Source organism: Juglans microcarpa x Juglans regia, chromosome 4D, assembly GCF_004785595.1.
Source record: "Juglans microcarpa x Juglans regia isolate MS1-56 chromosome 4D, Jm3101_v1.0, whole genome shotgun sequence".
Lineage (NCBI taxonomy): Eukaryota > Viridiplantae > Streptophyta > Magnoliopsida > Fagales > Juglandaceae > Juglans > Juglans microcarpa x Juglans regia.
The window spans coordinates 5,783,745-5,844,860 of NC_054600.1; the positions used below are offsets into that span (position 1 = coordinate 5,783,745).

Here is a 61,116-nt window from a genome sequence, read left to right on the forward strand (position 1 = left end):
AACGGTTTTTTGGAAAGTTGAAACGCACAGTGGGTAATAAGGCCCGTCCAGAAGGATCAATTACAGAAATATATATTGATGATGAGTGGCATACATTCTGTTCCAAATATTTTCATGACGTTGACACAAGGTTTGATCGGCCGGAAAGAAACTTTGATGTTGACCAAGCAAGACGACGAAACGGATTTTCTGTATTTTCCCAACAAGTACGTCCACGTAGTGCTCAGCGTGGTTATGATTTGTGTGAAAGGGAGTTCAAGAAAGCTCAGTGGTACGTGCTAAATAATTGCCCAGAGATAGAGAGCCACTTGAAATAAGTTCAAATTAATTGTTATTTAATCATTGAATTTACTTATTAAACAAACATACCGAATATGCTTATTGTTGATAATTTTTAATTTCAGTGATCATATTAACGTGCTAAAAGAACTGGGAGTAAATAATATAGACCAGAGATATGAACAGGAGTTCCTGAAATGGTTCGAACAATGGGTAATGAATATAATACAGATGGAATTTTGCACTAACATATTTTAAATACAGAGGATTGTTAACGGTTGAATGTTTATACTTTATTTAATATGTAGGTTGTACAAATGCTGCACTGGCGCGTGGCCCTTCGAGGCGCGCTGCTCGATATTCTGCATGTATTTCTCGATGAAATAGATATCACACAATTGATTGAGAACTTTATAGGAAAATACAAAATAGTGGTGTCCTTGTCGAAGGGAGTCATGATGGAGAGAATGTTGATTTCTACGGAGTTATCATACATATAATTGGAATGAGATATGTGAGGGAGCTTGTGGTTTATATATTTAAGTGTGATTAGTGGGATTTAAGCAATCCACGAACGGGAAAATGCCAGGATGAATATTTTCTGAGTATTAATACATCAAAAAATAGTATGAAGATGATTCTTTTATTTTGGCTTCCCAAACATCTTAAGTATTCTATTTAGACGATCTTCAGTTAGGAAATTAATGGCAAGTAGTACAAAAGTTTTCTCCTAAAAATATTTTTGATGTTATCCCTGAGGCGGAGGGATAAGATGAAGAAGAAGATGATCCCTCTACTCAAGAAGCATACCAAGAGAGTCAACCTGTCATTAACTTATTTGTGGATTTGAGCCAATATGAGATGATCCCATTACACAGGGAAGATATTGAGGCTGAAACTGTTGAAGTGACAGTTGATCAAAGTGTTGACTCATCTGAAGTATCTACAGATGATAAGAGTGAATTTATAGATGAAACTGATACAGATGATTGATCGGTTTTGTATTCACATGATACAATATCTCGCAATTATGCCACCAAAGAGGAAAGAAGTTCGCATCTCATCTCCACCTGTTCCTATCTCTCCGTCTGACTCACTATTAGAGACTGACTCTACAGAACAAGGTAAATAGCTCATACTCATTTTTTTAATTAAGATATATGATAATTGATACAAGGTAAATAACTAATATTATTTTATAGAGATAACAGTACAATCTCGTCACAGACGAGGCACTACTAGAGGCGTGACGTTAGAGAAATATCGTAAAGTAGGTAAGATTAAGGTTAACATTCCTGACGAACATACCGGAAGGGATAGACAACAAGCAGCTTGGCTTGCTTCACATGTGGGTGCTCTTACACGGACTTATGCACCTTTGGCTACAAGTTCATGGCATAAAGTCCCGCAAGATGTGAAAGAACTTATAAAGAAATGTTGTTTGGTAAGTAATATTTAAATAAAAATATTTTTTTTTTCATATTATTTAATATTCTAAATGATCTTTGTGTATATACTTTTTCAAGGATGACTTCAAACTAAATTTTGGTTGGAGAGAGGAGTGTAGGACTATCGAAGAGCTTATGTCTAATGTATTCCGCAAGTATAAGGCAAGATGTCACGAGCATTACAAGAAGTACGAGAACAAGGAAGATGCACGCCAGTATCCTTTTCAGGATGTTCGAGCTGAAGAATGGGAAAAATTTTGCAACATGTTTGAGGATCCATCATATAAGGTAAATTAAATGAATTCTTTATGTGTCATATTTATAATTTTTCACTTACTAACTTTTACAACTTTTATGCATGAGCGAAATTTTATAAACAAAACGAATAGATCAAAGTTAAAGATTCATCATCATGCAGACTCAAATCTTTCTATCGACTATCTCAGAAATTGGTAATGTATTTTTTTTATTATTCTATGTAGTTTGTTTTTAATATAGACTTTATATCTTAACAATGTCTCTTGTAGCAAGAGTCAGACACCAATTATGATTTAACAAAATTATATGCTGCATCACATACTAATAGTAATGGAGAGTGGACTCATCCCGATGCTCATGAGAATTATGTAAGTATTATAATTTTTTTAATTAATCATATTTAAATTATTGTGTCAATATTAATTTTATATGTTGTGTGTAGGATAAAATGGTTGCCATTCATGCTGAAACTGCATCTGATCATAATCAACAAGTGATGTTAAAATTTTTACACAAGTTCTGGTTTAACGTTCTGGTTACTTGAGGGGTTTGGGTCGCTGTGTAAAGCATTCAGGCTCTTCATCAACATCAAGCACTACTGCTATTGCGTTAGAGAATGCAAGTTCTAGGATCGAAGAATTGATGGCAAAACAGCAGGAGTTAGAGAGTCAATTGACGAAACAAGCAGACATGAAGATGCGCATAAAACAACAAGAAGATCAACAAAGAGAGATGCAACTCCAAATGCAAGAACAACAAAGACAGATGTAGCTTCAAATGCAGATGCTTATGCAACAATTCAGGCTTCTAAACAATTGAATTTCATTATAAGTATTTTTGCATATTGAACAATTATGTATAATGTACTGATAATTTTATTAGCATTATTAGTATTTTATTTATTTAGTTCTAAATTATTAGATTAGTTTTATTTATATTAAACAATTTGTAATGTATTTTTGAAATATAAATATTTATTTGGTTTTAAATTCGTATTATTGTCCAAGAAAATAATAACCGTTCGAACTCTCATCAAACGTTCGAACATATAAAAATGGACACAACCGTTCGAACATTGAAATTTAGAGTTCGAACGGTAAAAAATTCTGAGTCGTTCGAACAAGAAATTCACTATTTGCGTTCGATTGATAATTTTTTTGTTCGAATGTTTTTTTATGTGTATTTGGTTGAACGAATTTGTATTGATCGACCGGCCATGAAATATCCGTTCGAACAATTACTCATAGTTTGAACGTTATTTAAGGCATTCGAACAAATTTCTGAGACGAATTTAAATCGTCTCAAAAAAAAAATTTCGTTTGAACGCGATCGAACGGTCCAGCTTAATTTCATCCTAAAAGATATTTTTTAGGATGAATTTTTCATTTTTGTCTCAAAATATCTTTTGAGATAGTTTTATAGAGACAAATTTGGGACTATTTGTTTTTTGTCTCAAAAAATATTTTGAGATAAAATATCAATTTTTTGAGATAAAAATTTTCGTTTTAAAAGACCTAATTTATTGTAATGCAGCTAGGTTGATGGCTGATGGCCCGGATGGATACGTGTTGTGCTCGTCCTATGTACTTTGTGGGCTAACGTTATGTTGGAAGCCGGAAGAAAAGTCATGGTCTGTGCAATGATGGCCCCCATCATTTCCCATTTTGCAGTGATGTACTAAACATTACTGGCTCACATAGCTATCAAGAAGTACGTTTCAAAGATAATATATATATATATATATATATATATATATATAATTGACAAGGCCTATCGAATTTTTCCCGATTTGAGATGCCTATTATTAATGGCTGTTTTTGTCTCATCCACTACGGACGAAACAACTGGTACTAAAACATTGATCAGTTAGGGTAACAATATCGAAGTTCCAACTTCAACTTCCACAAGGCAAAGTTCATTTGGTTATAAGCATTAATAGTCCAGACAGAACATTATTGAGACGATTCTTATTTAGGTTGAATTTAACTATAAAAAGTAGAATTATCATTTCTTTTAAGAAGAAAATATATCAATTTTAATAATGAATAGTTACTTAATTTTAACAAATCTCAAAACTAAAATAAAACTATACTAATTTCAAGATAATATCAGGTGATCACTACATGTTGAAAATTAGATAACCACTCTTTCTATTACAAACTAATTACATCCTATTAATTATTGGGGTTGGGTCTAGACTACTATATATATATGACTCAAATACGATTTGAGAAAGCGTTTGCGTCTTCTTCCCTTGGAACATTCACATCTCATTTCCTATAAAATTTCTAAAATTTTAACTTAAATATATCATTCCATAAATTTTATTCTAAATTTTACTAATCTTTCAAAAATCTCATATATCTCATTCCCTATAAATTTTCTATTCTATTAAAATACTATTTCTCTATTCTTTCTTTATTATTTTTTTCTCTTACTTCCATTTACAATCTTAACTACTATTTCTTTTATCTTTTTCCAAGTTTAAGAAATATTAGTTTCTACATAAATTTAATTATTGAACATGAATCAGCTAATTTTTTATCCCAGTACGAGAATAGTGACAAAATTATTATGATTTTAAAACTAATTAATATTCACCTTTTCAAAGGGTATTTTATTTGTAATCGATAAATAAATGATAAGAATTGTAATGGTATAAATAATAATAACGGTATTGTATTTGCAACAAATAAATATCAACATACAAATACTACTATTGCCCATTCACACTTGCTCCAAAACACAAATTGCATGTGCTATGAATGAAACAATGTTATAATTACATACACATTGCTTAGAATTTTCTAAAATAAATTGCCAAAACAAATAATCACGACAACGAAATCACAATAATCAAACTCGTTTTCTCTTAGGCCTCTCTAAATCAATTTCTACTTGATGTCTAACGGTATGGATGTCCATTGAGGCTTGTATCTTATGAAGTTCAATTTTTAATCAATGAATTGTCTTTTGGCCATATGCTGGTATTTCAAGATCATACCAACAGAAAACCCGCAAGCCTGCCCAGCCTGCACGGTTGACAAGTATTGAAATTTATTAATGAGATGGTACCACAATAAATCATAAAAACCAGACCATCAATAATTTGTAAAATTATCTCATAGTTTACACAACCGAAAAATCGGCGCCCCTCATTATCCTCAATATGAGTGGTTCGTCGAGATGTTTTAATACCACAATAATATATTGAGTATTCATATTGACGATAGTTTGCTGAGGGTGAGATATTGCTAGTGCTACTACTTGACCCAGGCATTGAATAGTGTTATCTTTTATTTTGCTTCAAGTTTGTAAACAAACAATGAGCATTTCCATTTTCGAAACTCAACTTTCTCTTGTGAAGCCCCCAAACATACCCAAACCATTCACTCAACTATGTGATGATCACAGCCGAGAGATACACAACCAAAATCATACCAAACAAGAAAAGTAGAGAACGTGATTTTGCTAGCCGACTCAGGAATCGAATAGTAACATATAGGAAATTTGGCACCCTTGAATGACTGCAACAACCGGTTGCCACTACTTGTTGGTCATCCAGGTTACCATGCCATGGAGGTATGTACTAAATTTCTTGTGTCCCCACGCGGCTTTGTCATCATAACAATCGAGGGGGTTAATCCAATAAAGAAAACTGAGCCACATTACTTCTCTATCACAACATAACACCAATAAATTTAATTTGCAAAATTAGACAAAGAACCAAAGCAAATCCAAACAGTATGCAAAATCAACAAAAATCATCGTACTAAATAAGAGCATTCGCATCCAGTGCCGCATATCGAATGTGTGTTCCATGGGGTTCAGAATGGTTTTTTCTATTTACAGCATGAGTAAGCCAGGAGGCCAACCTCGAATGGCAGCAAAAGTACCTTAACCCTAGTTGCCTTTTGTGAAAACTATCACAAAATGCAAGATGGTCATACAGGTTAGGATTATCCTGCCATATCGATCGGGCCCCATTAACACTTGTAACACCCAATATTTTAGTGTATTTTTACTGAAGGATTATTTTTTATTGTTCAAAAATTTATCCTCTTATTTTAAAATTGGTTGGATTTTTTTTAGTGAGTTTATTTCTATGATTTTAATTTGGTGAATATTATTTTTATGTGCTTTCCTAATATTTATTTATTGTTATGCATTTAAATTGCTTTTAATATTTAAATTAATTACTGTGTGATTTAATTATTTCAATATGACTTTACCATTGCGTTTGAATTATTTTATTGAACTTATGGTTTCAAAATCGTCTCCGTTGGATCATTTTTGTGACCCAAATTATGAGGATTGGACCTCATTTCTTTTCCTTCTATTTTTCTTTCCTCATTTTCTTTTCCCTTTCTTTTCTTTTCCCCCTTATTTCTCCTTCGGCCATCTCCCGCGCGCGACATCTCTCTCTCTCTCTCTCTCTCTCTCTCTCCTGCAATCGTTCCTCACCTAGTCCGCCGCCGTCGCGCCGCCGTCGCGCCACCGTGAGCGACACCGCCCACCCCATTGTGCTCCCCACCGGCCGGCGACCTCACCCCACCAACCTCACATCCATCCGCGCCGCCGTTAACCACCACCAGCTCTTCAAGCCGCGGCGCCACTTTCGCTCCAGCGCCGTCGTCGCGCCACCTCCGGCCACCATCTTCACACCACTTCATCCTCGACCTCTTGGCAACCTATTGGACCCAACCCCACCTCCGATCCGTCACCGGTGAAGCACAACCAAGCCCATCTCCGATTTCGGCATTTTCGGCCTAAAACCACCATTTGCGCCGTCACTCACGGCAAACCACCACCACCACTAGCTTCACCGATCTCCCTAGGCACTACCCTATCAATCTTGGGTCTTCGTTTGCCTCCGTTTGAAAGTGGGTATCTGTGACCCACGGCCACAGTGTATTTTGCACTGCTCTGTAGCTGTTTTTCCACTTCTTGCAGCTTCGTGATCCTTCAAAAATTGCTTTATAGCGCTGTAAGTATTTTCTCAAAGAACTTTCGTGATTTAAATGTATTTTTGCACTAACTCATTTTAACTGTGAACTGGTTGGTTATGCCGGACTGAGTTCAAGGAGTTCGGGGGTCGGATGGATTGCGGACGGAGTTGATTGTATGTTTGGTTTGTGATTGGATTGTGTTGACATTTGTTGGATATTGGTGTCGTGTCTTGTTCACTGCATTTGCACGCATGTTTATGTTTGTAACTGAAAACTGGGTTTTCGCATGATTGCATACATGTTCATGTGTTTATTTGAAAACTGGATTTTCATGTGAGAAATGATTTTTGGGTGTGTTTGAAACGACTGGATTGACTGGTTTGAGAAAAAGGAAAAGAGACTGTAGGGATGGTGGTAAGCAGGGACGGTGGTAGAGTCCCGCCTGTGATTCCCACCTACGGTGCACTCGATAGGGATGGTAGTAAGCAGGGATGGTGGTTGTGTCCCGCCTGTGATTCTCGCCTACGGTGCACGCGGTAGGGATGGTGGTAAGCAGGGATGGTGGTATAGTCCCGCCTGTGATTCCCGCCTACAGTGTCCAATAAATTGTTGGGTTTTGTGTAAATCATTTTTTGGAAAAATGTTGGATTATATGTTTTGGCTAAAAATGGGATTTTTAGCGTGTGTTGGAAAAGTACTTGTTTTCAGGGAAAAAATGAGGTTTTGGGATTTGTTAGTTGGTTGCTTTAATGCGTTTTTATCTCGAGGGTTGTTTGGATTATTACTTACCTGCGGTACCGTTTTATGGTATCGCAGATTTTGATGCAGATGAGGATGATGAGTCTTAAGCTTTGGCTCCATTTGGAGAGCGATCTGGGACTGCTCTCGTGCATCGATATTTATTATCCTAGTCTTTTATGTATTTACCTTTTGTAATATATTTGGGATGACTGTATAATTTTTTTTAAAGATAAATTATTTTGGATACCTGTATTTAAATTTCTGGTACTTAGTTGACTTATTATATTATCCGCTGCGATTTTTGTTATGCACTTTTGCATGTTGCACACACTTGGGTACATTTCGTTGGGATGCGTGACCCATGTTGTCATCATCCCGATGTCACGATTCTCGCGTCTCTATACGTGGGAGTCGGGGCGTCACAACACTTCACTACAAGAAATGTTGTTTTTTGCAGCCATTGTTATTTCCAGCGGCTGTATTTTGGACGCAAATTGTAGTGTTTTCCTGTTCCTTTTTATTGTCTCTGGCGATGTGGCAAACGGTGGCAAAAACTACCTTATTGCGACTACAATTCATAGTCGCAAACAAATATGCCACAATTGCCATTTCTTTATTGCTGGAGCTTTTGTGGCGATCAAAAGTTGCGGCTAAAGAATTTTGGAAACCCAAATCGATGGAAGAAACCCCAACCACATTACATTCCTTTTTATCCGCAATTTACCCCAACCCCAATAGTACTCTCTCTCTCTCTCTCACGTCTATGAAATTTTCCTCTCGCCCTGAAAAACACGATCAGCCTACTGCGACGTCGTTGCCTCCTCGCAGGTTAAAGTAAGTGTCTCTCTCTTTTTATTTATCAATCTGTCCGAGTCTCTCTCTCCCTCTCACGCTCACTCTTTGATCGCTGTAACTCTGCTCTAGAAAACTCTCTCTCTCTCCTCGGTCATTAGGCGGCGCCACCTTGTCCTTGCAACTGCTCCTGCCAATTAGTGCGCGACACCTCCTTAATTTACTCGATCTCTATTTCAGTAAGAAGATCTCTACTTCAATCTTTTTTCTTTGTTTCTTATCAATAAATTGCATCTTGATTTAGTTTAGTATAATCAACAAGGCAAATTCCATCTTATCAATAAATTCCATATAGATATAGTTTGATATATTGTTATCATGCCAGGCAAATTCTAGTGGCTGAATTGGCTAAAAAGCTAATAAATTCCATATAGTCATCCTTTTGCAAAATTTATGGGATAGCAATTTGAGTCTCCTAATCCCTACAGAGATATTATTGGGGTCTTTTAATAAGTTTCTCCTTCAATCCAGCAGCTACTTCCTGTGTTGTTTTTAACTTTCCCCTCTTTCTGCATTCAAAATTAGAATGGTTAATATATAGGTAGATATAATTAATTGTGGACATTGATAAGTCTTATAAACCCAAAGCTGATTCTATTATTGTGTACTTTGTTGTGTTATTGTCCACACGGTAATTGATAAGTTATTCTCCACATGGAGAAGTCTTATAGATGTTGCATGTCCTGTCCACACACAATAAAGAGATATTGTCTCTCTTTTTTTGCGATTGCACATGAAAGTGCAAAATAATTAGCACTTGTTCACACACTAGTTTTGATCTCAAGTATAGCTTAGACGAGAAATTTATTCATATGTATTGTAGTTCATATGAATGAATCATTTGTTGAAAATAAATAAATAGTCATATATGTTGTGATATGCCAATGCAGGAATACATATTGGCAACACTAGCTAGTAAAACTGTGATTTTTGTACCCCATCAAATTAAATTACTCCTTACTACGGATCTAATTTCTTTTTTGAGATTTGTCTTCCCATTCCATTTAAATATTTTACTTATGTAGTAAGAGTTCTATACTGCCATGATAACCTATTTGGGGGGGTTTTGAACTCTGAGTACAAAGTATTCATTATTTTGTCAAGCCACACCAATATTGATTAATTCATTTAAATGAATTAGTGTTTAAGTTTTTTATGCTGCAATTGCTATCCAGGTTTGGTTATCTTCTTTCTTTGGCTATGCTCCTTTGGTCGTGATGAGTAGCACTCCTTACAATCATGGTTTATATGATTGTAAAGAGTTTTGAAATCCTGGATATTTATCTTAGAAAGAAATCTAAGTAATTCATTACCTTAATAAGTGAATTTTTCTTCAACTAATGGTTGTTTTGTATGTTTTAAAACTTCATTATTCCAATGAATGGTGAGGTGAATAGAGTTTATTACAAATCTTGGTAGATAATTTCTGGTAGAGTTTGACCTATATCATAAACCTCCGTGCATGATTAAGCTGAGTGGATGTTGTTATAAACTAGTGTATCATGGTTTATGCACTTGCAAAAATATAAATCACTGCTAATGACATCTAATGGTGTCCTTTAATGCATAGATTCATGTCTTTGAAGTTGGTGTGGAAGAATTGCCCTTAATACGGATGCAATTCTATTAGTAATTCTTGTTGCAATATAAGCTAGTAAAGCATGTATACAATTTGTATTTTGGTTTGGTGGATTAATAGAAATTCCAATTGTTCTCTGCTTATTCAATTCTTTGAGTGCAAATCCATTATTCAGGTTAGAGTTGAGCATTTTAGTATTTTCAGCAGAATATCATGCTATGCTTTAGCTAGAACACTTAGATTATTCTTGCCAACTACGTACTCAACCTAAGCAACTAACTTGGTTCCTCGGGTTTATTATTGGAAGTCCTAAATTGTGGTCGTGGATAAGTCTTATATGTGGTGTTTCAAATGACGTCTAAACATTATCTTTTCTATTTTATTGTCCACATCTTAATGTGACTATGGGCCCCACTAAACTTTTCTTTATTGGGTCTTGAAGCTGATATACTGGTAATTAACCCTGATTTCACCACCTTTTACATCCATACACTTTTAGGTACACAAAATTATAAAAAACTTGTGGTTTTCAATTATTACTTATAATGAAGGTCTAATATGTAGAATGGTTGATGATATGTTTTTAAGACAATTGAATGGTCTTAAAAATGTCCATTTCTTTCGTAGATGGACAAAAGTTGGATGCATATCACCGATAGATTTAGATCAAGCGAATATGCGAAAGGAGTTTCAGAATTTATCTCTTTGGCGCAAGCCCATGTAGTCAGCCATGACCAAGTACGTTGTCCATGTAAAGGCTGCTCAAATAATTTCTTCCTACCCATAACCGAGGTAGAAAGATATTTGTTCATTACAGGCATTGATCCAAACTACACAACATGGATATTTCATGGCGAAGAGGAAGCTTTATTATCTAGTGATGATGACGATAGGCACGATGCCGAACATGGTGATGAATTCATTGATGATATTGATGTCATGTTAGATGACATCCGGGCTGGTTCACATTTTGATCTTCATTCAACCGACTCATTCAACGTTAACTCCTCTACATCGGTCGACACTCAGTCAACCTTGTCATTTGAGCAACTTTTGGAGGATGCTCGTCGTCCTCTTTATGAAAGTTGTAAGAAGTATTCAAAGCTTTCTTTTACTGTCAAGTTGTTGCACATAAAAACAATAGGGGGTTGGAGTGTGAAGTCCTTCGATATGCTTCTTCAACTGCTAAAGTCAGGTTTTCCCAATGCTCTCTTACCCAACTCATATCAGGAGTCGCGAAACTTGGAGCGGGGCCTAGGCTTTAATTACACCAAAATACATGCTTGTCAGAATGACTGCATAATATTTTGGAAGGAAAATGAAGATAAAGATGAGTGCCCCAAATGTAAGGTCTCACGTTGGATAGACGACCGAAGTAAGAAAAACGAATTCCTCAAAAGGTTCTACGATATTTCCCATTGAAGCCAAGGTTACAACGATTGTTTATATCACAAAAAAACAGCAGTAGATATGAGATGGCATAGAGAAAAGCGCGTCAATGAAGACGGTATTCTAAGACATCCTGCCGACTCTGAGGAGTGGAAGACATTTGATAAAGAGCATGATTGGTTTGCCGAAGATGCTTGAAATGTCAGGCTTGGGTTAGCTAGCGATTGTTTCAACCCTTTTAACAATTTGAGTAAACCTTATAGCATCTGGCCAATGATACTTGTCCCTTACAACTTGCCCTCGTGGTGTTGTATGAAAGATCCATTCTTCATCACTTCACTTCTTATTCCTGGACCAAGATCACCTGGAAATGAAATCGATGTGTATCTACAACCGCTAATTGATGATCTCGTGGATCTATGGGAAAATGGTGTATATACATATGATGTAGTGGTAGGCCTTACATTCCGATTGCATGTAGCTTTATTATGGACAATCAACGATTTTTCCGCATATGGAAACCTCTCCGGATGGAGCACTAAAGGAAAAATGGCATGTCCATCATGCAATCAACAAACTGATTTTATGTGGTTGACATATAGTCAAAAGCATTGTTATATGGGTCATCGTCGATTCTTGCCACTAGCCCATATTTGGAGAAAGAAAAAAAGTCTTTTTAATGGGAATGAAGACCATCGGTTCGGACCTACACCATTGTCGAGAAAAGAGATACTCAATCAACTACAGAATATTCCAAATGAAACGTTTGGTAAAGCTACCAAGAAAAGAAAGCGTACCACTGAGGAGCTAAATTGGACAAAAAGAAGTATCTTCTTTCAATTGCCGTATTGGTCCACTCTAAAGATTAGACATAATCTTGATGTGATGCACATTGAGAAGAACATATGTGATAATATCTTAGGAACTTTGATGACCATTCAAGGAAAAACCAAAGATCATCCTAATACAAGTCGTGACCTTTCCAACCTAAAGATATGGAAGGAGTTACAACTTAGACATGATGGAGATAAGCTTACCATGCCACCTGCTTGTTTTACTTTGCATGGAACTGAGAGGTTAAGCTTCTGCAAGTGGTTGAATGATGTGAAATTTCTCGATGGCTTTGCTTTTAATATATCTAGATGTGTTAGCCTTCCTGATTGCAAGATTTCGGGAATGAAATCTCAAGATTGTCATATATTCATGCAAAGACTACTTCCTGTAGCTATTACAAAATACTTACGACACGATGTTAGATTGGCACTTACTGAGCTCAGCACATTTTTTAATAAATTGTGCACTAGAACATGTAAGCTTGATGTCTTGGAGCGACTTCAAGCTGATATCACCCTAATTCTGTGCAAACTTGAGATGGTATTCCCGCCCAGGTTTTTCTATGTAATGGTCTACTTAGCCTACCATTTGCCACTTGAGGCCATGCTTGCTGGCTGGTACAATATAGGTGGATGTATCCTTTTGAGATGTACCTTGGTAAATTCAAGAGGTATGTTAAGAATAAGGCGCACCCAGAAGGTTCAATGGCAGAAGCCTATATCCATGTTGAATGCTTGAATTTTTGCTCCATATACCTCCATGAAGTTGAGACCAGATTCAATCCACAAGAAAGAAATGTTGATGGTGGAGGGACTAATGTACAAGATGGACTATATGTGTTCCAACAAAAGGTGCGACCCATGGGTATGGCAACACGTCATCAACTAGAAGATAACCTTTTCAAGACAGCTAAGTGGTATGTGTTTAATAACAGCCCATAAATTAAAGAATACCTCAAGTAAATATATATGATAATGCTGCTGTGTAGGTGTTTAAATTATGATTCTTCTAACATTTTACGATTTTTTTTTACTGTTTTGCTATATTCTCACACATTCTAAGTACTTTATAGTGAGCACTACAACAAAGTGAGGGAAGTCCACACAAATAACGTCGATCGTTGCCATGTAGCTGAATCCCAACTTGGTTCAAGTCCAAAGTATGTACATACAACAATACACTTGTTCCCATCAGAGTTTTACACTTATTGGTTTTTTGCAAACCTTAATGCTTCTCCCTCTTTCCACTTGCGTAGATCCAAGATCTGCGTAAGAATAATCCCAGTGAAGTGTCTGAAGATTTATATGCACTAGCGTGTGGTCCTGAACCTTGGGTTGTGTCATACTCTGCTTGCATCATGAATGGCATAAGATTTCATACGAGAAACCGTGAAGAACTCCATCGCACTCAAAATTCTGGTGTTTTGGTTAGTGGTGAACACCAATCAGAAAGTGTCGAGTTTTATGGTATTATAAAAGACATTTTGGCATTACAGTATATGGGATGGCGTCATGTCTACTTATTTGAGTGCCAATGGTTTGACATTGCTAATCCCATACGAGGGATACGTGTGGGTGAGCATCTTATGAGTGTTAATATGTCGAGATCATGGTACAAGGACGAGCCTTTTGTTTTGGCATGCCAAGCTTCACATGTGTTTTACCTACAAAATATAGGCTTGGGTAGTAGTTGGTATGCGGTGCAGAAGGTGACAAACAGAAATGTTTATGACGTTTCATCGAACCCATTAATAAAAGACGATGAATCTGATTCCAGCGATGTTGATGTTTACCAAGAGGACAATGACGGAGATGCTTATATACCGGTCCAAGTCGATGATGATGGACTAGTGAGTCCATTGCACATGATTGATGTAGACCCCACACATTTGGATGCGTCCTCACTAATTGCCCACGCGCATCGTAGCAGCCAAGAAATACCTTTTATCAATGATGATGAAGAGGAGATATGTTCAGATGATAGTTCCAACTCTCTTGGCAGCACAGGTGAAGATCTCTTCACTGATGATGAAACAAACTCGAATGAGGTAATAACTGAAATATTCTGAGTTATATACACTTGCTACATGTGCATATTGTGTTAATTATTATATTGAAATTCTGGTTGCAGGATTAGCAGCATATCAGAGAGTCCCTTTAGTTTGCACTTATTAAATATATTGGTAAGTATGATCTTCAAAAGGTGTTGGAATTTGCAATAATTTTTTTTATGGGTTGTCATATATGTACTAGTATGGTTTAAATATTTTGTACAGAGGGCAACATGCACAAAAAATGCATGATCTTCCAGGGGAAAATATTGCCCTCACTCGCTACTTCATCTAGTATAGATTTTCAATACCAACATTATTTCAATTTCTATTTTTCTGTATGGGTTTTCTAATAACCATTTGAATTTTGTTGTCCTCGAAACACTACAAATTTTTAAATAGGTGTGGGGAAGAAACTTGGATGAGCTGGATGAACACTATATATGTTTGTTGTCCTCTGTTATTGCGTCTGACCTGGATGAGCTGAAAGGCATGAAGAAGTTTGAAGTAGCTAATGTTGAAGGAGATGAAGTAGCTAATGTCTGAAGTAGTTAGCTACTGGAGGAGATGATTGAAGAGGTCTGAAGTAGCTAATGTAGTCAAAGTCCAGTACTACATGCAGTGATCCTGCTGAACGTTTTTTTGTATTGTAAAATTAATGATGATGGATGACTTGTGACTGTAATATTTTTTGAAATGATTAAATGACTGTAATGAAGAAGTTTGTACTACGTGAAGTGATCCTGGTTTAATGATTGTAATATTTTCTGAAATGATTAAATTTTATGAAGATTGATGACATTTGGTCTAATAAGGTCAAATATTGAATTGCTTGCCCCGTTATCCACAAAATTCTGTACAAATCTTGGGGATGATAATCACAGGTGTTAGTGTTGACTCTCTTGTCACCAAAAAATCTATGTTGAATGATGGAGGTGTTGTTAATATAAATGGTGAAACAGTCTATTGGTGTTTTGTAGTTTTATCATATTCCTTGGTTATGATTGTAGGAACCAACATTCTATAAACAACATCCAACAAATCTTCATCTAGAGATTGAATTGAAGAATCAAACCAAGGAATACTTCAACTAATAATTAATAGATGCTATTAAGAACTTCTCTCTATTAGAGAATTATAATTTGGTAATATAATCATTCCCAAGAAATGTATTTTACTTCATATGTTGTTGATTGTACAATAACTAGAGAAGACGATGCTATAGCTCGCTTGATTTGTGTTATAAGTAGACCATTTGCAAGAACACGATATTCAATTTTTTTTTTTGTTTTGTTTTGTTTTATTACATTTGAATGATTCTATTTCCTCAACCAAACATCCAAACATGAATTTTAATTATTGCCATCATCGACTTATGCAAACAATTCAATCACAAAGATAATGGTGATTGAAGTTGGTATTATATAGACCTTGATGTATAAATGAAATTCAATTACTTAACGTATTAAATATATTGACTTCATCTAGTATGGTTTCAGAGCAATCTATGGTTCACTAATAATTAATAGATGCTATTAAGAACTTTTTTTTATTAGAGGATTATAAATTGGTAATATAATCATCTCCAAGAAATGTATTTTACCTCATATGTTGTTGAGTGTATAATAACTAGAGAAGACGATGCTATAGCTCTCTTGATTTGTGTTATAAGTAGACCATTTGCATGAACACGATATTCAATTTTTTTTTTTTAATTTTTTTTTACGATTCTATTTCCTCAACCAAACATCCAAACATCAATTTTAATTATTGCCGTCATCAACTTATGCAAACAGTTCAATCACAAACATAATGGTGATTGAAGTTGGTATAGACCTTGATGTGTAAATGAAATTCAATAACTTAACATATTAAATATATTGACTTCATCTAGTATGGTTTCAGAGCACTCTATGGTTCATTAATAAATATATACGCTAGGTATGAAAATAATAAACCCGTCCAATGACGGAGTATTCAATATTCTAATATATGAGTGGTGCTACTCCAACAGAAGAAATTTATAGAAAAATCTACCGATAGTGTAATTTTCTTTTTGTTTAATCTAATTTTTCCCTTTTTATTCAAACATTTTTTAAAAACTTTGTAAACATTTTTAAAAAATGAAAATAAATCACAAACTCAGTGAGCTACACTGTTTCATTTATCCTATAATATATATTGAAAAAGTCTATGAGTGACAAGTGTAAATTTAACTTCTTATTAATTTCAGGAAGCTACACTTAGAAAGGAAATAAAAGAGTGACTTCTCATTGGCAGGAGCTGAAATGTAGTGCGCGCGATGATGAAATCTAGTACGCGCCAAGTTGAGGAAATTGAAGGGCAAAGGAGTCACTTCCCTATCTGCATACATCATGCATCAGCATGAATCATGTACCTCTAATCTCGTCACTTCTATACGAACAGGGCAAGGTAGGGTCCCCTTCTTCCAATCTTCCAATCTCTTCACTTCCAACCCCATGGTGACAAAACGTCACTAGCTCGTCCCCTTCTGTTTTCCTCCCATTTTGCCAAAATCTAAGTCTGAAACTCCATTCTTCATGAGGGGTTTACAATGCTTAGAAGTTGCCCCGTGTTCCCGCATCAGGTGCTTGTTTTATTTTGGTTTCTTGCCATGCATTTTCGGTCCTATATAGGTGCTCGACTTGGTTGTAATATGATTTGTGTTTGGTTGCTTGTTTGGTTAAGTATTTACTCTAAAAGTATAAACCTTCATGAAAATAACTGTTTTCTGGGTTGAAGCAGCAAGGCATGACTATAAAAGTATAAACCTTAAACTTGTAATCAGAGCCATGCAAACCCACATTGGGTTTCCCTTGAAGCAATCTTAAAGTACACTTCCCTCTTCTCTCTCAGTCCTGTATAAAGAAGTTATTTAATATTCATGGATAACCTTAGCCTTTATTCATTTTGCTTTCGGGTAAATTGCTAAAATGGTCACGTGCTCTTGCATGTTAGTCACTAGATGGTTTTCCTACATATAGCCCAGTGATGAAGTACAAGGGATAGTAGAGGATTATAAGCATTGAGGTAGACAAATTTTGGGTACGTTTTAGAGCCCAAACAGAGGGCTGCTGGGTATGCTTCAACATCCACGACACATTGCAAAACAATGCAATGAAGTAGAATAGGACTGAGAAGTGAATTGTTTGCCTTTGATACTCCAAAGCTGCATAATCTTGTTTTCTTATGTGCTGTAAAAAACCTTTGTCATTTTAGAAATGTCACAAGTGTAAATTTTGTCCTCATACCTAACATCAATTCAAGTATGCAGGATATGAATTTAACTAAAAGAGGCAGAGGTAGACCCCGAGGTGGAAGATCATGTGGTCAAGATAGATCGTCATGCAGAACAGAACCTAGAAACACAATGCCAATTTCTACATTCAACCTTAGAGACGATATGTTAGGTGGCTCGGATGACTCAACCAAGCAACCAGATGTTGTGCCAATGACAGAATTTCCTGATGTCGGGCTCCATTCTCCAATTAGCAGAAATGATATTGGTAAAATACGTAGGCCATGTCATGTTTAATTAATATAGATAGTAGGGTGTTTTAAATTATATGTATTGTGAACTTAATAGATGTTATTGTTAATGATAAAGTGATATTTGTTATTCCTATGTGTTCAGAAGTGCCTATGCGGAAACGTGTGCGCAGACCATCAAAGTGCACAGAATTTGATAAAATCCGAAAATATGGAAAAATATCTTTGAAAATAAAGGATGGGGAGACAGCCCCTTGTTGTGAGAACACTATGTTGTATACAACAAGGGTTGTTTGGATACTAAAGCACCATAGCGACCTTAGTCACGCTACTTGGCACGACGTACCAACCAATGAGAAGGATGAACTGGTAGCTTGTGTTCAGGTATCATCTGAAATTTTACACAATTGAACTCTAGAGATTGGGTTTCCAATAATCTCCCACCATGATAAAATGTTAAGTTAGTGTGTCTACTTTATTGAATATAATGGTTTCTTGGACATGTTTAGGCTGATTTCATCCTAGATTGGACAAAGAAAAATCATCGACTAACGGTAATGAAGACATTTCCGAAGAGATTAAATGCAATACGGTATGAGCTGCATAAAATTTACAAGACATTCGCGAATGCCGAAGAAGCACTAGCGAATAGGCCATCGTGGGTGAACGCGGATGTTTGGGTGAAGTTATGTGGGAGATGGTCAAGTGAGGAGTTTAAGGTAAGGAGAGTGTTACATTGTTTGGCATGCTTCTTCAATTGATGTTATTTCACGTGCTGGTCACAATGGTTTTATTGTCATGATTGCCTCTAATTCCTACACATGATGGAAAATCTAGTTATGGGTTCTTCTAATATGAGTTTCAGAGGCTATCAGAGCGGAATAAATGTAATAGGGAGAAGCAAAAATTGAATCATACTGCTGGAAGAACCTCATTTGTGCGCCTAATGGAACTAAGGGTAAATCTAAATTCCCTTTGGTTGGTAGATACTTATTACATACATAAATGTTTAATTTTTTTTTGGTGTAATTTCTGGTTTGCTTACTCAGAAGTTTTTCCAATTTATTTGCAGTCTGATACTGATAGTCATTTAGTTGATTTCTTTAAAGACGTGCGGTGGTCAAAGAAAAATGGAAAATTTGTTACCCCTTGACAGAAGAGAATTACGTGAGTGGCATTTTTATAACATTGAAATGTATTGAAGAGATTCTCAATACCACTTCATCTAGTATTGAAATGTATCTTCATCTAGGATGGATTCATTTAGCTCTTTACTGATGTCAATAATCTCTCGCTGCCTTTCTTTCTATCTAGAATGAGATGGCCAGAAAATTGGCTAAGCTAGAGCTTGAGAAGCGCACTAAAGAGGCTGCAGCAACAATTTTCAAAGAGGTTCTGGGCCACAAGTCAGGGTATGCGAGGGGGTTAGGAGAGATGGTTATTCTCGACTCATCTAGAGACTGTAATGATGAAGTTATTAGAGAACTCACAGCAGCTGCAGCAAGACATCAGGAAATGCAGCAAGGCATGAGAAAGATGCTCAATATTACAAGAGTCAATTAGATGAACTAAGGGGGGACGTAAGGGTACTCTTGGAGTGGCAACACGAATATGATAAGTTGATGACTACATTAATGTCTGAAAGGCAGTCTCAAGGAGAGTCTCATAGAGAGACGCAAGGAGCTGCACAACCTCTTGTCAAGAACCACAAGATCCCATTTTTTGAATATTTTGGCATCAAAAAGTGATCAGGGCGATGACAAACCTTCCACAATTGTCTAACCTTTTGTTGATATGTGATTTTTGTGGGGCTAGGTGCAACTTTTGGGAAAACTGTCAAGTTGAAGCTATATAACTTCAAAGATAGTTGATGTGCAATGGCAATGTTATAAGTCAAAGATGGTATGCTCTATATAGGTAACTTTTCTTTCAACTGGGCATGTTTTTTACAATATTTAGGCCAAGTTTAATTAATGTAGATATCACACCTGTGATATGGTGGTTCAATATTGGGGGAATGTTCTGGAAATACAATATTGGGTAGAGCATCTAACTGATTGGGTTGCGAATTACTTGCAGGTATCATATCCCTTTTTCTCATGGTGGCATAACTTCTTAATCCAGATATTGTAGCGAGTAAGTGGTGGGGAACCTGCAAACGTTAGGCCTTATAGCATCTAGAATGTTTATTGGTGGCCACTGTGGGAAGTATTTCTCATCCCTTTTTAGAAAGAATATAGGAAATCCCTTTAGTTGATCCTGTTACTTCAATCATCCTGAAAATGGATAAAGAAAGCACCCATTGTTAACTATCAAGGTGAGTCTTAATGTGTTTAGGCATGAGTGTAATTGATGTAATTAGTAGTTGGGTGTCAGTACTTCCTAGTTTTCAATCGAATATATATATATATATATATATATATATATATATATATATATATATTAGATGAGTGTTGGAACTTATTGAACCAACTCAATACCAAAAACAAATTGCTGTGATTTTTAGGTTAAATCTTGGCTGCTAGTTTTCATGCATATGATAACCTTCTATATGATATAGAGATTAAAGTCTCTACACTGGCTGGTTTGGGAATGTTGATATATATCCATGAGTGTTTGTAGTAGATCATGTCAAAGCTAGTAAATTATTTATTTAATTCTGTAGTTTGGCCTGGAATTCTGATTTGTGTATTTTAGAATATGGTTTTACATTGATGGCATATGGAATTCCTTAAAACATGAATGTGTTTGGTGGAGTGCTGTAAAAACGTAGTTTGATGTTGATTTTGAACTAATAGTTTTGGATATTTTATTTTATTTCTTATTGTGCTTGCTGGTTTACTTTGGTCACTTCCATGGATCATGTTCAGCATCAATGTATGTCATGGCTACGGATGGTTGAGCATGTATGGCCATGTTGGTGTAAATGTATTTTTACTAATGTGGTAGTGAAGACATTATTGAAAGAGGTTGTACGTCTGATGTACTTTAAATATTCTTTGTTTGTATTTTGTAGATGCAGGGATATTTTACACGTTTGGTAGAAATTAAAAGACATGCAAGACTGTAAAAGGACGGGAAAAGGAGTGCTCCTCGAGAAAAAGTGGGTGATTTTGGAAGTTGAGATAAGCTTTTGAGGTTCATATATATTTGTTCCACTAGTTCCTAGGTAATTGATCAAGATAGATGGATGAGCATTACTAATTAAGTACTGGACAGATTGTTGCATCTTTAGTTATGTATAAACAATGACATTGTGGCTACTGTGATCATTGGGTTTGTCATGAACGGCTGTGAAATTAGGTTGTATGATTAACCAAACATGCGCTTGTACTCCCTGTATGTTCTTCATGAATGGATGAAGTTAGCCACTTCTTTCTTTTGTTCTATGCACTAACTAGATTTTGATATCCCAATTATATTGCTTTTGTGTTTTTCAACTAAGTGATTTTTTTAAGTAGCAAATATGATGGATGAATTAGTATTTAAACCATCTTAGCATAATTGGGTTACAATAAATTGACAGATAATGCTAAGCACTAGTGCAGGTAGAAAATACATTTTCACTACTACAAATTGCCAATATTGGCTACACTCTGTGCGGTAAATTTAAAAAATAAAAATAAAAGAACAAAAAAAAATAGTAAAAAAAAAAACAACACATTTCTCGGATATATACGTCGCCAGAAAAGACCTTTTTCTGGCATTAAAACTGTCGGAACAAAGTATTTCTGGCGATTATAACGATCGTCGGAATAAGATTTTCGAAATTATTTTTCTTAATTGTGGCGACATTATGTCGTGCCAAATAACTATTTGCGTCTAACTTGCATGTTTTTCCCTTCAGAAATTTGTCGCGGCTAAAAAGTATCACCGGCGATCTATAGCGTGGCAAAAGAATATTTGCGACCAAGACAAATATGCCGGGAATTGCTTATGCAAATCTTAATAGCATTTGTGGCAAGACTAAACCGCTGCAAAATTATGACAATTTGCAGCGGGGACTTGAACGGGATACAAACTTCTTGCGGTTGGTAATTATGATAATTGCAGCGAGAAAAGTTGACGCAAAGTATGTGGTTGTTGCGGCTTGTTTTGGTTTCTCGCTGCAACTTCTCAATTAAGACAGGGAAATTGCGGCGACCTGGGGGCAGGCTAAAGTAGACGCAAATTAGCAATTGCGTCTGAAATTGCACCTTTTTTAGGCGATTGGTCTTGCCGGAATTGGACACATTTCTTGTAGTGTTATAAATTAACCCCCTCCCAAATAAAAATTACAACCATCATTACAGCCTTACAATTCCCTCAAGAAATAATTATTGATCAGTACCAAACGCTGCAAAGAACCCAACAGAGGTGGAATTCAGAATGAAAGAAGATAAAGCTGAAAATGAACATTAAAATCAGCATAAAACATGCTTTTTGGGGAATTAAATTATAAAACATGCTCACTAGACTGGCTGCCAACTTTCTTATTAGTGAAATAGCAAATTCAGTGCAAAAATAGTTTTGAAAATAGCACTACACATGTAAAAATAACACAACAATAGCACAAATAGTACAAAAATAGCACCTTCAGTTGCAATTTCAGTGCAAAAACAGCAAACCAATACTAATTTATATGCAAAAACAGCACCCTTGAATACTAGTTTTAGTGCAAAAACAACACACCAGCAATGCAAAAACAGCACCGTGGAATAGCACTAACATACAAAAACAATTTTAGCAATAACACTACAAATGCAAAAAAAAAAAAAAAAAAAAAAAAAAAAAAAAAAAGCGATAGCACAAACAGTACAAAAACAGCACCCTCAAAACCAATTTTAGTGAAACAGAGCACTGAAAACCCAACTAGATTAGTGCACAAAAACTCCATTCTTGAAAAAAGCTAGGGTTTTGACTTAGTACTAACAAATAAGAAAGAACAAAGAAAGCTACGAACTGATTTTTTATCAGTTTTATTTAAAAATCAAACTCACATATTAATTCATTGATAGATTAATTCACTGATGGGAGTATTTGTAAAAAGCTAGGTTTTTTTTTTTTGAGAAAGCAAGAACAGATCAATCCACCAAAAAGACATTATCACAGGAAAAGCAAATCCCAATCTCTGAGCACAAGCTTGTAAATTGCAAGAAAAATCCAAAAACAACACAAGCAAGAACAGATCAGTGCACCAAATAGACAAAATCATAGAATAGCAAATCCCAAACCAACAGCACAGGTTTGTAAATTCCTCAAAAAATTTGAAAACAACACAAGCAAGAACAAATCAGTGCACCAAATAGACAAAATCACAGCAATAGCAAATTTCAATCCAACAGCACAGGCTTGTAAAAAGCTAGGGTTTTTTTTCGAGTAAGCAATTCACAGATTAGTGCACCAAATAGCCCCAAATCAATGCATAGCAAATCCTAATCTCTGAGCACATGTATGAAAATTGCAAGAAAAATTTGAAAGCAGCACAAGCAAGAATAAAACAGTGCACCAAATCACCAAAATCACAACAATAGCAAATCTCAATCCAACAGCATAGAGACTTGTAAAGAGTTAGAGTTTTTTTCGAACAAGCAATTCAATGCACCAAATAGCTCCAAATCAGTGCATAACAAATCCCAATCTCTGAGTACGTGTATGTAAATTGCAAGAAAATCTGAAAACAACACAAACAAGAACAAATCAGTGCACCAAATCACCAAAATCACAGCAATAGCATATCCCAATTGAATAGTAGAGGCTTTTTTTTTTTTTAAGCAAGCAATTTAGTGCACCAAATAGCCCCAAATCAGTGCATAGTAAATCCCAATCTCTGAGCACATGTATGTAAATTACAAGAAAAATCCAAAAACAATACAAGCAAGAACAAATTAGTGCACCAAGTCACCAAAATTACAACAATAGCAAGTCCCAATCCAACAACAGAGGCTTGTTAAAAGCTAGGATTTTTTTTTCTTTTTTGAGCAAGCAATTCAGTGCACCAAATAGCCCCAAATCATTGCATAGCGAATTCCAATCTTTGAGTACATGTATGTAAATTTCAAGAAAAATTCAAAAAAAGCACAAGCAAGAACAAATTCACTGCAAAGCATACGGATGGGTAAGCAATTTCAGTGTTGGATTTGTGCGAGAGAGAAGGACGGAGTCCAACCATGAAGGAGCTCAAAAATGAATGTGATAGAGAAGCTCGGTGGCCCGCCATGGAGGATCCTCATTCTCACTTAGTTCATCCATAGAGGAAGTCGAACAGATCAGTATGTGCGAGGGAGAAAGGAAGAATCCAGCCACGGAGGAAACTGAGAGGGGATGAGGACTTACATTGATTTTCGATGGAAAGGCTACTGTCGATAGTGTTTGCGATGCGAGGGAGGGGCAAAAACGATGAGGGCAGCTAACGGTCGAAGAAAAGGAGACGCGGGACTAACAACAGGGAAAGTACGAAATCATAATTGGGATGTACAGTGAATTCCCAAATATAGGAAACCGTTGTAGCATCTGAATAATTCATCCTCATTTTAAAAATTCAGCTGGAGGAGAGTTTGGGGTGAAAACCCTAAACTTTCCCGCAAAATATAGAAAAAAACATGCTTTGCAGCACTAAATGCAAATGCTTTTATAGGCTTCTTTTGTCTGGTTTACAATAAGTATGATGCTACTATGGTTACATTCACGTAGAGAAACTACCTTCGATTACCCCCATTCTATGTTTTTCTTAAATAAAAAAAATATGTCATTTACAAAATTGGTGTGTAACACTATATTTATCATAAAATCTATAAATTATATTTTGAAAAAATAAATAAATAAATAATAGTTTTTCTTGTTACCATTGACAATGTAACTATAAAATAATGTATAAAGATATTTATTTTAAAATAATTATATTTTTGTTGAATGTCTTTAGTATATTTAATTAGGTTAGTTTGGCCCGATTATTATTTATTATTTTTTATATATTTTTTATTATTATTTAATATTTTATTATTATTTTTTATATTTTTTTTACTACTGCTGATAAAATATCAGCCAAATTCGTTAGAATCATGACAATGACTGTTACGGATGGCAATGTATAGATTAATCAGAAATCAATCAAAAAAAAAAAGAAAAAAAAAAAAAAAAAAACGAAAAAAAAAAAAAAAAAAAGGCTTGAAAATGAGGTAGCTAGAGAGGCTTGGTGGGAGCAAATGTTCCAAACAAACCTGCATTACCCTCATCTACCCATTGTACTGTTACTGCACGGGGATCGTACGTACTGCCTCTGCACTGCAGAATAGCTATATATATATATATATATATATATCAACTTCTCTTCTCCAATATCAAACTTTGGCATTCGTGTTTAAAAAAAAAGTAAAAAAACTAACAATGAAAGTGACGTGAGAACAAGCCCTCAGAGATATTTGCAGGGGGAAATGAAGGAGAGGATGCAGTACCCTCGGGGGAAGCTCCGGAGGACCGGTACAAAAAAGAAGCAGCAGCAGGAGAGTGGTGGTTTTATCGAGACCGAAGAGCTATGGCAGCCGTACAGACAGTAGCAGAGAGGGCTAGCTGCTTCTTCAGACAGAGAGAAGGACAGTGAGTGAGAGAGAACAATAAATCATCTTCCATCTGTTTTTTTGTGATTGCAGTAATTATTTTCGCAATCACTCTTTTGATATTTTGAGTAAGAAATATCGGACGCAATTTTCTGATAGTGATGTTTCATTTGACGAATGGGGAGCATCGTAAATGACAAAGCATATAAAGACATATAAGTAAATTTAATACTTTTTTATATATATATATAGATTTGATGAGTAAAAATTGATTCAATCTTTCCATCCTTTATATAGTCTAAATTCTCGTTTTTGACTCGTTAAAACTATATTTAAATAGTAAAATGAGATGAGATAATTTTAAATAAAAATTAAAAATTAAAAATTAAATAAAATATTATTAAAATATTATTTTTTTAATATTCTTATTGTTTTGATATTTGAATATATTTAATTGTTTATTATATTTTATGTAAAAATTTAAAAACTCATAATAATGAGATTAAATGAAACCATTTTTGTATCTAAACGGAACCTTAAACTTTTGTAACATAATTCTTATTAATGAGTAAATATTTCATTAATAAAAAAGATATAAAAAGAGGAAGTGTTAAGTCCAGACAAACATCTCTTTTCAACAAATTACATAGTGCATGAATACAAATGATAAAGAACAATGATACTAGTAATATGATTTGAGCTCGAATTACTCAAGGAAGCTAGAAAATGATTGTTATAAGAGAAATGATATTTACAATTTTAGAGTGTATAAGTCTTGTACACTCATTTAAAAAAGAAAAAGTGAATAAATCTATGATTCACATAAAAAATTATTTTTTTAATAATGAACCTTATTTTTTTTAAAAGGGAATATGCGAGACTTAAACATCTTAAGACTTTATACATTATTATTGTTATACAAGTGAGTTTTTTTTTTTTTTTTTTTTTTTTTTTTTTGCAATCTCACTATTGTATTGCAAAATCATTAAAAGACAATTTTAATTAATGATTAGATTTTTTCATGTGCACATTTTAATTTCTTAAACCGAGTTGGTGGAATTTTCCTTTCAACCTTTTAAACTTTCATATATAAATTTCTTTTAATCATGTGAGAGACACATTTGGACATTTTTTTAATAAGATTAGTTCACTTGTAATTGGTAGTTTAGGATACGAAATTGTTAGTTTTGGACCTTTAGTTTAGTTTTTGTAGTAAGTATTTCTTGAGATTTTACGCTATAAGAATCCCCAGCAAGAAAATTTCTAAGTCAATTGACTCAATTTAAAGTGTTAAAACATGATCAAAGAGACATTCGTGCTAAATAGGTTTGTCAGAGAGATTGAAAGTCTTTAATTACGTGGTATTTTAAACAAAACGTACATGCTACAAAAAAAATAGATATTTGTGACATTTTTTTGCGATAAAAATATACTTATTTTAACTAAAAATAATTATTTCATTGAAAATAACTGATGGCAAATAAGTAGTTTTCTTATAATAAAATATGGTGACGAGACCATATATAGGTTTCGCGAACACTGTTGCGTAGATGTTAGATAAATTATTTTGCGTTGGTAGCAAATTATAAGTGAATATATAGTTATTAATCGTTTAATTAATTTAAAATGATTTTTTTTTTTAAATGCTCATAGCAATATGCAGATTTCACGTGAGATTTAATACACTGATTTTCTAAACAATACTACGAACACTGCCCAATTTAAGGACAAGGTCGAATCTGGTTATTTACGTACTGTAGTGTAAATTGAAGTAAAAGCTAACAAAAGTCTAATCCAGTTTTCTGCTTTCAGTACAGTAAATGAAATTTCATAATGATTATTCATTAACGACCAGCATCGATGTCTCGTCATTACCATGATGATCAGCTAGCAATTGTTTCTATCCAATCGTTTTCAGCTTGTAGTTGTGGATCTCTCATTCTGCCAGTTCAGTTTCAGATCTCTCTCTCTCTCTATCTATTATTCCACCAGATAGCCTCTAACCTTCCTGATATATAATATATATATATATATATATATATATATATTTATATGTATGTCTATATGTGTGTTTGTTTTATTTTTTTTTTAAATCCCAATCCACTCTCTTTGATGAAGATCACAAGCTCCCATCCATCAACATCTCCCCCTCCATTTCTCACCCCACTGCATGAAACCATTGAATAGTATCTTTGCCTCTGTGAAAGGAAACTGAACAACCCCCAAAACACCCATATCTAATTTGCTCCCCACATCTCGCTCTAGCAATGATGTCGCCGGATAATATTCCAGCAAAGCAGGTCACGAAAGATGACGGCCAAGGCTCAGGCAACCGCAAAACTGCGTCCTCAAAAACAGAAGAGCAGAGCCTAAACTGCCCACGATGCGACTCGCCTAACACCAAATTCTGCTACTACAATAACTACAGCCTCACGCAGCCAAGGCATTTCTGCAAGAATTGTAGACGGTACTGGACAAAAGGTGGGGCTTTGCGCAACGTTCCCATCGGTGGGGGTTGCCGGAAAAACAAGAAGGTGCAGTCATCTTTGAGGTTCTCCGGGGACTCCAAAGACTCACTGTCATCTTCAGAGATCAGTGGGACGTTGAATTTTCTCCGTGGTCTATCCCCGGCTATGGATTTCCAACTTGGTGGCTTCTCATTCCCCAGGCTTCACCCTCCAACAACAGGTATCTACAACCAGTTTTCTTCGTTTGGAGACGTTTTGGGTACTTATGTTGCGGCTTCTGGAAGTGTGACTAGTCCTTACTTTACCCTTGATCCCTCTGGAAGCTACAATTCTCTAATGAGATTTAATTATCCGCTTTCTTCGACAAGTGGTGGGGGTCCTTTTAGTGCTGCAGTTCAGAACTTAAGCTCCATGAACATCCACAGCGGTCTTGCATCTTCTATCGAATCTCAGAGTACCATCAACCAGGACTTGCACTGGAAGCTTCAGCAGCGGAGGCTGGCCACGCTATTTGGTGGAGAAATTCAAAAAGACAACAGCGTTTCTTCGGTTCCTCTTGAAAGCCATACGCAGAAACCGCAACCCATTGTATTTCAGAATCTGGAGATTTCCAAATCAGAGGATTGCAGCGTTGGTAATTCAATAAAAGAATGTACAAGTACGGGCCATCAGATAGCGACCGAGCGGTATTTTGGGAACTCTTGTTGCCCAGTGACCGCTACTCCGACCAACAGTGCAGGCAACGCCGGCCAAGGTAACGCGAATAGCTGGAATGGGGCTCAAGCGTGGGGTGACTTGCAACAATATAGTGCTTTGCCCTAGCTAGCTAGCTAGCTCTAGATGAACAGCACAAAGAGATAGACCTCAATGCTTTCTGAAAGTAGCTAGGGAAAACGTCACAGATGATGTAAAACTCATTAGGTATATCTTTGTTTATTGTTCTTTTGTGATTGCGAATCAACGTTGTAAACTTTGTCAAAAAGAGAGGGTGTTTGGTTCTGAAATTCAAGTTTATATTTCATTTTTATATGTTAGGATATTGATCAGTAGTCTCATGAGTTCATTGTTTGCTAATGTCGATGCTGTCAATCGTCGTGCTGTCCATTTCTTTTGCATGAAGTGCAAGACCATGGTGTTTATAGTACTACACAATATATACTAGTATTAGATTTAGCGAAAAGATCAATGGGTGTTGGAGAATCTCTAAGTATATATACAAACACGTCTGTAGCTGAATTTGCTTTTTGGGTAAAGAAAAAAGACTACAATCGTAGGATGACACTCAATACTTTTAAAGGGATTAATAAAAGTAAACTAAACTGGATGTGATATTCTAAATAGTGAAATTATATTATTATAAATTAAATTTAACGAATTTCACCAAACTAATTCAATTTCAAGATTTAATTTTATAGTTCTTTCGTGTTTGTAGTAGGTCGCCTTAATTTACTACTTGCTTACAAATATTCCTACTCAAGGCAGAAAGAGATCAACACAAGCCAACTACAAAACAGAAGAAAGTGCGCAGCACCCACAACACAAAACAAAACCTTGACCAATAGTGGCAAAACAAGGTAAGCCAACAAATAGAAACAGCAATAAGCAAAGTCAGATCAGTAGGTTGGAAAACCAGCAAACAACTTAAGCAGCCGTAACCCATCAGCAGCTTTGTTTACCATGATTGATTTGAAAAATAGTTACTGTTATTTAACCAAGTCTTTCAGTGGTTTTGATGGATTTATCTCTAGCCTCGCTACATTCTTGAAGAATTGATTATGCGCTTCCCTCCTGTATGAAAACCAGTTTGGGATCTGTGCTTGATTTTGGACTGTTATTATATAGGGCATAATAGCATATCGTTGATCTGTTTTATGTTCAGTCTGTATCCAGAACTCTCAGTACTGTCTCTGCGTGTCTCCCTCTCTCTATCAAGGAACTGAGTCTCTGGCTGCTAAACTGCAGAACAATATTGTCAATATATGAAGCAAAACAGAAGCTAGCAGTGGCTGGGTAAGGCCTTCGCTGCTCAGCCCTCTTCCTAGGCCTGCAGTGTTTAGCAAGTATCTCACCCTTTTCTGTACGTATGGCTCTCCGTAATTATTAGGGGCGTTGTGATGTGCTCTTGTTGTGTCTGAAAAAGTGGTGATTTGAAACTGTATTGAATGAAAGACGGTCAACATTTGAGTGAATGAGAAAGAGGTGAGAGAAATGTGGTATCTCAGGGTTTGTTTCAAGCATCTTATCTTTTTTTTTTTTTTGTATGGATATCTTTAACCATAAAAAAATTATATAAAATTAAACTTATAAATTAATATAATTTAATACGATACGTCATATTGTAAAATTATTTTTATTATAAAATATATTTAACGAATTTCATAGTTTGATATGATATGTCAGATTATAAAATTATTTTTATTATAAAGTATATCTAACGAATTTCATGAAACCACATCAGTTTTTAGGTTTGTTTTGTGTAATATTTTTATATATGTAGCAGTTCTATTTTTTATTATAAATTTATCAAATATTATCACATAAAATATAACAAATAATATAATTTTTAAAATTTTAAAATAATAATAATATTAAAAATTAATATTCTATCAATATTTTATTCAATTCATCTAAAATTATCTTATCTCTCTATCCTAACCCAATTTATTATTATTATTATTATTTTAATAACAAAAAATATGGTTTATGCCTAACTTTTCAGTGTCTTGGAGAGTGAACCCTCCTCCGTGCTAATTGGTACTGAGCATCAGCTGATCTCAGTGTGATTCTGTTCTATGACCAGTGAGGGAGAGAGGTTTGCTTTTCCCTAGATGCCTCTGTCATCTTTATTCTCTACTTTAACCATTTCCGTGAAAAAAACAGCCACATTCATGAAAAAAGAGTAGCATTAAGATCCTTCTGTGTCTATCGCTAAACTAGGATGCTCAAGCATTATTAATTCCTTCGTAATTTATATGTACAGAACGAGGCAATTAAAGCTTTCGGGTCCTCCACTAGTAAGAAAGATCAATACTTCTTCAACTTCTAATTGCAATGCTCAAGATAATTGTCACATATTCGATAGATGGCTTTGATCTGCTTCCTCTCCTAACTTTACCATATTTCTTCTTGTCCAGTGGTGGAATCAGAGATTTTTCTGTGGGCGTCAATTTTCTAAATACGTGTAAGTAATGTTTATGTAAAATAAAAAGAATTAAATCTGAAGTTTAATTCCTTAGTAAGTTGTTATAACTATATATAAAAGCTTTATCTCGGTAAGGTTATCTTTAAAGAGACTTTTCATTTTAAAGACAAGAATTTTTGTAAAGATATTTTTAAAAACTTTGTTCTCAGTAAATTAAACTAACAAGTGATTTTTTTTTAAACTCATCTTTCATTCTAGAATGTAAGATTAATGTTTAGACAAGTTTCATGTATCATTTGGATATTTTAGCGCCACTTCCATTGCCACAAATAAATTTTTTCTTACTTTAATGAAATCTAAAGCTCAACTATTTTTTCATACAAAATATCAATCTTAAATAATTCTTCTAGTGTTTATTTCACTTTAGATTCTATATTAAAAAACTTTAGTATCTTATAATCAAGAAGTTTTGGATCTATATTAATATTTTTTTTTATTATCATACATTTAATTTTAGTATTAAGCTTTTTTAGAATATACCCATCAAACTGAAAGAATTGAAGTTAACATTCTATACAGTGTGTGCTATGCATAATATGATGCTCTGTTAATGGAACTCCAAAAGGACGCAATTAAAGTCATGTTAGAATATTATGAAGAATAAGAACTTTCTCATTCTTAAACAATCATGTGGAATCTCAAACACAATCTGTCTTTATCACTTTATCAGTATTTCTTATATTCCCGACATCCTCGGCCAATTCATTGTAAGTGGCATGACTGAAGTCCCACATTTTTTTATTGGGATAGGCTCTGATGCTATTTATAAAACTCCAATGAAATGCCCAAGTCACATGACCTATATTCTAAAAGGATTAGTTAATTATATAATTGAAATCATATTAGAACATTATAAATAGTAAAAATTTCTCATCACGGCTGGCTCAATGGTAAGACCCCCACCCTATGTAAGGCCCTCAAAAATAAAAATGAGGTATTTTTTTTAAATTTTTTTAAAAATTAAAAAATAAAAACCATTTCATTAAATAAAATTTTAAATAATTTTTATAGTTTTCAATGTGTGCAAGGCCCCATAATACTAAATATAATATTTAATACAATGGATTTTTTTGTAAGTAATACAATGAATTATTTATATTTTAAATAATTTTTTTAATATCTTACTAAAATGAAGCAAAAAATCTGCATTGAGACATCATTTTTTAAGTTATTGTTATAAATATAAATTCATAAAAATTGTATTTAAAGATTTTAAATAAAATCTCATTTTATTGAAAATCTTGAAAATATTCCATATAATAATTTATATTTTATTGTATTATAATTACAATGACTCGCTTGAATTTCGCCTTAGGTCTCAATTTGTATTGAGCCAACTTTACTTCTCATTTTCAAGCAATGTGGGATCCCGTATACCGGTACCTATCCTTATCACTTATCAGAATAAAGTATCACACATAACAACTATATGCTTCACCTTATGTTATGAATAACAAATGGCCATTTTCATACCCATAACTCTCTCGCTCTCTCTCTCCAATGTAGACATCCAGAACCTCGTCAAAAGCTTGGGAATCCATTCTATTTTTGTTTTATCCTTGCAACTTGTATATATATTACTTGTTTTTAGAGCCTCTCTAGCTTTTGCTTAGGTATACCGGAATATATTAGGCTGATCTTTCCAAATTGAATGAATTAGTACTTTGTCAAATATAATTATTTGAAGTCAAAGTTTTCCTTCTGATATTATATATAATTAACCTTTTGTTGGAGAGAGAGAGAGAGAGAGAGAGATGTCCAAGAAGTAGCGTGATTAACGTGATAGACTTGGTGGGAGTTTTAACTTTTTGGTCATGACAGCTTGTGTATCATGTGTTTGGTGTCTACTGTGATTTACAACTTAAACCCCGCATGCAAGAAGCTCATGACCCTAGCTATTGGGAAACTCTATGGTACGGTGCTCCTCATCTGCCATCCAAGCTACCAGCTGCTACCTCATATATATCTCGGCCCCTACTCCCCATGCCAACCTTCATATCTGCAGAGGCCACACCAGCCTGGATTCCAACTGGCGGCCGTACGTACGTACACATGTCAAAATGGCCACAAAAACCATGCAGGCAATACTAATGTTATTGATTTTCTGATCAAAGAGTGTGTGTGATAGATTAGCAGTGGAATGATTTCTTTATCAAGACAAGAAAATAACAAAAAGGGAATGGTAATCGCAAGGAGGTGTAGTTTCTGTTTAAGTAATCTCATAATTAAGCAGTCTTGTTTAATTATTTACTTGTAACCGTCGATTGACGTTATAGATTGATTGATCATCTAGTAGCGCCAGCGCCCAAACCGATCAATATCCGATCATAAGAAACACATGCATGCTTAAAATATATAGCCAATATTGTGCAATTAAATATGGCTCTCTTTTTTGATTTAAACAAAGTAGGTTTGGGTGCAGTTTTGTTTTGAGAAACCATATGGGTGAAGTTCTTATGGCATCTAGTAGAGTGGAATCTGTTTTTTTGGAACCAGAACAAGTTGAAGCTGTGGCATTATTGAGAGATCTTCAATTGTGCATGAGTTTGGGAATCCCTAAACTGATTATTGAAAGTGATTGTTTGTTCCTAGTAAAAGAGGTTAATAGATTATCTAAGTCTAATGCAGCTATATGATCTGTGGTAGCAGAGGTAAAAGGTTTTATGCAAGATTTTCCTCAGTGCAGTATTCAGCATTGTATCAGATTCACAAAAGAAGCTACCTATTGTCTTGCAAGACATGCCTGGTTCATTGAAGATATGTTTATTTGGTAGAATAGTATACCTCTTATTATTGAGAATGTAATTTTCATTAATCAATACTATTGTAACATATCTCAAGGTGTTATGCCTCTATGAAATGAAGTTCTTTTCTAAAAGAAAAAAAAAAAGTAGCCAAACATCTGCATGATGTCATCATCACCGCATAATATCATCATCGCATAATAACTTCATGAAATAGATTTTGTCTGGTTGTGATCAGAGTGTGATGACGTACGTGCTTAAACGGTGGGAGGGCCTCCCACATCGACAAAACGAGAAAAATGCATTCATGCATGCCCATCCTCTTTTCGGCTTCTTCTGGTCTTGACCTTTCACCAGCCCACTCTAATCATTTCAATTTTAGCCTTTAGTGCGTTCAGTTTTTTTTTTTTTTTTTGTCCTTCCTTCCTTATCTTTACATATGATTTTATATTAATGTACATTTCAATCTTACATCAAATAGTAAGGTTTTAAATCTTACTAGTAATTGGCCAATTTTGGGTAAGGACATACCCAAATTCATATTCGACCTGTGAGGAGAATAATCTCCAGGGCTGGGCCCGGGTCCAAGGATAAGGCTTGGGCTGGGTTGAGTCGGCCCAGGAGGCCCAAGAAGAGAAGCAATCGAGTAGAGCACGCTAACAAAAGGATGGGAGGTAGGGCATGACAGTTTGACACCACAATTGGCATGCTACGGTGGGACAGTCAAGGACATCCTTTGTCCCTAAACCCTAGCATCTAGACGGTGCAGAAGGATGGACGTGCTTGACCAGAACCATGCCGCATTAAATGGAACGGGGACGAGCACGCCACGATAAGAGCCATGCCGTATTTAATGCATTTCAGGGGTTGGCACGCCACGACATGCTTCCTGACCGAGATTAGGCCTGACAAATCTGTAGTACAACAGGGAGTTGGCAGGACACCCGATCCTGGTATGAAGTGTAACGCCCCGTCCCCGAGGGTCCGGAGAGTTAACTCATATTACCTGATAATCAATTCCAACATTGCTAATACACTTCCAAAAGCTCCAAATCAAACGTAAACACTTCAAATTTAATTAATCACACATACTCATATATCAAATCCTCAATATAGTAACTCCAAAAATATCAACTTTTCTACATGTCACTTAAATTCACATTTCAACAATATAATTAACAAAAATACTAATACTCATCGAAAACTTTCTATTCTTACTCCACTATTCTTAAGTTATCTCACCCAATGCTTCATAGTCTTGATCCTCAGTTGAAAAATCCAAAATCATCTGAAAATATTGTGAAGATAAAGGGGTGAGTTATCAACAACTCAGTAAGCAGAGAACATATACTAGTATGCAAACATGAGTATTTAAAGATTTCATAATGCAAAACAAAACACTTTTTATTTTCAGAATGCAGAGTCAGAACATGTTATCAAAAATATCAAAGCGAAAGTTCAAACATAATCTTATTCAAACTTTCCTTGGCACAACATAACTGAAACATCATATTAGAACAGAATTTTATGTTTAACCCTCATGGTAGGGTTGTGAAAACCCCGGCGGCCAACCGAGCAGAAACATAATGTAAATCTTCCCATTATCATTCTCGGAGCCCCGAGTGTGCATATAGGAAAGACCACGCAGAAAACCACTTTGTTTCCAAAGTGGATGCACCAGAAACAGAATAGTTAGTACCAACCCAAATAGAGGCTACAGTTTTACACTCGTGGTAAGGTCAGAACAGAATAGAAACAGAATGTCATGCCAGAGGTTTCATAAATCACATCATATCACATCAGAGTACAAAACATTTTCAGAACAGAATGCCAAAACTTTACTCATGTCTACACCAGTTATGACAGAAAGTACTTTTTTCTTAAACAGAATTTCATGAGTCATGCAGAATAAATAATTGAGGTTATTTCAAATTTCTTTTCATAACAAAACATGCATATTTTTTCAAAAATTAACCTCAGCTCATTTTATTTATTTTTATGCAAAGCCTAGCATAGGAACCATGCTTACCTAGACGACTTAGCTTTCTAGAATTTTCCTCAAAAAATTTCAAGTCGACTATAAGTCGTCACCTATAAAAATAATCACATAATTTTCGTAAGTTTCCAATCAATCACGTATTTCGATATTTAAGCATATGCTTATAAAATAGCCTATTTTAATTCCTCTAAACTTAAAACCCTCATAATCCCAAAATATATCATCGCTTTCTAAAATCATCAATATCCACCATAACTAATGTCAAACTCAAAACACCCATATTTAAACCCCAAACAGCTAACAAATCTCACAGCATAAACCAATCACACAAACAACTCTATCATCCAATCCAACCAACCCCCTTACTCCTCGGACTCAGTCCGGCACAACCAGCTAGTTCTCAATAAATATGAGTTAGTGCAAAAATATATTTAAATCTCAAAATTTATTTGAAAAAATACTTGCAACGCCATAGTATAATTTTCGAAGGATCACGGAGGTGCTAGAAGTGGCGACACAGCAATGTAACAGTGGAAAAATGGACAAAGGTCATGAGTCTCAAAAACCTAACTTTTGAACGGGGAAAAATGAAGACTTAAGATTACTAGGGAAGGGCTTAGGGATGTTGGTGAAGCTAATGGTGGCGGTGGTTGGCCGTGGGTGTCGGCGTGGGAGGTGTTTGGAGGTCAAAATACTCAAATCGAAAAAGTAGATGGTGGAGCTTCACCGGTAATGGATCGGAGCTAAGGATGGGTGGTTTAGGTTGCTGGGAGGTCAAGGATGATGTGGTGAAGAGATGGTGGCCGGAGGTGGCGCGACGGCAGCGCAAGGAAGCAAGAAATGCCGTGGCTTGAGGCCACGCGTGGGGGTTAACGGTGGCGTGGGAGGAGCTAAAAACACAGGGGGGTGGTTGTCGGCCAGTGAGGAAGAGGTTCGGAGGGGCGGTGGTGGACACGGACGACGAACGGCGGCACTTGGGGCTGACGAAAGCGAACGAACGGGGGAGAGGGGAGGAACTTGTGCGGGCTGGGAGAAACATAGGAGAAATAAGGAAAAAAAAAAAGAAAGAGAAGGAAAAGAAAAAGTGGAGGAAAAGAAAAAGGGAAAAAGAAAAAGTGAGGGAAAGAAATGAAGTTCAGTCCTCACAACTTGGGTCACAAAATTGATCTAACGAAAATGATTTCAAAACAGTAAATTTAAATAAAATAACTTAAACGCAGTGACTAGTTAAAATAAAATAATAATAAAAAATCCAACAATACAAAAATTTTAAAGTCCAATATTAAACTGATTTAAAGTAAAGAGCAATTTAAATGCAAAACGATAATTAATACCAAGAAAGTACATCAAAGTAAATTTCACAACTTAAAAATTATAAAATAAATCCAACGAGAAATCCGATAAATTTAAAACAAGAGAACCAATATTTAAATTAATTAGAAAAAATCCTTCAATTAAAAAAAATACACTACAATATGGGGTATCACATCCTCCCCCTTTAAAAAAATTTCGTCCTCGAAATTTGTAAGGTCAAACATTAACGCCAAGGCAAGATACAACTCAGAACATGCTTGAGAAAAACATGCCATCAATAACTTCCAAACAAGCATGAGTAATGCTCTCCCAAGTCTACTCCTATAGGCGATTCCATCATACTCATATTAGTCCTCCAGTGGCACATCACGTCTAGTATTCCTAGGGTAGCTATGATATCCAAAATCTCATTTTCCACAAGAGCCTTAATACAACACCCAAGGAATCCCAGTGATTAATAGCTATATTCGATAATCTATACTAACCTGAATTGACTCCTAAGGTATAACTTCCAAACCTTCATTGTATTCTACCTTTGGTAACGTAATGGTCACTTCCAAAGTTAACCATCAATAACATAATTGGTACAACTGAGTGATTAATCTCTAACTACAAGTATCGTCTCAAAAATTCAAGTCATCACTAATTCCTCAAAATCAGCACAAAATTTGAACTCCTAATTACAACCAAAATATCATGCTCCTGCTGCGCACTCTGATTATTAGCCACATGCATAAAATTTATGTTCTCATAAAAAACATCACCATCGAGTACAAGGTGGCTCCATACCTACTAACCAGAAAACTCTTATCACATTTTGGTAGGAAAATACTTGATCTCCCAAAACCATGAATTATTACACTTTTTCCTCAAAATCACCAAGAATGCCTTTCTAAATTTACACCAACTATTATCCTTAAATTTGATATGGATAAAATCCCAAAACTTGCCACTATAATCCCGAACTAATAACAATCATTATCCAAACTAGATCAATACCTTCAATCCTCGAAAAAATAATCTCCTTGAAAATCCCTATATCAATAATTCAACTCTGATCAACCCCATTTTAATGGTCACAGACTAATCAGTCTCCAAAATAAATCAAGCTAGCACACCAAGCCTGCGGAATTAAAAACTTAAATTTTATTACAAATCAGTCCTTCAAATTTGTAATTCTAAAACCTTAAGTTATATAAGAATCATTTTCCGAAATCTGTAAGATCAATGAACTCATATCCAATAATAAAACAATCGACTCCCGAAACTTTCAAAATCTAAAATATTAAATGATAACAAATCATTTCCTAAAGTCTGCAAAACCTTAAACCTTTGGTGAAATTCCCGTAAATCTATCCTTAAAGTTTGTTGAACTTACAACCTCCTATTCTAAAGCCTCGTGTCATACCTCCACGAAATCGAAAACCTCAAATATCCTACTCCCCAAATAGATCACCCAGACCATGCCGTTCCTTTCAAACCTCTATATTATAAAAGTAAACCAAGTTGATAAAAGTTCAAGCCTACTATACTAAATATTTATACCTAACAATGGCATTCTCAGTCATACCATCTTCCTGCCATAACTTAATCCTTATCCCACTTTTCAACTTCGAGCTAAACGAACAAAATAAAATAAAACAAAATAAAACAAAATAAAATAAATTTAATAAATAAAATAACATAATTTCAATTCAAATAAAATAAAATGAAATAAAATGAAATAAATTCAATTTAAATAAAAATAATAATTTCAAATTAAACCTTTAAACTTTTCTAGTACTGCACCTACTGGACATATGGTTTTTCCCATTCTTAGCCATATCTTTAACCAACTAATATAGTCCTTCCTACCATCTATAATTGTAAACCTGACATCGCTCTAAACTCCTGTACATCTTTAGAATCTAAACCACAAAAATCTAAACCCTAAAGCTTATAAAGATTATCTCTTATAGTCCATAAAGTAAGCTTGTCAGATCTAAAATTCCTAAATCTCAAAATCTCAAAACTCAATCATAAAGTCTGCAAAATTTAAAACCTTAAATATCCACAAAATCAACTATTATTCTTTACAAATCAACACCTCAAATTTGAAGTTTCTCTCTAAACCCATGGATATCCAAAACTCAAATGTTTATAGTCTACATAAAGTACTTTATTCTTAAATAGAATTTCATGAGTCGTGCAAAACAAATAACTGAGGTAATTTCAAATTTCTTTTCATAACAAAACATGCATATTTTTTCAAAAATTAACCTCAGCTCATTTTATTTATTTTTATGCAAAGTCTAGCATAGGAACCATGCTTACCTGGATGACTTAAATTTTCAGAATTTTTCTGAAAAAATTTCGAGTCGACTATAAGTCATCACCTATAAAAATAATCATGTAATTTCTGTAAGTTTCCAATCAATCACGTATTTCGATATTTAAGCCTATGCTTCTAAAATAACCTATTTTAATTCCTCTAAACTTAAAACCCTCATAATCCCAAAATATATCATCGCTTTCTAAAATCATCAATATCCATCATAACCAACGTCAAACTCAAAACACCCATATTTAAACCCCAAACAGCCAACAAATCTCACAGTATAAACCAATCACACAAACAACTCCATCATCCAATCCAACCGACCCCCTTACTCCTCGGACTCAGTCCGGCACAACCAACCAGTTCTCAATAAATATGAGTTAGTGCAAAAATATATTTAAATCTCAAAAGTTCTTTGGAAAAATACTTACAATGCCATAGTAAAATTTTTGAATGATCACGGAGGTGCTAGAAGTGGCGACACAACAATGTAACAGTGGAAAAATGGACAAAGGCCGTGGGTCTCAAAAACTCAACTTTTGAAGGGGAGCAAATGAGGACTTAAGATTACTAGGAAAAGGCTTAGGGATGTTGGTGAAGCTAATGGGGGTGGTGGTTGGCCGTGGGTGGCGGTGTGGGAGGTGTTTGGAGGTCAAAATGCTCAAATCGAAAAAGTAGATGATGGAGCTTCACCGGTAACGGATCGGAGCTAAGGATGAATGGTTTAGGTTACTAGGAGGTCAAGAATGATGTGGTGAAGAGATGGTGGCCGGAGGTGGCGCGACGGCGACGCAAGGACACAAAGAATGCCGCGGCTTGAGGCCACGCCTGGGGGTTAACGGTGGTGCAGAAGGAGCTAAAAACACAGGGGGTGGTCGCCGGCCAGTGAGGAAGAGGTTGGGAGGGGCGGTGGTGGACACGGACGGCGCACAGCGATGCTTGGGGCTGACGAAGCAAACAAAAGGGGGAGAGGGGAGGGACTCGTGTTGGCTGGGAGAAACAGAGGAGAAATAAGGAAACAAACAAAGAAAGAGAAGGAAAAGAAAAAAGAAAAAGTGAGGGAAAGAAATGAATTCGAGTCCTCACAACTTGGGTCACAAAATTGATCCAACGAAAATGATTTCAAAACAATAAATTTAAATAAAATAACTTAAATGTAGAGACTAGTTAAAATAAAATAAAAATAAAAAATCCAACAATACAAAAAGTTTAAAGTCCAATATTAAACTGATTTAAAGTAAAGAGCAATTTAAATGCAAAACGATAATTAATACCAAGAAAGTACATCAAAGTAAATTTCACAACTTAAAAATTATAAAATAAATCCAACAAGAAATCTGATAAATTTAAAACAAGAGAATCAATATTTAAATTAATTAAAAAAATCCTTCAATTAAAAAAAATACACTACAATACGGGGTATCACATGGAGCCTCACACCCATTACATCCACCTTGGGCATCACCCCAGCCAGGTATAAATACCCCTTACCTCAGCCAAGGGAGGGACTCACACTTTTGAATACTTCAGCTTTCATTCTTTTTTACAGAATATTTCTCTCTTTCTCTCCTTCCCAATTGTTAATTTAAGCATCGGAGGTACATCGGCCCTCGAGTCCCTAATTCTCTATCTCAACAAGAACCAAGTCTCGAGCTCAACAATGTGGAGTTGCCCAGGCCGTGAAACACGACATCAAAAATGGCCCCATCTGTGGGATTTCTTTATTTCCTATAGTAGTGTGTCCTTTGCACGATGGCAACAACGCTCTCCCAAGCCTCACGTCATGAAGAAGATCAATCCAAAACGATGGAAGCAAGAACTAATGACCAAGCTGAGATGATACGAAAGCTTATGGAGGAAGTTCTAGTGGGGAACTGGAAGGAGGCAAGCAGAACCACCACTCTAAGTCTCATCGAGCCCCTGAGGCAGCGGCAGTTGAAGAAGAACGACGCAGGATGTGCCCCAAGCTTTAGGAACTCAGGGAAAAATATGCTGAGATGGTCAAAGGGGTAAGCACAACGTCCACGGTGGACCAGTTGCTCACTAGTGCGGAGCTACCAAATTGAAGTTATGGCAACCCCTTTTCACCCAAGATTCAAAGTCCTACAGATAGATGTGTACAACAGGTCTAGGGATCCCCTAGAACATCTGGAAATGTTCAAGGCCCATACGACCCTGCACGGGTTCCCGGGAGAGTCGCATGTAGGGCATTCCCCCTCACTCTGAAGGGGACGGCGAGAGCATGGTTCGTATTCCTACCACCCGGGACCATCAACAGCTTCACCGAGCTAGCTAGACGCTTCCTGACGCAGTTCATGGCGAGCCGAAAAAGGAGGCGACCTGCTACCTACCTCTTTATAGTGAAGCAACGAGACAACGAAAGTCTGAAATCATACCTCTCTCAGTTCAATAGGGAACGCATGATAACAAATGACCAAGATGAAAAGATTACCCTGGCAGCTCTGCTAGGGGGGTTTGGCCCTATAACCCCTTCATGACCGAGATCACGCAGAAGACCCCAACTTCATTGAGGGAGTTCATGCATCGAGCTGACAGTTTCATCAATGTCGAAAATACACTTCGGGCGCTGACGACCCCCTGAAAGACTAGGAAAGGGCAAACAAGAAAGCTGCCGGCCAGAGCGACAAAGTGAGCCAGAAAGGTAATAAGAAGAAGGCACAGAGACAAAACGCACGGAGGAGTAGCCCACTCGTGGGCAGGTTAGACCGCACACCCACTCTAGCATGGCCGTGGAGGCCGAAAGAAACTCGAGCCCGTGTGACTGCGCACCTACCACTGAATCGATAGCCATTGAATGGAAGATTGCTTCACCAGAAAATGGAAGATGGATGAGTTAGAAGCTCTACTAGACCAGCGTGGTAACGAGCGGCGCGGCCAACGACCCAATGGTTGTGCGTGGCCATGGAGAAGTGAAAGTCCAACAAGGTGAAGGGCTAAAGGGTGGCCCAAAGCGAGCCCGCGCTGAAGGAGTGCGAGAGGATGCAGGCCCACCTCCACTTCTGACCCCGACGGAGCTGGAAGAGGAAGTAAGAGACGAGCAGGCCCTACGGTAGGCAGAACCCAAGGAACCTTAGGAATTGGTGTCGGTGGATTCACAAAGACCCGAACGGATTGTTCGGGTGGGAACCAAGATGGCCCCCGAGCTAAGAAAATTCATAAATTTGGTCATTGCCCAGCACCAAGACGTGTTCACCTGGAGTCAAGAAGAAATGCCCAGAATTAACACAACCGTCATCGAACATCGTCTCAGTGTCAATCCCAAGGCAAATAAGATCAAGCAAAAGCATTGTAACTTTAGTGTAGAGATGTACACAACCATCGTCGAGGAGGTAGACCGGCTCCTGGTTGCAGGATTTATCAGGGAAGTCCACTATCACGAGTGGCTTTCCAATGTGGTCCTGGTAAAGAAGGCGAGCGGGAAATGGAGGATGTGTGTTAACTTCACCGACCTGAGTAAGGCCTGCCCAAAGGATGGCTTTCCTCTACCATGAATAGATCTAATAATGGATTTGACTATCGAGCTCCCGCTGCTCAATTTCATGGATGCATATATTGGGTAAAATCAGATCAGAATGAACGCGGATGATGAGGAGAAGAAGACCTTCATCACTGATTATGGACTCTACTACTACAAATCCATGTCATTCGGTCTTAAGAATGCCGGTGCAACTTATCAACGGCTGGTTAACCGAATGTCCAAGGAGCAGATAAGACGGAACATGGAGGTCGATGTGGATGACCTCCTGGTCAAACAACATCTCGCCAACCTCCGGGAAGCTTTCGTAATGTTGAGGAAGTATCAGATGAAGCTCAACCCACTGAAGTGTGCCTTTGATGTCGAGTCGGGGAAGTTCTTAGGCTTCATGGTCTCGAAACGTGGAATTGAGGCCAATCCCGAAAAGGTCAGGGCAATAGTGGACATGTCGCCACCACAAATGATCAACGAGATCCAGAGGTTGGCATGGAGAGTTGTGGCCCTGAACCGCTTCATTGCAAGGTCAACTGAATGGCGTGTTTCACATTGGTGGAAGGAGTCCTGTATAGGAGAAGTTTTTCCGAGCCACTCTTAAGGTGTGTCTCGCTTAAGGAAGCCCAGTATATTTGAGCCGAGATACATGAATGAGTTTGTGGAAATCACTCTGGTGGAAGGGCGTTAGCTACCCGGGTCAAGTGTGCAGGGTATTATTGGCCCCATCCCCTCTGGGATGCAGAGGACTTCGTGAAGAAATGCCCCAAGTGCCAAGAACATGTGCCCATCCCCCACTGTCTATCAAAAGAACTAACCTCCATCGTGTCTCCCTGGCCCTTCGCACAATGGGGGCTCGACCTTATCGGACCGTTTCCCGGATGCAAGGGAGGAGTGAAGTTTGTAATGATGATGGTCAACTACTTCACAAAATGGGTGGAAGCAAAGGCACTGGTGACGATCACGGCTTAGGCCATCACGGGATTCCTCTAGAAGTCCATAGTTTGTTGTTTTGGCATCCCTTAAAGCTTCATATCGGACAATGGCAGACAGTTCGACTGTGCGCATTACCGAGAGTGGTGTGTAGAGCTCAAGATGAAAGCCAAGTACTCATCTTCGGGGCACCCACAAGCCAATAGACAAGCAAAGGCCACCAACAAGACATTATTGAACTTCCTGAAGAAGAAGCTGAGAGATCAGAAGGGAAGATGACAGGCAGTTCAACTAGGCACATTACCGAGATTGGTGTGCGGAGCTCAAGATGAAAGCCAAGTACTCATCTCTAGGGCACCTGTAAGCCAATGGACATGCCGAGGCCACCAACAAGACATTATTGAACTTCCTAAATAAAAAGCTGGGAGATTAGAAGGGAAGATGGGCTGAAGAGCTCCCCGGTGTGCTATGGGCCTACCGAACGTCTTTCAAGATCCCCACGGGAGAAATAACCTTCGCATTTGTCTAATGAACCAAAGTTGTGATTCTAGCAGAGGTGGGGATGCCCATGCACTGAGTTCAACACTTCAACCTAGACCGCAATGAAGAAGGATTAAAAGAAAACTTGGATCTTCTGGAAGAAAAGCGAGAGGAGGCAGCGAGTCGGACAATGACCAACAAAAGGAAAGTGGAACAGTACTTTAACAAGCGAGTCCGACCCCGAACCATAAAGGTAAGGGACTTGGTTCTGAAACAGACGAAAGTCACCACCCAAGAACAAGGAAAAATAAGTCCCCGATTGGAAGGGCCCTTTGTGGTGACGGCTAGTGGAAGACCCAATTTTTATGATTGAAGGACTAGGAAGGTAGGTCGCGAACTTCCCCATCCATGGAACGCCTAGAACTTGAGAAAATATTTTGCTTAAAGACCACGGGTTCGCCCGACTATGTAATCAACAACTTATGAATAAGAAAATGTGATTTCATCTCTATTCGCCTTTATCTGAAAGCTCCGGTCATACAAGCCCAGTCTCTGGACTGGCCGCGATGCATTGGCAAAGGGCCAAGGCCTCCAATCTCTGCCCTATCAATAGCCAATCGGACATAAGTCCCTTGACTTGCTGACCTTCGTGCTATAAGCCCAGTCTCTGGACTGGCCGCAATGCAAGCCTCCCGAGCTCTACCTTATCAATAGCTAGTCGAACACAAGTCCCTTGACCTGCTAACCTTCATGCTACAAGCTCAGTATCTGGACTAGTCATGATGCATCGGTTAAGGGCCAGAGCCTCCCGAGCTCTGCCCCATTATTTCTTGTCGAATATAAGTCCCTTGACTTTCCGACCTTCATGCTACAAGCCTAGTCTCTAGAATGGCCGCAATGCATTGACTAAGGACTAGAGCCTCCCAAGCTCTGCCCCATCAATAGCCAGTCGGATACAAGTCACTTGACTTACTGACCTTCGTGCTACAAGCCGAGTCTCCAGATTCACCGCAATGCATTGGTTAAGGGCCAGAGCCTCCCAAGCTCTATCCCATCAATATCCAGTCAAACACAAGTCCCTTGACTTGTCTGCTTTCGTGCTACAAGCCTAGTCCTCAGACTTTATGTCTGGGCTAGAGCCTCCTGAGCTCTGCCAATGCGGCCCCTCAGAAGTCCTTAGACTCGCCTGGCCCCGTGATCGTCGTCACAAGGCCAAGCTCGACACGCAAGGACAAAGGTCCAAATGAAGCCCCGGGACTGAGGCCAGAAAAAAAAAAGGAAGAAAACAAGCACAAGAATGCAAAAGACTATGAAGGAAATCTTAAGTCAAGTTTACAAGAAAACCTAGGCTACAAAGAAAAGGAAAGCAAAACAAAAGGGCTCTGAGCCCCTACAAAAATGACTACGAGGGCAAAGGGGGAGCATCCCAGGGGAATGGGGGCATTCCTGGCTTCCCGAGATCCCTGACAAATGCATAAGCCTGATGGTTCGGCTCCAAGGACAACAGCCTCAAGGTGTTGAGGTCAGTCTCAAGGTGGTCCTGTAGATGGTCCTGTAGCCATTTAAGGACCTCTTTGTAACCGTACCCTGTAGCAATGTTTCGAGTGGCCCGAGTGTGCTAGATCTGGGACCTAATCTCCCCCATGTACTCGACGCTACACTTAAAGCCAAATTCCATGATCGAAATCTCCATGTCCCGAGCCAAGATTGTGTTGTTCGCACATATCACTTGGACTTCGAGACTACAGATCTGAGTTTCCTTCCATTACACTTCAGCCTTCTGTCACTAGACCTCTCGGATGAGTGAAAAGTGATTGAACAAAAGCCAAGAGCGTCGCCTGACAGCTATGACCCACTCCTGGGCTAGCCGGTCCCTCTCCTTTTGGAGCGACTGGACTCCACCTCTTTCTTTTCAAAGTCTTTCTCCACGTCTTGGAGACGTTAGATCTCCAGAAAGGGTTAGGTGAACTCCACTCTGACCCCAGCCAGCTCCACCTTTAGCTCAGACTTTTTCCTCTTCAGCTTTTGGACTTTGTCCTGCAAGCTCGCATAGCGCCTCTTCAATGAGTCAAGGTCCTCTATCAGCCCATCGCACTCTATGGAGAGGGACTCGACTTCATGCTAAGCCTTGCAACCTTCCAAGTGGGCAAGGAGAGATAGGGATCAGAGCTGCCAGGCCTCCTCCTCTAGCTCCCTGCACTCTTCGACAATGATGCCCACCAACTGGTCTATGGCCTACAAAAGAAGAAAGGGAATTCTGTAAAGTGAAAGGAAAGACATACCTGCGCAAAGAGAGGCCTCGACTTTTGAGCCTCCCGCACAATCACCTAGACTCGGGCTTGCTCAAAGCTTGTGCCAGTAGACTGGCTTGCTCCCTGACCGGCACGGGAAGAAGTGGCCATGCCTGCCAACAGCTACAAGAGCAGCGACACATCCTCGACGGACTCCAAGGAAAGGCCCATGCCGGAGGCTTTTGGAATGTGAGCCTCAACTCGTTCGGGGACTCCAGTCCCCAAGGGGGTTCCTCAATTTGCAGGGTCCCCCCGTCGATCGTTGGTAGAGCTCCCTCCTCGGACAAGCCTGGTCTGTCTGTCGAGGGGCTTGGCAAGGACATCTTCTCAGATGAAATAAAGTAGGAGTTCACCTCCAGCTCTAGGGAAGATCGTAAAGGGGGCGACAGGATTGACACCCGATCATCGCTTAGCTCCACGATGAAGAGGGAGCTCGGGCCCACCTCCTCCCTCTCATCCGACATTGAGACCACAGAACAGGAGGGAGCCCTAGCGTCTGGGAAGATTGAAGGGGCGGCATCTTCCCGGACAGTAACCTCTGGGAAAGAATGAGAGATCGGGGACTCAGTCGCGACCACTAAAGGAAAGGGCAAAACGGTCTCCCGAGCAAGTGACTCCTAGAAGTAGATGGAAGGCTCCATGGTCTCAGCCCCACAGGGGCAAGTTGAGTGAAGGCATCAAGGAAGGCAACCCGGAAGACTCCATCATCTTCCTCCTCTTCAAAAAGGACTACCAGCATGATATATAGATGCCGGTGGAAGGGACGTCGAGGTGAACGTCGAACGCTTCCCCTCGGTAAAGGAAACAGATCCCTAAGTAGAAGGAGCAGGGGCCTTTGGGCTCTCGGGACTAGCCACTAATACCCCTCGGCCTCGCTCCTGGAGGACCCTAGAGCAGAAGGAGTCGGGACCTCAGGGTGTTCGGGACTAGCTCTCTAAGACCCCACCCCAGCTTCACTCCTCAAAGGCTTATAGGGGGAGGGGGGCCTAGTGCCTCGGGCACCACTCCGTGACGAGTCCTCTCCTCTTCACAACCTCTCGACATCTCCTCAGGGGGCACTACCTGCCTCGCCTCGAGGAGCCTTGCCCGCTTCGTCGTGCACCACCTTCAGCCGTTTTCCCTTGCCACCGGGGAGAGCTTGGGGGACACTTTTGACCCTAAGGCAACATGGGGTCCATCGAGATGTCCCACCCTAGCAAGAACGAGCGGTCGGGAGCAGTCAAGTAGCTCCTGATGTTGACATCGAACAACACCGCATCTGTCTCCGCATTGTAGGGTTGGGCCGATACCCAAGATAGCGCTGCCGCTAGCTTGGTCTCCTCCCTCTGAGACAAGTCGATGATTAGGCTCTTGGACAGGGGGCATAGGACCAAATGACCTGAATAGTGAACTCCTTGTGATCCTTCTCTCCCTCGGGGTACTCCCATCCTAAGCTTGAGACAAAGAAAAGTTTTTGAGACCAATCCTTGATGTGCAAGTACCGTGACTCAAGACTGGCGATACACCTCCCAAGTGAACGTGCCTGAAAGTTGCACAAGCTCCCATCCAAGCACAGCACACAGTACACCGATAAAAATTCTTGCGTAGTTAAGTCTGGGTACTCCTCCAAATCGGCACTAGGAACCTCCGGTAGATGATGAAGCTGGCCATTAGAAGGTGCCAGGCGTTCGGGTGGAGCTGTGCGGGGACCAACCCCAGGAAGTAGAGAACATCTTGAACAAGAAGGCAGAATGGGAGTCAAAGCCTGTTCGCAAACATGAGAGGGTAGAGCGCCACAGGGATTGCCATCCCGCTGAATTCTACGGCAAGCACTCAGCGCTTGGGGACCTCCACAATTACCAATGAAGGAATGTTGTACTTCGCCCTGAACACTCGGAGGTCGTTGGCAGAGATCGACAACTCCCAACTCTTCCCAACGAAATACAGAGGCTTGGAAGATGAAGAGCTCTTCGGGGCTATCGAAGCAGCAGATAAAGACGAAGGACTCGATTGAAAGTAGTGAAGGAACTGAGAATAGAGACGAGATACTCAACTAAGAATGGCGAAGGGACTGAGAATAGGGACGAAGGACTCGATTGAGAACGGGGAAGGAACTGAGAGCAAGGAAGAAGACAATGAAGGGAATGAAGACGATTAAGACGGAGTGAAGCAAATGGTGGAAATGAAAGGGGAGAAAGGCCTTATATAGGGCCGCACATGAACCAAGGCTCCTTTTGACATTACAGGTAGGTGGCCTCGGGAAGCCCAAACGGTGCAAGGCTGCTTAGACGTGTGAAGCCACGTCGAGCACATGGAGAGCATGGGCCAATGAACTATACGGGGCGTGGGCAGATGCGCCCCAGCCAATCCAACCGTTGGGAGACGTGCGAGCTGCGAAAATCAATGCAATGCACTCATTGAATGATGTGGGTAGGTGATCTCAGGAAGCCCAAATGGCGGGTGTAGGGCTACGCGGATGTGGGAAGTCACGTCAGGCACGTGAAGAGCAAGGGTCGATGCACGGCTCGGGATGAAGAAGACACCTTCCAAGTTCAATGGTCAGGAAGTTGGAAGGACAACAGAAGCCTAAAGTGCCCTAACACATGTGTGCTCAGAATTTGCGGGTACTGTGAGGGGAGTAATTTCTCGGGCTGGGCCTGGGTCCAAGGATAAGGCTTAGGCTAGGCCAAGTAGGCCTAAGAAGAGAAGCAACTGGGTAGAGCACACTGACAAAAGGATGGGAGGTAGGGTAGGACAGTCTGACACCACAACTGGCTGACAGTCAGGTACATCCCCTGTCCTTAAACCTTGGCGTCCTAACTATGCAGAAGGATGGATGTTCCTAACCAGGAGCACGCCGTATTTAATGGAACAAGGACGAGCATGCCACGACAGGAGCCACGTAATATTTAATGCTTTTCAGGGGTCAACATGCCACGGCGTGCTTCCTAGGGTGTCAATGACAATCGTGATCAGGCCTGGCAATTCTACAGGACAATATGGAGTTGGCAGGGACACCCGATCCTTGTACGGAGCCGCACACCCACTACCTCCGTCTCAGAAATCACCCTGGCCAAGGGAAGCGTTCACACTCTTGAATACTTCAACTTTCATTCTCCTTGACTGAATATTTATCTTTTTCCCTCATTCCCAATCACTAACTTAAGTATTGGAGGTATAACGGCCTCTAAGCCCCCCATTCTCTATCTCAATAGGAACTAGGTTCCGAGCTCAACAACATGAAGTTGCCTCGGCTGCGAAACACGACATCAACACGACCTATCGACTAAAAATGACATGTGATCTCTTCTTTTTCCAAATCCAAAGAATTTTATGATTTAGCTCGAGGAAAGACATATTTGCTTAAAAAGACTCCTCGAAGCCTTTTATTTTTTATTTCTTTCATAGCATCCTCAAGTGATCATTTATACGTAGATCTTTCATTGACAGGAAATGAGACTATTTTACATGTATCAAAGTTGCGGTTAAAAATAAGAGTAATTAGTTCAATATAGATTTTGGATTTCCCCAATTATAAAACTAATTATTGGATCATGAAACGTTTATCTACCTAAAACTAATTGGTGCTTAAAAGCTTTTATGGTATTTGACATCACACTTTTTAAGAACGGTTGTAGGGATTGGTATTGTGAACTAACACCAACAATCTCTCCTTTATGATATATGCTCCCGCAGTTCATACCCATGACCTCTAACTCTAATTATACTAGTTGTTGGACCCCGAGTTGTCAATCCACATACCTCCCTTATAATTACTTGGATAATTAGCACTTATTATCTAACTACCATTTATACAATTTAACATTAAACAGACCTCGTGTACACCAAATTCTTTACAACTCTAATTAAAAACTGACTAGTCAACATTTTTCTTTTGGAAGTACAAAATAAAGGTGATTCATATCTATCCCTCTGATGCATGGTCCAACCACCTAAAGATCAAGAGTGGTTAGGGTGGACTGAAACCACCACATGATGCACCAAGCCTCTGAGGAAGTTTGAGAAAAGTCTATCTCAAGAGGGTGAAGATATAGAGTATTGTATTGCTTATATACGAGTTACAAGGACTCAAGGAGCTCATCAATAGCTCTGTACAATATGCAAGAAATATAGGTAAGAATCTAAATGTACAGCTAGACTTTCCTAACATATACAATAGTCTTAAACATATACAATTGACTTTCCAACTATGGTGAAACCATTCTATCAAGGAGGATCTGTAGGAGGATATGCTGCTTATTTCCTCTCATCATGTGGCTAATTTTGTGCTGATACGTTATCACTCCCCCTCAAACATGGCCGTGGATCTAGGCAAAGGCCAAGTTTGATATGGAAATTCTGGAAAAGTGGTTTGGGCAGCGGTTTGGTGAAGATGTCAACCAGTTGGTTGGGTGAAGTGACAAACTGAGTTTCCAAAGATCCAAGAGCAACACCTTCACGAATATAGTGGTAATCAAGCTTGACATGCTTTGTTCGACCATGCAATACAAGGTTAACGGTCATGTGCAAAGTGCAAAGATTGTCACAATGGAGAGCAGGAGTTGTATGTAGAGGGACACCAAGATCGCGTAATAGGAAAGAAAGCCACGTGAGCTCAATGGTAGTGGCAGCCATGGAGCGATACTCCGATTCAGTGCTTGATCATGCTACCGTAGCTTGTTTCTTATCACTCAAAGAAACACAATTACTCCCTAGAAAGGTACAAAAACCAGAGGTTGAGCGGCGAGTTAAGGGGCACCCTGGCCAGTCGGCTTCTGAGAAAGCATAGAGATCAAGCGTGCTTGCAGCAAGGATGCGCATGCCATAGTGAGCAGTGCCCTGAATGTACCAAAGTATTTGTTTGACAAGCTAAAAATGGGCAATGGTTGGGGATTGTATGAACTAACATGCATAATTGACACTGTAGGAGAGATCAGGTCGAGTGAATGTCAGGTATTGCAAGCCACCCACTAAGCTACGTTACATTGTTGGATCAGAAAACAGAGCTTCAGTAGCTGATTTGAGATGTTCTTTAGATGGCATTGGAGTAGCAATTGGCTTACAATCAGCCATGTCTGCAAGTTTAAGGAGATCCAAAGCATACCAATGCTGAGATAAGAACATATCACTTCTGAACTTGTGGACTTCAATGCTAAGAAAGTGATGAAGTTGTCCAAGATCCTTAATGGATAATTGCTGAGCCAACTGAGAGATGAAGTCATTAATCTACTGATTATTATCTCCTGTAATCACCATATCATTGACATATAAAATAAGAATTAAAATGTTAGAAGATGTTTGGCAGATAAACAAACTGGGGTCTGTAGTGCTACAGAAAAAACCCATTTGAAGGAGAAATCACTAAGTCGATCATACCAGTCCCTTGGAGCCTGCTTAAGACCATAAAGTGCTCGACTGAGTTGACATACATGTGAGGGATAGTGTGGATCAGAGTATCCTAGAGGTTGATTCATGTACACAAGGGTACTAAGATAGCCAAGCAAGAAAGCATTTTTTACATCAAGTTGCTGAAGATCCCAGTGTTTAACAACAGCCAATGTAAGCACAACACGTATTGTAGCAGGTTTTAACTTGAGAAAAAGTTTATGGAAAATCAATGCCATCCACTTGATTGAACCCTTTTGCCATGAGACGGGCCTTAAGGTGCTAAAGAGAACCATTTGGTTGTAGCTTAGGCTTGTAAACCCATTTACACCCTACTACATTCATCTTAGGATGAGGAGGAACCAACATCCATGTTTTATTTGCTGCCAAGGCTACTAATTCTTCATCCATAGCAGCAAACCACCCTGGGTGATTTTTGGTAGATTTAATGGATTTTGGGATGGATGGGATCGAGTGAGTGATTTGCAGATTAGCATACCTTGGATTTGGCTTGCGAACTCCAGCTTTTGCTCTTGTGATCATGTTGTGCTGATTTTGTTTTGTAGAGGAGGAATCAGGTTGAGATGACTAAGGAGTTGAATCTGATACAACAGTAGATTGAGTAGACTCATGACACAAGGCTGATGCAGCAGCAGGTTGAGAGGGTATGCTGAGAGAAACTGAGGTCAAGTCACATACGTTTGATAGAGATGCAAAAGCTAAAGGAGGTATTAGATCAGTACACTCGTTAAAAGTGCTGAACTCCCCTTCAACAGAAGAATTGCCATACAAAGCAGTGAGTTTGGAGTATGGCAGCATAGATTCATCAAACACGTGACTTAAGACATAGACACGACCAGTAGAGGGATATAAGCATTTGTACCCTTTATGTTTACTACTATAGCCAATAAAAACACAAGGCAGAGATTTTAGTTCCAATTTATTGATACGATATGCACCAAGATAAGGAAAACATCGAGAGCTAAGAACTCGAAAAATGCCATAGTCAAATGTCTTTCCATATAGCCGAGAGTAGGGAGAATCCATACCAAGAGTGATTGAAGGCAACTTGTTTAAGAGAAAACAGAAGTAGAAAAGCAGTCAAGCCAAAAATGAGACGGGAATTTTGCATGGAACATCATGGCTAAGCCAAGTTCTGTGATGCTATGATGCATGCGCTCAGCTTTTCCATTTTGTTATGGGGTCTTGGGGCAGGTAGACTGATGTTGAATACCATGTTGTTGGAGATAGGTTGCAAATGAACTACTTGCAAATTCACCCCTTTCATCGCTTTGGAAAGTTTGTCCTTGGCATCAAACTGACATTGGACATAAGAATGTAGCTGTTTGAAAGCATCAAGGAACGCTGACTTGTGTCGAAGGGGAATAAGACACAGAAAGTTGGTATATTCATCAACAAATATAGCATAAAATCTATATTTTTTCGAGAAGGCACAGGGGCTAGTCCCCATAGATCACAGTGGAGTTTAGAGAAAGGAGTGGTCATTTTATTATTACTAGAGGCAAATTGGAGATTACAAGACTTGCTCATTTGGCAACTAGTACAAACATCATAGATTGAGAAGAAGTACAATTGATAAACTTATTGGAATGTAAGTAATTTAAGATACGTTGCTGAGGGTGACCGAGTCTATGGTGCCAACAGTGAGGAGATGCTTGTCTGAACCTTGTGGAAAATATTGCAGTTGGAGAGCTAGAATGATAGTGTGAGCTCTCAAAAGTGTATAGCCCTTTCTTTTTCCACCCCTTCGCTATGATCTGGTTGGAGATCCTGTCCTTGAGCACAAAGCCAAGGCCATTAAACTCAAAAATAAAAGGGTAGTTAGAAGTGAGTTTACTAACAGATAGTAAATCCTTCTGTATGTCAAGCACAACTAAAACATCTTTTAATCTTAGAGAAGAAGAACCAGAGGATAGTGTCGCAGTGCCAATATGTGTAATAGGTAAGATATGTCCATTACCAACCACAACTCCATTAGATATTGTATAAGGAGTTGCAGATTGTAGGTTACCTATAACAGGATGCCAAGAAGAGTCATGTGAGTCACCAACTTGTACCGCAGCAAATGCTTGAGGAAGATTATCTGTAGTGAAGGAATGATTGAAGCATTTTAGAGCTACATGATTTTTCTTGTTGTAGATTTAACAGGTTGGAATGTCATCCTTCTTGGTGGAGTACTGTGTGTGTCCATGAGGCTGGCCACTACCAGAAAATTGGCGAGAATAAGAGGAAGTCTTGTTGGCAGATTGGTTCCCTTGAACAAAACATCTTCTCTTGGAATTAAAAGAGCCAGACTATCCTTGACCCTTCTTGTGCTTGTAGGTTTTCTGGCCATAGAACACCATAGCAGGGGTTGGTGGGCTATCGATTTGGTGCCTTTCAGCATAGCTTTCAAGGAGAGTTACGACTTCAGTATAGGATGGAACAAGAGGACATAACATGATAGCAATAAAAATTTCAAAATCTTTGCCAAGACCATTGTGCAACCACCACAATTTCTTATGGTCATGAACAAGTTTGCCAATGGCAGCCAGTTCATCACAGATATTTTTGAAATGACGAAGATATGTACTCAGTCTATCGGTGCCACGAGTAATAGAGGTGAGCCTTTGCTTTAGTGCAAGGCTTCGATCTGAGGACACTCAAGCAAAAACATGAACGAGTGCATGCCAAACTTCGGTAGCAGTGCCTAGGCCAACAACAATGCCCCGCACTTCCTCTGAAAGGGTAGCAGTAAGCCAACCCTTGACCAATCTATTTGTCCTACTCCATTTGTGGTACACAGGATTTGATTGCACCTCAGAATCAGAGATGACAATGGTCTCTGGTGGAGTAGAAATCTCACCAGTAAGGAAGCCTTGAAGATCATAACTTTCAAGGATGTTGATCATTTGGGTTGTCCATAGAAGAAAGTTGGTGGATGAGAGCTAGATGGACACAAAGTTTGAAATGTTTTGTGTCACAGGGTAGGGGCATTCCTCAGAAGAACCGGATGAAATAGAAGAGTTGCTTGACATGTTGTGAAAAAAAAAAATCTCTATCTTTTCCTGTAGGCTCTAGATACCATGAAGAAGTTTGAGAAAAGTCTATCTCACGGAGGTGAAGATAGAGAGTATTGTATTGCTTATATACAAGTTACAAGGACTCAAAGAGCTCATCAATAGCTTTGTACAATATGCAAGAAATATAAGGTAAGAATCTGAATGTATAGCTAGACTTTCCTAACATATACAATAGTCTTAAACATATACAATTGACTTTCCAACTATGGTGAAACCATTCTGTCAAGGAGGATCCGTAGAAGGATATGTTGTTGATTTCCTCTTATCATGTGACTGATTTTGTGCTAATACATTATCAGCCTCATGGGTGGCCAACCACCTAAGTTGGGGTGTAGTCAGCCACCTTAGAGGTGGTCGTATGCGCATTCTCACCACCAAGATTGGAAGTGATGAAAGAAAGCTCCAATTGTCCTTTTCTCCTTAGCTACAACCAAATAGTTGCAACAAATATATAATATATGTTTGTTAATTTTTCAATAACTTGATTAATACTGGCTGTACAATCAGCAGGTCTTGGATTTCAAATAGATGAACCAATATCTATATTAAACTTCATTCTCTCTATATATAGGTGGAAGTTTCCAGTGCACCAATGGGTTGGGGACCTTCGAGTTTGACTTGCAATTGTTTCATTTGCAAAGTCATTAAAGGGCAAGAGTCTTGAAACCTTGCAATGTTTCTTGACATTAACAATCTATTTCTTGCCATTGTCTACTTTAGTCATACGAAAATATATCAGAAACGCTTCTAACAGGTGTCTTCTATAAAGCCCAATTATCAGAGACCAATGAGGACTCGCCACGTAAGGGGTACATGTAAAACCAACGTGAGGCGCGCAATAGGGGATCTTGAATCGAGATCCCCCCGACACCCCCCCTCACTTTTTCTTGAGAAACTGAAATCCCTAACCTTTCTCTCTCTCTCTCTCCTTCCGTCTCTCTCATTCCCTCTCGTGGCCTAAAGGCCTACAACTTTACCTGTCGAAATCTGAAAATAAAATGGTCTACTCTCACTATCCAAGATCAAAATTGAAACCCTTAGCCCGACATCAAGTTTACGTCCGTGATTGACTCAAAATACTCTCCAGCCCGCACTTTTCCATTCTATGAGACTCAACCTTTCTCTTCAATCGTCGAATCCACATTTTGTACAACTGGAGTTCCTCCATCACCTTGGTTAATTCCACTAATCTTTTCCTTGGTCGAAGCACATTGTACCCCAAACTTTGAAGCTCCTCTATAGTCTTCCACAGCTCGTTGGACCTAACCCAGAAATCATTTGCTGTCAAAGTATGGATTTCTTCGACTGTTTCTTCAAATGCTCGATCCCACCTGGCCATCAAACTCTTCCTTGCCACTTCAAAGTAGCTCCAAAGCTGAAGAAAGTGATGACTATGAGGGAGGCCGTTTAGAATTCGCGAAATGGGTATCAGTGGTAAACGTAGAGATGAAGCAGATTCAGAAGTTTCTTCCATTTTCGAAACCGTTTCGATCACTTTCTAAATTGCTTGCTGATTGGGTTGAGTGTCTTTCCATGAATTCTCTGCATGATCTGAGCTCAATGGCATGACCTTTTTATCTCAAGACATGTAACTTTATCCTCACAGATTCATCTCTTCCCCTTTACATAAACCAAGCCGCACAATTTGCACAAAAACAAAAATTTTAATCAACCACACAATCTTACATAAATTTGAAGCATTGTCATAGAAACTTATAGTTTTCATTTTTTTCATCGGTGCAAATAGAAGTTAATGATACATGTATCACTTTCTAGGAATTTTTCGGTGAGAAGGAGAGAGAGAGAGAGAGAGAAAAAAAAATTCTGGAATTTTTCGATGGGAAGCACTGCTTGTTCAGCTCAAATTTGCTTCCTTGAAATGCAAATCAAACAAGTTTTTAATTAGTGAATTGAAGAAGTAAAAGAGACAAAGAGAGTAGTGGACTTCGACAGAATCAAGAGAAAGAGAGAGGATGGAGAAGGGGGTGAGTTTCGAGAGAGCTGTGACCTATTTCTTTTTCCTCTGCAACGCATCTTACTAATGAGAAGATGTGTATCCCACGTGTCCTACAATGATTGGTTTCCATTATTTGAAGAACAACGGAAACACCTGTGTAAAGTTATTCTCAAAATATATTTGTTGGTAGATTCCATTAATGAAATTAAATATATACAATATTTGTTTCTTAATTCTACCATTAATTAATGTAAGTGGGTAATGATACTCTTACACTTCCTTTACTATTCCGCTATTTTTTTTTTTTTTTTTTTTTTTGCTATTTGAATCTAGATTAAAAATCCTAGAACATGACCTTCTTGCATAATCTAGAAGAAAATAAATTCAATAAATCAACGTAATCACTTAATTTAAATTAAAAATAAATTTATTTTTATAAAAATTTACTCAGAACAAAAGATGGTCAATTTTTATAAAATTACATTTATTTTTAATTAAATTACATGATTATATTGGTTGATTGAATTTATTTTCTTTTAAATTATGCAAGAAAGTCATGTTCTGAGATTTTCAATCTAGATTCAAGGATCAAAAAGATAAAAAAAAATAACTTAGTAGTAAAGCAGTAGTAAAGGAAGTGTTAAGGTATCATTCTCCTAATGTAAGATGCGTACACCAACTATTTCTTGTTTTCTTTAGGTAGATCATAGTTTGCTGAGCTATTTTAAAATCAAAGAGCTTAAAATATTCATTTTGTTTTATATACTCTTGTACTTAAAGATTCTCCTCTAGATTTGGAATCTTGTTTTATGTTTAACATCATTGTGTGAAGACATGAACGATGAGAACTCCCACATACAATCATCAATTATGTTTAACAAATTGTAGTTTTGTGACGGATGAAACCGTCCCGAAAAAAAAAAACAAACAGACCATCACAAAATGTTTTCTGTGATGGTCACATAAGATTATCAAAACCTGAATAAGCTATTGTGTCGGTTTACTGTTCGTCCATCACAAAAAAATATTTTTTGTGATGGCGAAAGTTTGCCGTTCAAATTTTCACACAAACGTGATTACCAATTTGTGACGGTTCATTTCCATCACAAAAAGTACATGCGAATGTATGTCCCACGTTCGAACATGAATCCAGCCGACTCACATTCCAACATTATTTTCTAACGTTTGATTATAGTTGTACGAAGGGTTAATACAACACGTTCACATATATATGTCATTCGAACGCTAGCAATGTAACATTAGAATGATACAATATTTTTAGTTCGAATGTTAGTTTCTCATAATATGAAGGTGCAGAGATACACGTTTGAATGTGCAAGGATATGTTTGCACATTATACGACGCTAACTACATGTTCGAACGTGATATTCTATGTTTGACCATTGATACGTTCGAACATTTACTATAGCACGTATCAACTAATTTCTATTTGTTTCGATTGTGTGTGGTTTACATTTGAACATAAATTCAATCAAAATCAATAAATAGATAAAATGATATGTCACACTAATTATCCAAATTGTGTCATGCACAAATAATAGACAATCTCTAAAAATTGTTTGAGACTTAGGCTACAAAATAAAATCAGATGAAAAAGATCAAAAATTGTTTGAATCATATATTAAAGTTTATTTCTTCTTCGAAGTCATCCTTAAAAAAATATATATACAAAGATATTATCATTTAAAATATTAAATAATATATATATAAATTTATTATTTAAATATTACGTATCAAACAACGCTTCTTTATAAGCTCTTTCACATCTTGCGAAATTTTATGCCACGAAATCGTAGTCAAAGGTGCATAAGTTTGTGTAAGAGCACCCACATGCGATGCAAGCCAAGTTGTCTGTTGTTTCTCTCCTCTAGTATATTCGTCAGGAATGTTAACCTTAATCTTACTCACTTTATGATATTTTTCCAGCTTCATGCCTCTAGTAGTGCCTCATCCGTGATGAGATTGTATTGTTATCTATATAAAATAATATTTAGTTATTTACTTTGTATCAATTATCAATTATCTTAATTGAAAAAATGAGTATTAGCTATTTACCTTGTTCCCTAGAGTTAGTCTCTAATAGTGAGCCAGATAGAGAATTAGGACCATGTGGAGATGAGATTCCTTCCTCTTTGGTGGCAGAATTGCGAGATACTGTGTAATGTGAACACAAAACCAGTCAATCATATGTATCAGTTTCATATGTAGATTCGCTCTCATCATCTGTAGATACTTCAGATGACTCAACACTTTGATCAATTGTCACATCAACTATTTCAGCCTCAAGTTTTTTCCTATGTAATGGGATCATCTCATACTGACTCAAATCCACAACTATTTCAGCTTCAAAATACATGACAATCATGACTTTTTAATCTAGTCATTTGTTTGCACACACCTTATTAGATTCGAGGCATACCCGTCCAGTAATTTAATCTTATGCAACCACTCACAAAATGTAGCTCTTTCGTTCTTTGACAATGTATACCATCCAATTGGCATGTAGACAGACGAACCATTTTGTTGCAAATGCATTTCAGGTCTGATTCTCAACCGCTTTAGATCTTTTCGTGAGTTTATATTATCTTTCATTTTGTCTTCAATTGAGATCAATGTTCCGAATACGGACTTGCATATATTTTTCTCAATATACATAACATCGAGACTACGCTACAATTTTAACATCGACCGGTAAAGGGGTTCGAAAAATATACTTTTTTTTGTCCAATTCAACTCATTTGTACTTCATTTTCTCTTCCGTTGTTTTTTACCAAAATTATTACTTCTGACATCCACAAATTGTGCAATAACATCTTCACTAGACAAGAATGGTGGAGGGTGCCCCCCATTCAACAGTGCCATCAAACATCCTACCATTTCCACGTCATCTATGGTTACCAGGTAAAAATCGACGATAACCTATAATGTGTAGTTTCCTCCCATACATAAGCCATTCAAATTGAGTACGTTTGTTACAAGTCGACATGCCATTTTCCCCTTAGTACTCCAACTTGACAAGTTTCCATAAGCAGAAAAATCATTTATTGCCCATAATACCGCAGCATGCATAGTGAACGACTTGCCGTTGATGAATCAAATGTTAAGACCTCATTCTCCCACAAATCTTTTAATTCTACAATCAGTGCCTGTAAGTGTATGTCTATATTGTTTCTCGGTGATCTCAGACCGAGAATGAGCATCATGAAATATGGATCTTTCATACATTTCCACCTGGTAGATTGTATGGCATAAGTACAACTTGCCAAGTACTATGACTAGTACTCATGTTTACAAACGGATTAAATCCATATGTTGCTAATCCAAGTCGAACATTACAAGATTCTTCAGCAAACCATGGGTGTTCCAAGTCAAATTCCTTCCAAACTTTAGAATCCACAGGATGTGACAAAACATTATCATTCCTGACTCTAGATGATGAGTGTCATGTCATGTTCACAGCCATTGAACGTGACGTAAATAACCGTTGTAATTTAGGTATCAATGGAAAGTGACGTACTACCTTCCGCGGCACATTCTGCTTCTCATTTATCTCTCCAAAATAATACAATTATTCTTACATGCATGTATTACATTGTAAATAAAACTAAGTCCTCTTTTCAATTGTTTTGCTTCATAGAAGTTGCAGGATAAAATATTGTATGATGGAAGTGCCTCTTTAAACAGCTTGAGAAATATATTGATAGCCTTAATAGATATTCGGCACATGAATTTTATATGAAGCAGTCTAACTGTAAATGACAACTTACTGTGCCTTCTACACCCTGGATATAACTCACGTTGTCAATCATTCCACAAGCTAGTAAAAGTGTTGGCCCAGATCATTTGAATTTGATGGGTCCGTATCACCTTCATCCATAAACATTCTCGCACCAATATCACACAGCATTTGCTCCATATCCTCTTCAGGATCGTCACCATCAACCTTGGAATATACATCTTCATCGATGCCTTCTTCTTCAGCTCAAAGTTTGAATGACGTTGGATACGGTTTTCCGTGCAAGACACAATCAG

The 61,116-nt window shown here is 37.8% G+C and overlaps 2 protein-coding genes and 1 long non-coding RNA gene across 5 annotated transcripts; all 3 read left to right on the forward strand.

Moving 5' to 3' along the window:
• The first annotated feature begins 8,316 nt into the window (after nucleotides 1-8,316).
• LOC121260836 lies at nucleotides 8,317-15,231 on the forward strand. The gene is made up of 2 exons (XR_005939795.1): nucleotides 8,317-8,509; nucleotides 14,793-15,231. It is a non-coding gene; the product is annotated as an uncharacterized LOC121260836 (long non-coding RNA).
• LOC121260835 lies at nucleotides 9,932-15,190 on the forward strand. Of its 3 annotated transcripts, XR_005939794.1 has the most exons (5): nucleotides 10,559-13,287; nucleotides 13,402-13,488; nucleotides 13,585-14,376; nucleotides 14,460-14,511; nucleotides 14,782-15,190. XR_005939794.1 is itself a non-coding variant. In XM_041162876.1 (3 exons), the coding sequence occupies exons 1-2, from the start codon at nucleotides 13,687-13,689 to the stop codon at nucleotides 14,463-14,465; spliced, it is 696 nt and encodes a 231-aa protein (XP_041018810.1). In that variant the 5' UTR covers nucleotides 9,932-13,686; the 3' UTR covers nucleotides 14,466-14,511; nucleotides 14,782-15,190. The 3 variants fall into 3 exon arrangements, 1 of the variants encoding a protein (XP_041018810.1); XR_005939793.1 differs by having other exon boundaries at nucleotides 10,559-13,488; XM_041162876.1 differs by having other exon boundaries at nucleotides 9,932-14,376.
• A 12,204-nt stretch (nucleotides 15,232-27,435) lies between the features above and the next one.
• On the forward strand, nucleotides 27,436-28,985 carry LOC121259192 (dof zinc finger protein DOF5.7-like). The gene has a single exon (XM_041160697.1). It carries the CDS (start codon nucleotides 27,692-27,694, stop codon nucleotides 28,712-28,714), a length of 1,023 nt encoding a protein of 340 aa, XP_041016631.1. The 5' UTR covers nucleotides 27,436-27,691; the 3' UTR covers nucleotides 28,715-28,985.
• The last annotated feature ends 32,131 nt before the right edge of the window (nucleotides 28,986-61,116 follow it).

Excerpts from the sequence above, each read along its gene's own strand:
- LOC121259192 (XM_041160697.1), top strand. The coding sequence starts at position 27,692 with ATGATGTCGCCGGATAATATTCCAGCAAAGCAGGTCACGAAAGATGAC.
- LOC121260835 (XM_041162876.1), top strand. The coding sequence starts at position 13,687 with ATGAATGGCATAAGATTTCATACGAGAAACCGTGAAGAACTCCATCGC.